Source organism: Cibotium barometz, chromosome 35 (assembly GCF_041138505.1).
Source record: "Cibotium barometz isolate CiBa-2024 chromosome 35, ASM4113850v1, whole genome shotgun sequence".
Classification (NCBI taxonomy): Eukaryota; Viridiplantae; Streptophyta; class Polypodiopsida; order Cyatheales; family Cibotiaceae; genus Cibotium; species Cibotium barometz.
Genome location: NC_141080.1, coordinates 17,299,515 through 17,371,603, shown reverse-complemented (window position 1 = coordinate 17,371,603; position 72,089 = coordinate 17,299,515). Strand labels below are relative to the sequence as shown.

The window sequence follows — 72,089 nt, the reverse complement described above, 5'->3', positions numbered from 1 at the left end:
GTTCTCAAATATCCTACAAAATCAGCTTTATACTAGGTCCCATTAGTATAGAGATTGGTTTTCAACTTTCCATATTGAACCTTTTGAGTAGCACCTTGATGTACTTGAACTGCTTTAATAACTATACTCTTATTGTATAAACTGCATACCTAAGTAGTAGTGCAAAAGACCAAGATTTGATCTCTCAAAGTTTGAGGTGAGGTCAAGCTTTAAATCTGTAATCAAACCATCACTCTTTCTTATCAACAACATGTCATCAACATAGAGAATGACAACAAGCAAATCATGCTTGTCCTTTTGATATATAAAGTGATTTCTCTATAGGATTATTTTAAAATCTTTTTCAATCATGCATGTCCTTTTTTATATTTTGCAACAAGTCTGGCCTTAAACCTATCCATAAATCCATTAACCTTTCTCTTGACTTTGTAGACCCACCTAGTACCAATGGCTTTCTTACCAAGTGTTAGCTCCACTAAACCCCAACTACCATTTTTTAATGGCTTGACTTTAATTATGCATGCCTGTAACCCAATTTGGATCTTCTTGAGCTCTTCAAAAGACTGAGGTTCATCTATATCATGTAGAGAACTAAAAATTGGAAAGATATGGTTTTAGCACCAGATCTAGTTTTACTATGGAAAGGAGCAGACAATTCGCTATCCTGCAAGGTGCTTCTAATCTATTTAGGCAAAGCCTAGACTCATTGATTGGCTAATTTTTTAAAATTTATTGCATTGTCTAGCTAATTAAAAGTTGGTGCATCCGTTTCTTGAACATTTCCCCCTTATAATAAACAAGGATCACTTGGCACATGAGTATTAACAACAACAGACACTGGCACTGAAAACAAACCATCAAGTATGTCTGGGGAATTGGCATATGTATGTTTATTGAACTCCATTATAGAATATACATATTCTAAATAAAAAAGAACATCCCTCTACTAATAATGATTTTCTTGGTAAAAGGATTGTAGAGATGATAGCCTTTGGTTTGTGAACTATCGCCAATAAAAATGTGTTTCACTGCCTTATCATCAAGCTTAGTCCTCCTTTGTGCTAGCATAGGAACATATGCCAAATAACCAAAAACACACATGTTTAACCTTAAGTTTTTTGTTAAACCAAGGTGATGGTTTTTAAATCTTTAGTGGGGCTCTTGTTTAGCACATAGGTCACATGAAGAACTACTTCCATCTAAAAACTTGTTTGGAAGCTCTTGACCTTTAACCATGAATCTAACCATATCCATGAGTCATTTTTCTTTATAAACCAAGCTTAGGTTTTTGGCTAGACCAAGAGTCATAAGGAGTGATGGTTTTTAAAGCTTTAATGGGATGCTTGCTTAGCACATAGGCCATTGTTATCCCATTTCTAGGGTTTACAAGAGCCACTGCCATTATCTTACATCAAGAAGTCAAGGAGATACACCAAAAGGTCATACATTCAAGATATGAAGTAATGGTGTCCAAATCCACAATTTGGATGGGCACCTGTAATGGTCCAATAGAATACTTATGGCGATTTCCACTTCAAGAGCGTGTGGTAGCAAGTTAGGATGAAGTCCCAAGTGATGTATTTCATGGATATATTATGATAGTAGTCATTATAATAACATTAGGCCTCTTATGAGCCTAAAGTGCCCAGCTAGCCACCATAGTTTAAGTGAGTGTGAACACTTATGACCATGTATATAAGTGAATATCTCTCATAATACAAAGAACTCTCCCATTGTGCAATAGAGTCTTACTCTTGCTAATCTCTCTCTAATCCATGCTAGTGAGTGTGAGTGAAGTGAGGTGAGAGGAGGGATGAGTACACATAGTGCTGTGAGAATGCTCGAGGGGCGCGGTGGAATTGCTTCTCAAGGAGTTGTGGAGCTTGGAGACCTCAAGGGTTACAAGCTTAGCCAATGGAAGATCCTCGTGGACAGTTGCGGTTCACTAGGTAATCTTCTTGTTGGATGTGTTTCGAAAGGGGGTTTGGGTGAGCCATGACATTTTTGGCGCCGTTTCCATCCCTTGCCTTTTTCCATTAGTTTCTCTCTAATCTATGCATACCCATTACCCATTGTCTTGATTAGTGGTTCCCCATGAAAAAGATGTGGTTTTGATGTAGATTTATGAGAAATAGCTCTTTTTTAAATCTTTTGAAAGAATAGTTTTTTGGCTTAAATGTGTTGTTTTGTTAGTTTTAATCTAGTTTTTAGTGTTTGTTAAGTGTGCACATAGAGTGTGTTAGGTTTAGTTGGCATCCATTCCATCAAAAAATGCAATAGAATGCATTTTTAGTGATTTTTAGCTCTCTTTAAAGTTAAACATAGAGCTAGAATCATTAATTTTTGCTTGATTTGTGTGTTTTTTGTTTGATTTGTATATGCATTAGAGTGTTAGCAAGTATTAGGTAAGGGTAGCGTAATCATGTGAAAATTTTCACAAAAACTTTTAAAAAACTCTTGAAATCAACTAATCTTTCTTAATTGACTAGTTTTAGTCATTAAGGTTGGCTAATCCAGTTCAAGAGGTTAAAAACTAGAAAATGTGTTTTTTGGGGGTCAAAATCGATCATATAAGAGCTCAAAATTAGTGTTCATGAGTGTTTTGAACATATCTAGATACATCACAATGCCTAATTACATCAATTTTTTCATCAATAGAAGGAATTTCGCTCTCTTTTTCTTGATTTTGGATAAAGAGAAGAGCCAAAATTAAGAGTTTAATTAATCACTAATTATAGTCTAATTTACACATTAGTTCATGCAAATAGCTTAGCAATTTCATGCCCTATCCAATGATGTGAATTAATTAGTGATTAGTAGTTAATTAGAGTCCTTGATTAGTTTAAAAGAGGAAAAGATTAGTAGAAGGATTAATCTTTGATTAATTCTTAAGTACTTTTTTCCATAAATCATTAAGGCTAATGAGCATTGAATGAAAAGATGCCCTTTAGTTGGCAAATGGCCACTTTTGGGAGTCATTTATGAAGGGTATAAGGGGGTATCACAAAAGTGTTGACTTGTTTATTCCCACTAACCTTTTTGGAAAAATGCCCATATCACCCCAATTTAAAATTCAAAAAATATTCCCTCCACAAGAAAACTCAAATTTCCCTCTAGACTCCAAAAAAAATCCATGAAACACCATTTCACGTTTTCGTGAAACCCTCTGTTTCACAACATGAAACAAGTCCGAGAGAAAATAAAAATATTTTTTTTGTGAAACACCATTTCACGTTTTTGTGAAACACTTTGTTTCACGACATGAAACAGGTCCATGGTTCTTTTAAAATCCGTGAAACACCATTTCACGTTTTTATAAAACCCTCTGTTTCACGACATGAAACAAGTCTTGGGAGGGATATTCCGTGAAATACCATTTCATGTTTTCGTGAAACCCTCTGTTTCACGACATGAAACAAGTCCTAGAAAACAACCTTGTTTGGAGGCCCGTATCTCCTAAACCCATGAGTCCAAGGAACGCGTTCTAGTGATCATCGAAAAGCTTAATCAGGCTCTTCGAAATTGGTCTCGAGTGTTTGAGGACAAAATCCATCGTTTTGACCTTTGACCGCAGCAGCCTTGAAATTCGACCCAAAAATCGAGGCAAAAAATTGGGCCTTGAAGCACTAAAAATCGTCCAAAACGCGTACCATATTCGAGCTACTTTTTAAGTGTCTAAACGACAAAATCACAAAAAAGTCAGAGAGATAAAGTTGTAATACTCTAAAAATACTACAACTCTCTCATACAACGGTTTTCCAAATTCTTTTTGGAACACGTTCAAAAATGGGTTACAAAACAAGAAAAATCTTCTCGAAAAAAAATTCACCTTGAGAAAGTGATGGAAAATAGGTTTTGAGACCTCCTCTTCCATCTAAGATGCTACTAACATACACTTTTTTTGGAAAAGTTTATCTTAAGGGCGTTCGTATGCGCTTTTGAGACCTCGTTTACCATCTGGGACACCAGTGGCGCACACTTTTTTCAAGAAAAAATCTCTAAGAGGTCATTCACGTGTGCCTAGTTCCTAAGCAAATTAAGGTAAACGAACATTGGTTTGACCCAGAGAAGGGTGCGCCAAGCCTTATAAGGCTATAATGGGCTATAAGAAAACTTAAAAAGCAAAAAAAAAAAAACATGTCTGCTTGCTCATTAAGGAGCAATTGGCAACGTTAAGATATGGCAATGATAGAGGGATTACGTGAGCCCACACCCAAATTGAACCCAATGGCTAAAATCTTCGAGCCATTGAGATCCATCCCCCAAATGCAACTCCCAATACCATTTGCCATGTCGACAACAAGCGTGTCATCAGGTTTTACACCCCTTATCACATCAATCCCTCCAGGAGTTGGTCCCTTACCTAGCACTACCACAAGACCTAAACCTTTAAAGTTACTAGGTACCAACCCTTTGTAACCCCTAAGTGTCCAAACCTTGCACATATTGACTAATCTATGAAGGGGGGTTGCCCAAGGACTAAATGAGGTCCTAACCACATTAGCACCCACACACGGCCTTAGTGACATCCAAAAATATGGCCGTATAAATTTCCAAAATCATGGGCAAATACAATGGAATGAGTGATCCTGTTCAATTCATACAAATGTTTGAATAGAGATGTGAAGTCTTTGGAAATCCAAACTGGCCCACCAAGGTACATGCGTTGAACCTTTGCTTAGTGAAAAAGGCTAGTCGATGGTTCATCACATTGATTGAGACAAACTTCAGGACCTTGAAAATAGCCTTTATCCACACGGCTTTTCAAGACAAGGTGATCGTGTTGGAATTAGGGTTAGGGTTGCAACAACGCACACACACAAGATAGAGAAGCTTGAGAGCACACAAACTCACTAGATTAGAATAAACAAATGTGTGCCAAATACAAAAGTTATGTAAATACACACCCCAAAATAAGTAGATAAGAGGGTGTACATACACACGGGGGAAAAACCTCCTAGTGAGGGAAAAAGTGCCCCTGACGACCCTAAGTGTGTTCACACACATCACTACCATATAATGCTACAAATCCCTCCTAAAGTGATGATGTGAACATGTACCCCTAGGGTATGGCCGATCAATTCTAAAAAGGCAATAAGCTGAAAGCTTTACGAAAAGCTTCAAACTTTTCACACGAGGAAGAGCCTTCATGAATAAATCTGCCATGTTGTTATGTGTAGGCACAAAGACCAAGCTGATCTCTACTGTAGAGAGTCTTTCCCTGACATAGTGGTAATGCACCTCAATGTGCTTAGTAGTACGAGCATGAAACACGGGGTTCCTTGCAACTACTAATGTGGCTCTGTCAGTGAAAATCATTGTGCTAGATGACTCAACACCCAAATCAGCCAACCATAAGACATCTGAGCCACACACACTCAACTATCGTTGTAAAAGCTACCTTGTACTCAGCTCCATAGCTGGAAGTGGCTATTGTAGGCTACTTCTTTCTGAGCCATGATATACATGAATTACCAAGGTGAAAGTGATGAAAAATAGGTAGAGGGAGAGAGGAGACACACACACATAGGAGCAAACCCTAATGTATTATCAAACCCTAACCATAGAGGGAAGCCATCTCCCTTCTTCACAGCTTCTTCTCCCTCTTCTCTCACTCACTCATAAACCCTAATAGAGAGCACCATGCTCTGATACCATGATGAAAAACAGGTAGAGGGAGAAGGAGACACACACACAGGAGAAAACCCTAATGTATTTTTAAACTGTAACCATAGAGGGAAGCCATCGCCCTTCCCACACAATGCATAAAGCCATAATCCATAATCTACAATACACTACATGTGTTATGTCCACACACTGCTAACCCTAGCTAATGTCCACAAACTATGACCAGCTGGATGCGGTCATTTATGTCTCACACATGTTACTACCTAACATGCCAGCACATAGTGCAACTGGCACAAGCCGACATCGAGCTTAAATCTCAATAGCCCCTCTCAAGCTCATGATGTACTGCCATAGATGAAGATGTAGATGAGCTTGGGCTATCAAAGCTCTCAACACTCCCCCTTAAGCTCATCCCATGTACTCCCAACATAGAACGAAAGTACTTAAACTTCTCCCTGCTAATTGGCTTTGTAAAGATGTCGGCCACCTGCTCTTCAGTCTTCACATACTACAAATCCACTGTACCATCCAACACTTTCTCTTTGACAAAATGATAGTGGACCTCTATAGGTTTGGTCCACACATGAAAAACTAGATTCTTGTCTGTATAGCATGTAGGTTCCACATGCTTCACCAAAGAGGTCATATATGCGTAATGCATAGCAAAGTCACGATATGTCAACGTGTCAACTAGATACCTGACGCTTTGGGACCTCCGCAATGCATGCGGATTACTCTCAACACCTGTCACTCTAGCATGTGGAGACACATATCTTTCCTGCCTTGCACCTGGTGTACGTAATACTGGTATGCCAAGTTCCTCATCCAAACTTTCTGAACTTGACGACTCATAACCTGTAATGCCAATTCCTTCAACCTTCTTTTTTCCTTTATCCAGAGCACTACTCCCAGTGCTCACACTCTCATGTCTCAAGCATCCTGACCATGGACGTATAGTGCTACTCTCAGACTCTGTTAGCCCAGACATAGAAATAGAACTTGCTTGTGGCAAGTTCACATGAACATCAACATCAACAGAATCAATAACACCCTCATCCTTCAACTAGCAAGTTCATCAAACACCACATCTCGTGAGATAACCACTTGCCTAGTTTGTGGATTATAACATTTATATGCCTTGCGATCTTGTGCATACCCAACAAAAATGTACTTTTCTGCCTCAGGATCCAACTTCTTCCTTCTCTCGTCTGGCACATGCACATAAGCTATTCAACCAAACACTTTGAGGTGTCCAATTTCTGGCCTAAAATGTGTAAGACGCATCTCTGGCATACTTCCATGTATGGCTGCTGTGGGTGTCTTATTACATACATACACTGCTGTGGCACACGCTTCTGCCCTATAATAATATGACATGCTCTTTTCATTGAGCATCGCCCTGGCCACATCACAAATAACTCTATTTTACCTCTCAGCACGCAACACCATTTTGCTAAGGTGTATACCTGTAAGTTAATTGCCTTCTTATGCCATGCTTTCTCAAGAAATTCTCAAAAGCATGTGAGGTGTATTCACCACCACCATCTGTCCTCAAACATTTTATCCAAGAGCCATATTGCTTCTCTGCAAAAGCTTTGAAGTCCATAAACTTTCCCAACACTTCACTTTTCTCTCTAAGAAAGTAAATCCAAGTCATTCTGCTAAAATCATCAATGAATGTCACATAATACAAGCTGTCTTTAATGGATGGGTTTTGTGCAGGACCCCATACATCACTATGAACTATCTCAAGTGGCCTGCTACTCATGTTGCCTTCTTTAGGAAATGGCAACCTTGCTTGCTTTCCAAACTGGCAAGCATATCACAGACATGCATATTCCCATCATCCTTAAATCTAGGCATCCCACTAACAATGCCTCTTGCCTGCATGTTCTTTAACCTTTGTATGTTCACATGTCCAATCCTTTTATGCCACATGTCAATGTCATGTACCACATTTCAGCTTTTAGAGAACATGGCTGATTTCAACTCAGGAATCCCAGCATCCACCAACTTAAATAACCTACCTTCTTTCTTGCCTTTGGCAATGACTCTACATCCATTTTTGAAATCCTCAACGAAGCAACCATGCTCATTGAAACGAACCTATAAACCTTGCTCGACCATTTGACCAACTACTTTTTGTAATAGAAGGCACATACAAGACATCTGCCCCATAGACTTTGTTTCACCATTGTGCATAACCAATGGTACACTTCCAACATGTGTGATAGCATGTTGGGTATCATCTCCTGTCTCCACATAGCCTTTCACATCCATAGGCTTCATATGCTCAAACCATTCGCCATGACAAGTCATATGGTTTGATGCTCTAGAGTCCATATACCAAGTGTCATCACTGTCACCATTTGTCATCATAGATCCCACGACATGTTTCATGGTGGCAAACAAGTGATTTTCCCTGCCATCATTACTACTTGATGCAAAATTTCCACCATTTGCATAATTTCCACCATGTTGTGCATAATGTCCCCACCATGTTGTGCTCTACCCCCTCTCAAATCATTTTGTTTGCGGAAACAATCACGTGCCATATGACCAAATTTCCCAAAGTAATGGCATTCCACATTTTGCATAGATGTTTGTTGGCCTTGCAACATCCTCTACCACAAGGATTACCTCTACCTCTCTGAGGTGTATATCCACGACCACCTCTAGCACCATATGTAGGCTGAAAATTCTATTGTGGTGACCTATCCTGCCATCCACGACCATTACCACGACCTCGTGATGCAAATCTCCCTTTGCCTCTAAATCCCCTTTGTGAATAGAAAGCCTGATTTCTGCCATGATTATCATCATGGCTATTAGATGCATCATGAAAAGAGTCACTGAGTTTGATTTCCTCAACAAGCAAGAGTGAAACCAACTCATCGAAATCTGGTAAACCTTTACTCCGAACAGAAATAGATGTATCAAAAGACTTGTACTCCCTTGCCAAGACCACGCAAGGTAATGTCTACCAAATCATCATCATGCATGGGGGCATTAATAGTTGCTAATGCATCTGCATACTTCTTTATCTTTTGAACATAATCATGGACACTCCTTCCTTTCCACTTCACATTATGAATTTGTTGTCTCAACTGAGACTTATGAGAGATGAGCACTAGTATCTGTATCAAACAACTTTACCAATGTATCCCATGCATCCTTGGGATTCTCAGCATCATGTATATGTATGAGTATAGCATCCGAGATACATATTGACAAGTAATGCAAAACTTTGTATGCTCTCTCTGACCATTGCTTATGAGCTACAACCTATTGTTGTGTAGGTTGTCGGGGTAGTTTTGGGGGGGGCTCTGGCTCCGCACCTGTAACAAGGTTCCAAAATCCTTTTCCCTTTAGAAAGCTTTTAATCATGTACTTCCATGCCTGGAAGTTCTTTCTATCCAACTTCTCATCCATAATCTATAATGGTTGTCTAACATATTTGCTCAATGATACAAATGCACCTTTCGCACACGTGCAATTCTGTAAACGAGCCTTCCTCAGCTCAACCACACTCTAATAAGTGTTCTAGATACTCCAAAGTGCTCAACGAACTTCACTATTGATGTAGAAAATCAAACTGATTGCATTCAAATTGAACTTGCATACGCAGTCCAAAGTACCCTGTCCTAGTGTGCATTCCAAGGCTTCAAATTGCAATGTAGTGGTTCAATCAAGTGTGGATAACTTGCATTGACACCTAAACAAGCTCAATGTTGCATATCAACACCAACCAAGGTGCGTACATACCAAAAATATCAAATTCCCTTCTCTATTTTGAAAAAAACCAATAAAACCAAGAAAAACCAATAGTAAATGTGCTCTAATTCCTTTGATTCTTGTCCAAATTGAGAGACCAGGCATTAATTAGCTTAGAAATGATGTCTACCAACTCCATGTAAAAGGAATTAGACCAATTATTTAAGTTAAGAGAGTAATTAGCCGATTAATGACCCTCTATTTCACTAATCACTGTAGACAGCCTATTTAATCAACTCCATAATGCATAATTGTTCCAACCAACCACATAGCAACCTTCTCAAGTGTGTGTACCACAAAGTTGCTAAGCAAATTTTGGGTTTAATCAATCACCAAAGTAGAATTTGTCCTCCACTTTGCAAGATATAAAAAAAACTGCTCTGTTTCTGCACTACTATCTACGCCGCCTGCTGTAGGAGAGATTTGGTGAGTTTGTAATGGTAATTGAAGGCATATATAGTTACCCAACACTCCAAGGCATGTGCACAATCCACCAATTTCTTGATTTTTGCAAGAAACCAGCTTCAATTGCATCAACAATGGACCCCTCTTCACTGTGTTTGTGAGGGCTTCAAACCAATGAATTTTCACTCACTAATATGCATGAACTTTGCTCAAAAATCAATGTAGGGCTTGCACATGAGTTGCCAATACATTCCCATTTGCCAGATACATGATTCTTTGTCAGATTTGCAACCATTTGCCTCATACATTGACCACACTCAAGCTTCAATGGAGAGCTTGCAAAACAGAATTTTTCTTTGCTTTGGCCAACTCAAATCTGGTGTTGTTTGTGTTTTTGCACCTGCAATCTGCTCAAGGATGTTTAGTAGTCCTTACCCGGTAGGCCAAGCTCTCAGATTTGATGAAAATCGGTGTACTCCAAGCTTCACGCTCCAATGAAAAGCTTCACAACTTTTCTTCATAGCTTCTTCTCCCTCTTCTCTCACTCACTCATAAACCATAATAGAGAGCACCAGGCTCTGATACCATGATGAAAAACAGGTAGAGGGAGAGGAGACACACACACAGGAGCAAACCCTAATGTATTATCAAACCCTAACCATAGAAGGAAGCCATCGCCCAAGGCTGAAACTGACAGCAGCAAGTTCTTCTTAATGCCTGGAACATATAAAACTTTAGAAAGAGTAAATGCGTCCCCATTTGCAACAATGAGAGCACAACTCTACGTTTCAGGGATAGCCTTTGAGGTGGATGCATTCGCATCATGTGTCACTATTGGCTCTTTTGGGGTTGTCGCACATGTGGGTTTTGTGGTTTCAGGGGTAGCCTTTGAGGTGGATGCATTTGCATCATGTGTAGTTGTTGGCTCTTTTGGGGTTGGGTCCTTCACCACACAGGCCCCTTTCTCTTGTTCTTTATTTCAATCTTCATTTTGACATTTTGTTGGACCTTATTATTCTTGGGTATAGAAGGTTTTACATTCTTTTTTGTTTTTGTTTTAAAACATGCTCTTCTACCCATTTCGAAGTGTGCTCTTTGGCATTATTTTTAACTATTTCTCGTGCCTTAGCTTGCAAGCGTGTAATAAGCACATTCAAGGAGTACTATGTGGACAATTGTCTGTTTTGCTCACTCAAGATAGTTTTGACTGTTTCTTGTACCTTAGCTTGCAAGCATGTAAGCACATTCAAGGGCATCGTGGGGACAATTGCACACTCAAGATGTTAAGAGTTGTATTCTGTGAGACAAGCAACTTGCCTTGGGTAATCTTGGAATATGTGATCAATGCCACATCGTTCACATCTAGGTTACAAAGTGTCAGTGATTGTGGGAATGAAAGTATTCCAAACTGTGTAGCCTACCACTTTGTGCGGTCCACGACAATAGAAACACTGAAGTGTTTGCTTGACTACTTCCTAAGCACTTCTACCCTTTGGATTGATTCTGTTAGGGCGTGGGAGATTGAGGTTTTGAGGTAATTGTAGGTGAATAGGGACATTGGGGTGTGTCGTGACCAAAGACTTTGCAATGTATGAAGTACAGAAAGATAGGCCTAGGATACACACATTGGGGATTGGGATGGACATAGTGATGGCAATGAACACAAGGCATTTTGCTTATCACTTTGAGAGGCATTAAGGATGTTTGGTTTTGAGGGAGCTCATCCTCTCTTTGACAGTTTGGTTCAAGGCTTTGAAGCAAGGTTGTGTAGAATTCAAGGAATGACAATTTCAAGATCAATTTTTCTTTAGCCTTTGCTTCACTTGGTTTAGATGAGGAACATCTCACATCATGATCATCCTCCATCATGTTGTTATCTAAATGTATTGCTTCTTTACAACATTGATCAAATGTTTCTAGATAGATACAATGATTAAGTTGTGTAAGGTGTTATTCTTTATGCCCATCATGAAACATCTCTTCAATTGAGCATTGTTTAGTTTCTCCCATGGCTCACATCAAATCTCTAATGGTTTTGTTTTGTTTACACTCAATTGAATAGTATTCTCTTGTTGCACTCCATTGATCTGTAGCATTATATGGTAGTGATGTCTGTGAACACACTTAGGACCGTCGGGGCACTTTTTTCGTCACTAGGAGGTTTTTTCCCCTGTGTGTATGTACACCCTCTTATCTACTCATTTTGGGGTGTGTACTTATCTTTTGTATCTAGCACACATTTGTTTATTCTAATCTAGTGAGTTTGTGTGCTCTCAAGCTTCTCTATCTTGTGTGCGTGCATCATTGTTGCAACCCTAACTCTAATTCCAACAATTGGTATCAGAGCTAGCTTCCTTGACACCTGATCTAGTAGTCTGCCTTCCTCCTCACTCACACAACCTTGTTTTTTTGTCTCCGATTGAGATACCCCTTAGGATAAAAAGATATATAATGTAGTGTGTTGTATACCAAGTATACAAAATTTTCGGGGTCCTCGAGGCGCGATTTTGGCGCGTGTTTTGGGCACCGCAAGGTTTCTGTAGACGTTCTAGAGAGACATCATTTTGGACTGGTTCTGCTTAATATAATATAATCAAGAAACTAGAACCTGGCCAACCACTCCATATTCAAAATCATAATCACATGACATATGCGGAACACAAAAAGCAAGCTTAGGAGAGCATGCTTAGCATTGTTGAGTGTCGTAAAGGATCCCCGGTTGTGATTAAATCTCATCATGTCATAAAGGACCCCCAGTTTAGTGAGGACAAAACAAGTTCTAACTCGTCACTTAGTGCACCTCCCAATCCAATCAAGAAACTAGAACCTGCCCAACCACTCCATATTCAAAATCATAATCACATGACATATGCGGAACACAAAACGCAAGCTTAGGAGAGAGCATGCTTAGCATTGTTGAGTGTCATAAAGGATCCCCGGTTGTGATTAAATCTCATAATGTCATAAAGGATCCCCAGTTTAGTGAGGATAAAAACAAGTTCTAACTCGTCACTCAGTGCATCTCCCAATCCAATCAAGAAACTAGAACGTGCCCAACCACTCCATATTCAAAATCATAACCACATGACATATGTGGAACACAAAAAGCAAGCTTAGGAGAGCATGCTTAGCATTGTTGAGTGTCATAAAGGATCCCCAGTTGTGATTAAATCTCACCTAACAAGGAAACCAAAATATAAAACTAGAGGAGTATCGCTTCCCCTTTCACAAGAGGCACTCATCAAGCCAAGAAGAGTCATCAGAGAGAGATTGCAAAAGAATGATACAATTGAAAAAGCACGTGAGGAATTTGTAGAATCCCTTACGAAATTAAAGCAGTCTCTCCAACCCTCATTTGGAGGAGTGCTCTTCTCTTATGGTGGTGAGGCTAGCATAGCTTCAGCCCTTGCACCTTTAAAGGCTAACCATGAGTTATACCAAGATATCAGGAGTTACATAGAATAGGACTGTAAAGGATTCGCAAGTTTCCCAATAGACCTCAGTTAAAGTTGTCAAAGGACCAAGTGTGCCATTGTACACATTGGGCACTCTTGAAAAAGCTGAGAGACAAGAAGAGGATGAAAGTGAATGGGAATATGAAGCCAAAAATGGGAACTGAAGCTGAAACAAAAAACTGAAACTTCCATGGTTCCGCTTGAAGATTCTATCATGGTATGGTTAGATTTCCCTATGGGCAATGATGCTAAGTGCAAATGCACATTGATTAGCCCTCGAGCTAGTCATAACATCATGACAATAGACACTTGGGAGTCTATTGTCATGACAATAGACACTTGGGTGTCATTAGAAAAACCTAAAATCATCCCTAAAGATAATGATCTTGCAAGAGGTGCCAATGGACAAAACATTAAAGTTCCAAGTTTCTTTAGCTATGCTACTCAAACAATTGATGGAAATGTGGAATTTAGATTCCATGTTACCCCAGATCCCCTCATGTTGTTTTGGGTGGAACTTGGGTACGTGACTCATGGTATTCAATTAATGAATCCATGCAAATAGGCACCTTGAACACTCTTGCAGGCATTATAAAATTGGTATTACAGGAGGAAGAGACCTTGGAGGAGCTGGACCTTCCAACATATCTTACTCAGAATATCCCAAGAGTTATGGTTGGATTAGAGCTTTACAATAAAATCACCACATTCCAGGCACATCTTTATCCGCAAAACAAGAACACAATCTCATGACCCTCGAGTTATGGGATTTGTTAGGTTAACCAGCACTCACGGCTCATCTTGAAAAAATTCCATTCACACAAGACATCAAGATGCCATGTTTGGGGTACTTTGAACAAACAAACAATGTATATAGAATCTAACCCCCTTACGTGTAAGTTTTTTGTGGTTGAGTATGTGCTGGAAGCAGATTTGATCTTGGGGCAATAATGGACTATTGTTGCCCAAGCACCACTTTGCTTTGCTAGCGATAGTGTCATCATGATAGTCATCTCAACGACACAAAGTTGACAATACCATACTACAAGGAAGAGGATCCAACCCTAATGGATTTCTATGATGGTGAATGCAAAAGGCTACAAGCCTCTTCCTTCGAAAGCCCCTCTACACAAAGACCTAGTATCTGCATCAATGACCCAACTCCGATAAAGCATCTACCCCTTTAACTCCATCCTCACCACCAAATAAAGTCCAATGCCAACACCTCGCAACAATCAATATCTATTCCTGAAGAAGTCTCCCAAGTGCAACCATCTATCTCTAAACATGACCTCAAAGGAAAAGCCTCAACCTCGACAACTCCTTCATCGACCAACTTCACCAAGGGAGAAAGCTACATGCTCAAAAGCCTTCATATCAACAGCCACCACTCCATAAGAGACTCAAGCCTCATCGTCAAAAATGCCCATAAGTCTCAAACCTGCAACCTCAGTGCCAACCAACATCAAGGAGGGCCCCAAACCTTCTGCTTCAACCAAAAAGAAAAATCCACCCCGACAACCAAAATCAAGGTATCTTAATGGTATCAAAATGTAATGTGGCTGGAAAAGCAGCTACATTGTAGCTCAAGGCTACTACGAAGGTGCCAATCCAATTTGGGTGGCCTCGAGTGTCAAAGCCTCTTCCTCGATGTAATGTGGCTGGAAAAGCAGCTACTTGTAGCTCAAGGCTACTACGAAGGTGCCAATCCAATTTGGGTGGCCTCGAGTGTCAAATCCTCTTCCTCATTGCAAAACTCAAAGGCCAAAGGAGAATAAAAGTACTCTTCAACATCATCCCCACAAAAGCATATGTGAGTTCCTCAAAGAACTCCAGCCACTCAACAAGTGTAGGTACCAAAAAGGTTAATGCAAGCACAAAGGTACTACCAAGGTAATACCAAAGTTTGGATTCCTAAGGGCAGCAAAAAGTCACCTAAGCCTACACAAAGAAAGAAACCTCAGCACCAAAAGCATTAGCCACCAATTCATAATGTTCAGCAAAGATGGGTGCCTATGCACGTGCTTCAAGCACAAGGATAATATGATAGAAATCCAATCATATAGTTGATAAGATCAAACAAACTAAAGAAAGCCTCACCACCACCAACTTCAATTCTAAGAACTTCACCTAAATTTCGACAAGAATGGAGGCCCAAGCAACACCAAGCAAGCCACTCAACCTATCTCATGCCTTCAACACATACACACAGGCTTGCGTGTTCAGTTAACACCAATGGCAACCAACCAAAAGTTGTACCTACTTTATACCTAGAATGAAAAGTAAATTTTGAAGATAAAATGATTCTCACCACTAAGGCAAATCTCACCGATACCTTTGACTGGATAGGAGTCATTGTTAGCACAAATAACAATGTAATTATCCTACATAGATTCCATATTATTGAGGAAACATCTTTGAGAAGTAATGTGCTTGAAAGCATTATTATCAAGATCATTGTGTAATTGCTCAACGGGACTCCATCGGGTTCATCCAACTTTGAAGGCATGTTTTAAGGCTTCAAAGGTGGCTTTATCCACTGTCTTCAGGGATCTAGGCCATTGGCTAGCTTTGCCATCTAGGGTGAGGGGGAAAAGGAACTCACCTTGACTTGATCATCCACGTGGCCGAATGCTTCGCAAATCTGATTAAACATCTGTAAGTGTGGTATGGGGTCTCCAGTTCCATTGAACTTGGTGATCAACTTAGAGATGTTAGCAAGTTTGTTTCGCTCCTATCTGGGCCCTTGTGCAGGCTAAGCTGGTGTTGGGGATGTGAGGCAGCTACCCCTCCCTATTTCCATGGCTATCCTCAACACTTCAGGAGTTAGCCCCCTGCCATGGCTGGAGTGGGTGCTGGTTGGGGTAAGATAGGTGGGGGAGCTGGGGGCCTAGTGGATAATAGACCATTGGGGTTCTTGTCTCAAGGGAGGACCAGGATGTGCTTTTTATGGCCTCGTATGGTGTCTGTCATAGGTATGCCCCACGAGGCATGTACTACTGGTAAATTGGTGCCCCAAGTTAATATGATGGGGACGGGTAGGCCCTATCTCTCTCATAGGATGTCTCAAATCCCTAAAGAGCTGGTTCTTGTCCTAGGTTTAGCACTGGCCTCTGGACTTGGTATGAATCGGCCATTCCTGTGGTGGGCATGGCCCCCCATACTGGTGGATGTGTCTGGGTTGGGTTACTTTCACTTTGTCCCATCTCCATTCTATGGTCTAGAGGTGGCGTGGGCTCTCTTTTGGGTTGGTGTTCCATGCTTCTATCCCTGGGAGGTGGATTGTCTGACTATGCATTTCCCACGATACTTTCACCAATCTAGTGGGCATGCCCCCTAGACTAGTGGATGTGTCTGGGTTGGGTTACTTTCACTTTGCCCCATCTCCGTTCTATGGTATAGAGGTGGCAGGGGCTCTCTTTCGGGTTGGTGTTCCATGCTTCTCAACCTGGGAGGTGGATTGTCTGATTGTGCGTTTCCCAGGATAAAGCTCCCGGAGTCTCGAAGCAAGGCTTCTTTGTGAATGGGTAGGGGATGTTGGGTCTTGCTCCAAGGCAGGTAGTTTGTCCATACACTGAGCCTCTAGTCCTCCTGTCTCTAAGTCAGGAGTAACGTATCCTGTGGTGGGATGCTCCTCACTTTCATTGGTGCTATGAAAGACCAACACCGTTTGGCTCCACGATGTGTTGGCCGAAGGGTCTGATCTTATGATTGAGGGAGAGTCAGGAGAATTTATATCATCGAGGGTCGTTTCGCCCCAATTTTTTTGAAAGGAAGGTATGGCCGTACGCTTTTAAGAAGATACAACCATATGCTCAGATGAAGACACAGGCATACGCTTCCAGGTAAGGGAATGGAGCGGGTGTTGCAGGATTGAAGACACAGGCATACGCTTCTAGTAAGACACGGGCGTGGCTACTAGAAGGGTACGGACGTGCACTTGTGAAAAATGAAGGAATGGGTGTACACTCTAAGGATGAGGACTCGGACATTTCTTGAGGGAAAGAAATTGGCGTGCGCTTGAAGAAAAGGAAGACACGGCCATGGCGAGGTAGAAGGAACGGGTGTGTCTTTAGGGAAGGAACATGCGTATGCTTCTAAAGGTACGGCTGTATGCTAATCAAGTCAGAGAAATCTTTAATTTTATAGGTGCTGACAACTACCCACTGATATTCCCTGACAGTACAAATGTACCCAGTTTATACCCCTTGTTTAATGCCCTTTAAGCCTAGTTAATGCAGTTTATTCCCTTTAACTGCCCTTTGCCTATTTTAATGCAATTGATTTTGGAAGATTTGCTCTGGAGGATGACACGGGTGTGGCAAAAGAAGACACAACTGTGGCACTAAGAAGGGTATGGGCGTACGCTTCTCAAAAGGCAAACAAAATGAAAAATTTACCTCTTCTCCTCCTCTGATTTTTGATGATTTGAGCTCTTCCTTTATGTTTTTTGAGTTTTCCTTTTTGAAGGATGCTAGAGCTAGTCTCTAGCTACCCAATGATGCATAGAATGCCTAAGGAACCTAATTTCCTAAGATTAATTAGAGGATTAAGCTAATTGTGTAAAACTTGACAATGCCAAAATTGCATGAATTTTAAGAGCAAGGTTTAAGCACCTACTTGTGTCTCCCGCATCTAATGAAGACTACAACGCTCCTCATGCTCCATTGATCTCCATGGCAAGAGTAAAACAAAATCAAACAACAAACAAACAAACACATCCAATATGTAACCACCAGTGGATTTGCACTCCAACTGGGCAATGTGATGGCTCTAGTAAGTGAAAATGTATGGAGGACCCTAAGCTAAATGCAAATCCCCGATAATGGTGCCAAAGATGTTAACCAAAACATACTACCTTGTACAAGAGAGGGACAGAAGAAGAGAATGATGCCATACAAGGGTAGATTTGGAGACTTACACTTCGCCAACCCTAATGAGGGTTAAGTCTCCAATATGAGGCCACTAGGGGCTCACTCCACCTCCACTTGTGTCACTCAAATGGAAATCCACAAGCTAGGTAGTGAGCAAGGAAGAAGGGGGCTATGAAAAGCTCTACCTCCACTCAATGCCAATGTGCATGTACAAGAGGGATCTTGAGAGAGAGACAAGAGACGGGAGATGTGCATGTGCAAGAGGGATCTTGAGAGAGAGACAAGAGACGGGAGAAGGCTTCAATAGCTCAAATGCCAACAAAGGGAAAACTATTGTCAAAAGAACCTTCACCACCAAACACCCAAACAAGTCTGGATCCCAAAGAGAAACCCTATCACATGAGATATGTTGATTGATGGTGAAGCTTCTACATCACAAAATGTTAGAAAACAATTGTTGGCTATTCAATCCCCAACCCCATTGATTTCCCTAGAGCAACCCACTACGCAAGTACGAATTGCCTTGCCACAAGTATCAACTCCATTGCTCATCTATAAGGGAGAACCCATAAGCTCCATCCGATCTTATGAGAGCCCTTTACCGCCATTAAAGTTGGCAATTGACATGCCCCACGACAAGTAACAAAGGGCACTCCTAGTCAATAAACATTGATGAAGCATAGTTGGAAGGAATAGTTACCAAAAACCTACAATACCTTCTACAAGGTCAAGGTATGGTCAAGGTATGATAGAAAGTAGGAAGGGGAGACTTATGCTAATATCATTACTTTTACCCTCCACATTTTACTCTCTGATAAAGTTCATGTCCATATCAAGAGGGAGCTTGTTGGAAAAGTCAGGAGTACTGAGCCTCTAGTCCTCCTGTCTCTAAGTCAGGAGTAACGTATCCTGTGGTGGGATGCTCCTCACTTTCATTGGTGCTATGAAAGACCAACACCGTTTGGCTCCACGATGTGTTGGTCGAAGGGTCTGATCTTATGATTGAGGGAGAGTCAGGAGAATTTATATCATCGAGGGTTGTTTCGCCCCAATTTTTTTGAAAGGAAGGTATGGCCGTACGCTTTTAAGAAGATACAACCATATGCTCAGATGAAGACACAGGCATACGCTTCCAGGTAAGGGAATGGAGCGGGTGTTGCAGGATTGAAGACACGGGCATACGCTTCTAGTAAGACACGGGCGTGGCTACTAGAAGGGTACGGACGTGCACTTGTGAAAAATGAAGGAATGGGTGTACACTCTAAGGATGAGGACTCGGACATTTCTTGAGGGAAAGAAATTGGCGTGCGCTTGAAGAAAAGGAAGACACGGCCATGGCGAGGTAGAAGGAACGGGTGTGTCTTTAGGGAAGGAACATGCGTATGCTTCTAAAGGTACGGCTGTATGCTAATCAAGTCAGAGAGATCTTTAATTGTATAGGTGCTGACAACTACCCACTGATATTCCCTGACAGTACAAATGTACCCAGTTTATACCCCTTGTTTAATGCCCTTTAAGCCTAGTTAATGCAGTTTATTCCCTTTAACTGCCCTTTGCCTATTTTAATGCAATTGATTTTGGAAGATTTGCTCTGGAGGATGACACGGGTGTGGCAAAATAAGACACAACCGTGGCACTAAGAAGGGTATGGGCGTACGCTTCTCAAAAGGCAGACAAAATGAAAATTTTACCTCTTCTCCTCCTCTGATTTTTGATGATTTGAGCTCTTCCTTTATGTTTTTTGAGTTTTCCTTTTTGTAGGATGCTAGAGCTAGTCTCTAGCTACCCAATGATGCATAGAATGCCTAAGGAACCTAATTGCCTAAGATTAATTAGAGGATTAAGCTAATTGTGTAAAACTTGACAATGCCAAAATTGCATGAATTTTAAGAGCAAGGTTTAAGCACCTACTTGTGTCTCCCGCATCTAATGAAGACTACAACGCTCCTCATGCTCCATTGATCTCCATGGCAAGAGTAAAACAAAATCAAACAACAAACAAACAAACACATCCAATATGTAACCACCAGTGGATTTGCACTCCAACTGGGCAATGTGATGGCTCTAGTAAGTGAAAATGTATGGAGGACCCTAAGCTAAATGCAAATCCCCGATAACGGTGCCAAAGATGTTAACCAAAACATACTACCTTGTACAAGAGAGGGACAGAAGAAGAGAATGATGCCATACAAGGGTAGATTTGGAGACTTACACTTCGCCAACCCTAATGAGGGTTAAGTCTCCAATATGAGGCCACTAGGGGCTCACTCCACCTCCACTTGTGTCACTCAAATGGAAATCCACAAGCTAGGTAGTGAGCAAGGAAGAAGGGGCCTATGGAAAGCTCTACCTCCACTCAATGCCAATGTGCATGTGCAAGAGGGATCTTGAGAGAGAGACAAGAGATGGGAGATGTGCATGTGCAAGAGGGATCTTGAGAGGGAGACAAGAGACGGGAGAAGAGAAGAGAAGATTAGACTAGCACCATCTACTCCATGCATACACCACAATCAAGCAAGCATTCTCAAACACAAGCTTACAACCATAAACACAAGAGAGTAAGTGAGAGAGAGAAGGCAAGACTCAATTGTGACAAATGGAATTGTCCCTTTTCATATGTCTTAAATCACTTATATACATGAGTTCACTTTTTACGATGGCCAGTTGCCCATTTACAATTGGGGGCCCAAAATTGGCTTCCTAGCTCTATGTACATCTAGGCTCATTCCTACGACTAACATTACACAAGTCGTAAGCTCGGTCATCCCAAATATCTTTTCTCATTTTTCAAGTGTGGTTACAAGACGCATAACCATGCTTGAAAAATGATGTTAACTAGTGTGGTTAATAATCAGTATGGATAAAGGCTTCAATAGCTCAAATGCCAACAAAGGGAAAACTATTGTTAAAAGAACCTTCACCACCAAACACCCAAACAAGTCTGGATCCCAAAGAGAAACCCTATCGCATGAGATATGGTGATTGATGGTGAAGCTTCTACATCACAAAATGTTAGAAAACAATTGTTGGCTATCCAATCCCCAACCCCATTGATTTCCCTAGAGCAACCCACTACGCAAGTACGAATTGCCTTGCCACAAGTATCAACTCCATTGCTCATCTATAAGGGAGAACCCATAAGCTCCATCCGATCTTATGAGAGCCCTTTACCGCCATTAAAGTTGGCAATTGACATGCCCCACAACAAGTAACAAAGGGCACTCCTAGTCAATAAACATTGATGAAGCATAGTTGGAAGGAATAGTTACCAAAAACCTACAATACCTTCTACAAGGTCAAGGTATGGTCAAGGTATGATAGAAAGTAGGAAGGGGAGACTTATGCTAATATCATTACTTTTACCCTCCACATTTTGCTCTCTGATAAAGTTCATGTCCATATCAAGAGGGAGCTTGTTGGAAAAGTCAGGAGTACTGAGCCTCTAGTCCTCCTGTCTCTAAGTCAGGAGTAACGTATCCTGTGGTGGGATGCTCCTCACTTTCATTGGTGCTATGAAAGACCAACACCGTTTGGCTCCACGATGTGTTGGCCGAAGGGTCTGATCTTATGATTGAGGGAGAGTCAGGAGAATTTATATCATCGAGGGTTGTTTCGCCCCAATTTTTTTTGAAAGGAAGGTATGGCCGTACGCTTTTAAGAAGATACAACCATATGCTCAGATGAAGACACAGGCATACGCTTCCAGGTAAGGGAATGGAGCGGGTGTTGCAGGATTGAAGACACGGGCATACGCTTCTAGTAAGACACGGGCGTGGCTACTAGAAGGGTACGGACGTGCACTTGTGAAAAATGAAGGAATGGGTGTACACTCTAAGGATGAGGACTCGGACATTTCTTGAGGGAAAGAAATTGGCGTGCGCTTGAAGAAAAGGAAGACACGGCCATGGCGAGGTAGAAGGAACGGGCGTGTCTTTAGGGAAGGAACATGCGTATGCTTCTAAAGGTACGGCTGTATGCTAATCAAGTCGGAGAGATCTTTAATTGTATAGGTGCTGACAACTACCCACTGATATTCCCTGACAGTACAAATGTACCCAGTTTATACCCCTTGTTTAATGCCCTTTAAGCCTAGTTGATGCAGTTTATTCCCTTTAATTGCCCTTTGCCTATTTTAATGCAATTGATTTTGGAAGATTTGCTCTGGAGGATGACACGGGTGTGGCAAAAGAAGACACAACCGTGGCACTAAGAAGGGTATGGGCGTACGCTTCTCAAAAGGCAGACAAAATGAAAATTTTACCTCCTCTCCTCCTCTGATTTTTGATGATTTGAGCTCTTCCTTTATGTTTTTTGAGTTTTCCTTTTTGTAGGATGCTAGAGCTAGTCTCTAGCTACCCAATGATGCATAGAATGCCTAAGGAACCTAATTGCCTAAGATTAATTAGAGGATTAAGCTAATTGTGTAAAACTTGACAATGCCAAAATTGCATGAATTTTAAGAGCAAGGTTTAAGCACCTACTTGTGTCTCCCGCATCTAATGAAGACTACAACGCTCCTCATGCTCCATTGATCTCCATGGCAAGAGTAAAACAAAATCAAACAACAAACAAACAAACACATCCAATATGCAACCACCAGTGGATTTGCACTCCAACTGGGCAATGTGATGGCTCTAGTAAGTGAAAATGTATGGAGGACCCTAAGCTAAATGCAAATCCCCGATAACGGTGCCAAAGATGTTAACCAAAACATACTACCTTGTACAAGAGAGGGACATAAGAAGAGAATGATGCCATACAAGGGTAGATTTGGAGACTTACACTTCGCCAACCCTAATGAGGGTTAAGTCTCCAATATGAGGCCACTAGGGGCTCACTCCACCTCCACTTGTGTCACTCAAATGGAAATCCACAAGCTAGGTAGTGAGCAAGGAAGAAGGGGGCTATGGAAAGCTCTACCTCCACTCAATGCCAATGTGCATGTGCAAGAGGGATCTTGAGAGAGAGACAAGAGACGGGAGATGTGCATGTGCAAGAGGGATCTTGAGAGAGAGACAAGAGACGGGAGATATGCATGTGCAAGAGGGATCTTGAGAGAGAGACAAGAGACGGGAGAAGAGAAGAGAAGATTAGACTAGCACCATCCACTCCATGCATACACCACAATCAAGCAAGCATTCTCAAACACAAGCTTACAACCATAAACACAAGAGAGTAAGTGAGAGAGAGAAGGCAAGACTCAATTATGACAAATGGAATTGTCCCTTTTCATATGTCTTAAATCACTTATATACATGAGTTCACTTTTTACGATGGCCAGTTGCCCATTTACAATTGGAGGCCCAAAATTGGCTTCCTAGCTCTATGTACATCTAGGCTCATTCCTACGACTAACATTACACAAGTCGTAAGCTCGGTCATCCCAAATATCTTTTCTCATTTTTCAAGCGTGGTTACAAGAAGCATAACCATGCTTGAAAAATGATGTTAACTAGTGTGGTTAATAATCAGTATGGATAAAGGCTTCAATAGCTCAAATGCCAACAAAGGGAAAACTATTGTTAAAAGAACCTTCACCACCAAACACCCAAACAAGTCTGGATCCCAAAGAGAAACCCTATCACATGAGATATGGTGATTGATGGTGAAGCTTCTACATCACAAAATGTTAGAAAACAATTGTTGGCTATCCAATCCCCAACCCCATTGATTTCCCTAGAGCAACCCACTACGCAAGTACGAATTGCCTTGCCACAAGTATCAACTCCATTGCTCATCTATAAGGGAGAACCCATAAGCTCCATTCGATCTTATGAGAGCCCTTTACCGCCATTAAAGTTGGCAATTGACATGCCCTACGACAAGTAACAAAGGGCACTCCTAGTCAATAAACATTGATGAAGCATAGTTGGAAGGAATAGTTACCAAAAACCTACAATACCTTCTACAAGGTCAAGGTATGGTCAAGGTATGATAGAAAGTAGGAAGGGGAGACTTATGCTAATATCATTACTTTTACCCTCCACATTTTGCTCTCTGATAAAGTTCATGTCCATATCAAGAGGGAGCTTGTTGGAAAAGTCAGGAGTACTGAGCCTCCTGTCTCTAAGTCAGGAGTAACGTATCCTGTGGTGGGATGCTCCTCACTTTCATTGGTGCTATGAAAGACCAACACCGTTTGGCTCCACGATGTGTTGGCCGAAGGGTCTGATCTTATGATTGAGGGAGAGTCAGGAGAATTTATATCATCGAGGGTTGTTTCGCCCCAATTTTTTTTGAAAGGAAGGTATGGCCGTACGCTTTTAAGAAGATACAACCATATGCTCAGATGAAGACACAGGCATACGCTTCCAGGTAAGGGAATGGAGCGGGTGTTGCAGGATTGAAGACATGGGCATACGCTTCTAGTAAGACACGGGCGTGGCTACTAGAAGGGTACGGACGTGCACTTGTGAAAAATGAAGGAATGGGTGTACACTCTAAGGATGAGGACTCGGACATTTCTTGAGGGAAAGAAATTGGCGTGCGCTTGAAGAAAAGGAAGACACGGCCATGGCGAGGTAGAAGGAACGGGCGTGTCTTTAGGGAAGGAACATGCGTATGCTTCTAAAGGTACGGCTGTATGCTAATCAAGTCGGAGAGATCTTTAATTGTATAGGTGCTGACAACTACCCACTGATATTCCCTGACAGTACAAATGTACCCAGTTTATACCCCTTGTTTAATGCCCTTTAAGCCTAGTTAATGCAGTTTATTCCCTTTAACTGCCCTTTGCCTATTTTAATGCAATTGATTTTGGAAGATTTGCTCTGGAGGATGACACGGGTGTGGCAAAAGAAGACACAACCGTGGCACTAAGAAGGGTATGGGCGTACGCTTCTCAAAAGGCAGACAAAATGAAAATTTTACCTCTTCTCCTCCTCTGATTTTTGATGATTTGAGCTCTTCCTTTATGTTTTTTGAGTTTTCCTTTTTGTAGGATGCTAGAGCTAGTCTCTAGCTACCCAATGATGCATAGAATGCCTAAGGAACCTAATTGCCTAAGATTAATTAGAGGATTAAGCTAATTGTGTAAAACTTGACAATGCCAAAATTGCATGAATTTTAAGAGCAAGGTTTAAGCACCTACTTGTGTCTCCCGCATCTAATGAAGACTACAACGCTCCTCATGCTCCATTGATCTCCACGGCAAGAGTAAAACAAAATCAAACAACAAACAAACAAACACATCCAATATGCAACCACCCCAGTGGATTTGCACTCCAACTGGGCAATGTGATGGCTCTAGTAAGTGAAAATGTATGGAGGACCCTAAGCTAAATGCAAATCCCCGATAACGGTGCCAAAGATGTTAACCAAAACATACTACCTTGTACAAGAGAGGGACAGAAGAAGAGAATGATGCCATACAAGGGTAGATTTGGAGACTTACACTTCGCCAACCCTAATGAGGGTTAAGTCTCCAATATGAGGCCACTAGGGGCTCACTCCACCTCCACTTGTGTCACTCAAATGGAAATCCACAAGCTAGGTAGTGAGCAAGGAAGAAGGGACCTATGGAAAGCTCTACCTCCACTCAATGCCAATGTGCATGTGCAAGAGGGATCTTGAGAGAGAGACAAGAGACGGGAGATGTGCATGTGCAAGAGGGATCTTGAGAGAGAGAAAAGAGACAGGAGATATGCATGTGCAAGAGGGATCTTGAGAGAGCGACAAGAGACGGGAGAAGAGAAGAGAAGATTAGACTAGCACCATCCACTCCATGCATACACCAGAAATCAAGCAAGCATTCTCAAACACAAGCTTACAACCATAAACACAAAGAGAGGAAGTGAGAGAGAGAAGGCAAGACTCAATTGTGACAAATGGAATTGTCCCTTTTCATATGTCTTAAATCACTTATATACTTGAGTTCACTTTTTACGATGGCCAGTTGCCCATTTACAATTGGGGGCCCAAAATTGGCTTCCTAGCTCTATGTACATCTAGGCTCATTCCTACGACTAACATTACACAAGTCGTAAGCTCGGTCATCCCAAATATCTTTTCTCATTTTTCAAGCGTGGTTACAAGAAGCATAACCATGCTTGAAAAATGATGTTAACTAGTGTGGTTAATAATCAGTATGGATAAAGGCTTCAATAGCTCAAATGCCAACAAAGGGAAAACTATTGTTAAAAGAACCTTCACCACCAAACACCCAAACAAGTCTAGATCCCAAAGAGAAACCCTATCACATGAGATATGGTGATTGATGGTGAAGCTTCTACATCACAAAATGTTAGAAAACAATTGTTGGCTATCCAATCCCCAACCCCATTGATTTCCCTAGAGCAACCCACTACGCAAGTACGAATTGCCTTGCCACAAGTATCAACTCCATTGCTCATCTATAAGGGAGAACCCATAAGCTCCATCCGATCTTATGAGATCCCTTTACCGCCATTAAAGTTGGCAATTGACATGCCCCACGACAAGTAACAAAGGGCACTCCTAGTCAATAAACATTGATGAAGCATAGTTGGAAGGAATAGTTACCAAAAACCTACAATACCTTCTACAAGGTCAAGGTATGGTCAAGGTATGATAGAAAGTAGGAAGGGGAGACTTATGCTAATATCATTACTTTTACCCTCCACATTTTGCTCTCTGATAAAGTTCATGTCCATATCAAGAGGGAGCTTGTTGGAAAAGTCAGGAGTACTGAGCCTCCTGTCTCTAAGTCAGGAGTAACGTATCCTGTGGTGGGATGCTCCTCACTTTCATTGGTGCTATGAAAGACCAACACCGTTTGGCTCCACGATGTGTTGGCCGAAGGGTCTGATCTTATGATTGAGGGAGAGTCAGGAGAATTTATATCATCGAGGGTCGTTTCGCCCCAATTTTTTTTGAAAGGAAGGTATGACCGTACGCTTTTAAGAAGATACAACCATATGCTCAGATGAAGACACAGGCATACGCTTCCAGGTAAGGGAATGGAGCGGGTGTTGCAGGATTGAAGACATGGGCATACGCTTCTAGTAAGACACGGGCGTGGCTACTAGAAGGGTACGGACGTCCACTTGTGAAAAATGAAGGAATGGGTGTACACTCTAAGGATGAGGACTCGGACATTTCTTGAGGGAAAGAAATTGGCGTGCGCTTGAAGAAAAGGAAGACACGGCCATGGCGAGGTAGAAGGAACGGGCGTGTCTTTAGGGAAGGAACATGCGTATGCTTCTAAAGGTACGGCTGTATGCTAATCAAGTCGGAGAGATCTTTAATTGTATAGGTGCTGACAACTACCCACTGATATTCCCTGACAGTACAAATGTACCCAGTTTATACCCCTTGTTTAATGCCCTTTAAGCCTAGTTAATGCAGTTTATTCCCTTTAACTGCCCTTTGCCTATTTTAATGCAATTGATTTTGGAAGATTTGCTCTGGAGGATGACACGGGTGTGGCAAAAGAAGACACAACCGTGGCACTAAGAAGGGTATGGGCGTACGCTTCTCAAAAGGCAGACAAAATGAAAATTTTACCTCTTCTCCTCCTCTGATTTTTGATGATTTGAGCTCTTCCTTTATGTTTTTTGAGTTTTCCTTTTTGTAGGATGCTAGAGCTAGTCTCTAGCTACCCAATGATGCATAGAATGCCTAAGGAACCTAATTGCCTAAGATTAATTAGAGGATTAAGCTAATTGTGTAAAACTTGACAATGCCAAAATTGCATGAATTTTAAGAGCAAGGTTTAAGCACCTACTTGTGTCTCCCGCATCTAATGAAGACTACAACGCTCCTCATGCTCCATTGATCTCCACGGCAAGAGTAAAACAAAATCAAACAACAAACAAACAAACACATCCAATATGCAACCACCCCAGTGGATTTGCACTCCAACTGGGCAATGTGATGGCTCTAGTAAGTGAAAATGTATGGAGGACCCTAAGCTAAATGCAAATCCCCGATAACGGTGCCAAAGATGTTAACCAAAACATACTACCTTGTACAAGAGAGGGACAGAAGAAGAGAATGATGCCATACAAGGGTAGATTTGGAGACTTACACTTCGCCAACCCTAATGAGGGTTAAGTCTCCAATATGAGGCCACTAGGGGCTCACTCCACCTCCACTTGTGTCACTCAAATGGAAATCCACAAGCTAGGTAGTGAGCAAGGAAGAAGGGGGCTATGGAAAGCTCTACCTCCACTCAATGCCAATGTGCATGTGCAAGAGGGATCTTGAGAGAGAGACAAGAGACGGGAGATGTGCATGTGCAAGAGGGATCTTGAGAGAGAGACAAGAGACGGGAGAAGAGAAGAGAAGATTAGACTAGCACCATCCACTCCATGCATACACCACAATCAAGCAAGCATTCTCAAACACAAGCTTACAACCATAAACACAAGAGAGTAAGTGAGAGAGAGAAGGCAAGACTCAATTGTGACAAATGGAATTGTCCCTTTTCATATGTCTTAAATCACTTATATACATGAGTTCACTTTTTACGATGGCCAGTTGCCCATTTACAATTGGGGGCCCAAAATTGGCTTCCTAGCTCTATGTACATCTAGGCTCATTCCTACGACTAACATTACACAAGTCGTAAGCTCGGTCATCCCAAATATCTTTTCTCATTTTTCAAGCGTGGTTACAAGAAGCATAACCATGCTTGAAAAATGATGTTAACTAGTGTGGTTAATAATCAGTATGGATAAAGGCTTCAATAGCTCAAATGCCAACAAAGGGAAAACTATTGTTAAAAAAACCTTCACCACCAAACACCCAAACAAGTCTGGATCCCAAAGAGAAACCCTATCACATGAGATATGGTGATTGATGGTGAAGCTTCTACATCACAAAATGTTAGAAAACAATTGTTGGCTATCCAATCCCCAACCCCATTGATTTCCCTAGAGCAACCCACTACGCAAGTACGAATTGCCTTGCCACAAGTATCAACTCCATTGCTCATCTATAAGGGAGAACCCATAAGCTCCATCCGATCTTATGAGAGCCCTTTACCGCCATTAAAGTTGGCAATTGACATGCCCCACGACAAGTAACAAAGGGCACTCCTAGTCAATAAACATTGATGAAGCATAGTTGGAAGGAATAGTTACCAAAAACCTACAATACCTGCTACAAGGTCAAGGTATGGTCAAGGTATGATAGAAAGTAGGAAGGGGAGACTTATGCTAATATCATTACTTTTACCCTCCACATTTTGCTCTCTGATAAAGTTCATGTCCATATCAAGAGGGAGCTTGTTGGAAAAGGCTAACCCATGACAATATAGCTTGCACTAACATGTACAACAATATAGCACCTATACACATACTAAAAATCCAACTAACCATTAAATTTTTTTTAAAAAGATGATTAGAAAGAGCATATGTTTATATAAGCCAAGTATTCCACCTTCCTTAGTGTGCCCTCTTTAGTTAGAATATAGCCTTTTAGGTGAATTGTGAAAGTGAAACTAGTTTTTTTTATTAAAAAAAAACTAAGCAACAATACCCAAAAAAAAAACCCACAAGAAGATAACCATCGTCATGTACGATCTAGGTAGGACTTTTGGCCCTTAGTGATGGAGCCTTGAGACTGTAGCTTTGATCTCCATGGTAATGGGACCTTGTGGCTAAAACCTATCAATAAATAGCTTTTTTTAAAAAGAAAAAAAGGAAAAACCATCGTTGTTGTAGAGGTACTTAGTGCTTCTTAGATACTCTTGTATGAGGTCTCTGAGCCATTACTTGGGTCTTTGCAAAGTGGTGCCCTACTTTTATATTTTTATCTTCTTATTAAATAAAAAATAAAAACAAACGCATATAATAATCACTTAGTAGTTTCATTTATGAGGCTAGATAATAGCTAAAGATGGTTTCACCAAAGTGACAGAGTGTAGAGACTAAGGTCATAACCCAAGGCATGTTGTTTGCTCCATCTTAGTTTAGATCAAATTTGGACCACCCTTAGTATTATCCTTGTCTTAACTAGAGAATTTTGACTAGTCTCACTTTCCTCACTACTTGATTAGGTGTTTGCATTATGCTTAAATTTTAATTATTTTCCATAAGAGCACCTTACTAGTTGTACCATGTTACCTTGCAGACCTTCCAAGACCTTCGATAATCCCAACGCTGCTAATATGCACCCAGCATCAGCCTTGCACATCTTCATTGACATATTCCGAGGACGGAATCTACATCAAGATGGGGGCTTACCGGAGACCTCTATGGCATCGATGTTGGCCACCACATCATTTTCACCACCTTTGGGCCACGGTGCCGAAATGTGTGAAATTCACTTAAAAGTATATTTTATGTGTGTGCTACCCTGCATGAAAACAAGAAACATTTGGCATCTTTCAAAGATTTCATGAAAAAGCATCTTTCCTGGAGGATTTGAGATCGATTTTCACAAACGGCCTGTTTTAGCAATTCCGTTTGCGCTGGCATGCTCAGACGACTTATTCCACAAATTTTTGAGTACCAACATGACTATGTTTCGATACGATTTACAGACGTCACAAAGTGACTTGGCATTAGTAAGTCGCTTTGTGTCGTCTGCAAATCACATCAAAACATAGTCGTGTTGGTACTCAAAGGTGCACCATGGGATTTCAGGTGGAGAGTGCTAGCTTTAGAATAGGTGTTTACACTAGCTAGGGTGGCCAAATGAGCCCGAGGACTAGACTTTTAACTTTGGCTGCCGCCCAAGAGTGTGAACCCTAGAGGTCACCTACAAAACTTAAAATGCAACTCTCATGACTCATTCCTTTATGCTAATTCAATAGAGTGCTCTTCTTCTCTATTTACTATCTATACTATTGCTTGCTTGTGAGCTCTTATGCGTGCTTACCTACTTGCCTGTGAGAGAGTGAGTGTGAGAGAGTAAGCTGTGAGGAGGGTTGAGCCTCCTTTGGAGTGTGGTGTGGCGACACAACAGAGTGGAGCTTTGGAGTGCTGTGCGCGGCAACATCGTCTCCTACGAGAATCTCGAGCATAAGTATTCACACGAGGTGAGTGACACACCTTGCCCATGCAATTGTGAGCTAGGTCATGGGATCTTGGCTTCTTGGTTGAGCTGCTTTATGCTCCCGAGTATGGTTGGGCAAAGCCCCACGACATTGGTTTGTTCCTACACTCTTTTTATGGTGCAAGCACCTTTCAACAATCCAACGCTGCTCAAATTGCATACATTAGAGAAGATCCAATACTAGCAGAGGAAGATAAGAGTGTTGAGGAAGAAGGGCAGCAACTAGCCCGATTCATCCTGGACATTGCTACATTCAAAAGAGTGTATCAAAGAGCGACAACAATGGTAGAGTAGTTTTGTATGCATGGAGTTAAACTAAGTCATAACCATTTGGAACATGTCATGAAATATAACAACACATATGAGTAGCATTAAGAATCACCAAAAATGGTAGAGTAGTTATGTATGCATAACACACACAATTGGAATATAAAGACAAGGAGAGATAGGTAGAGCCAACAATGGTAGAGTAGTTATGTATACATGATGCTATTTGGAGCATGGCATGATATGGAAGACTAGCTGATACATAACACCTTTTGAAAATCTCCAAGACTCTCTTGAAAACATAATGAATAGCCACATTTCCTAAGAATGCTACATCTTCGAGTTTAAGAGTATCTTACAAACATTTACATGCGCAACATGCATGGGGGAGCACGTAGGATTGATTGTATAAACAAGAACAACAAGAGAAAGTGTGGGGGAGGGGGCATATCAATGGATGCTCGATTTCAGTTTTCATGATTCACCACATCTTGGTATTTTTTTCATAATTTTGTGCATGTTTCTTGTTCTTGGAATGGGTATGGGGAGGATACTCCTAGTGTCGATCTACCCTAGGTTATAGGTAGAAAGATTGGGTTGACACTTAGGCTTGAGTCAAACTTGTTTGCGATAGAAAGGTTCCCCAAAAATCCACATGGTGAAAGTGTGTGGTGGTGTAGTTGGTTTCGAACTTGCACCAATTGTTAGCGAGACCAGGTAAACCCCATCTTTTAAAAAAGAAAATGTGTCTCTAAAACTGGTTTTGGGTGTTTACACACTGTTCAATGGGTTTGTCGAGTGGGTAGGGAGATGGATAAGGGGGGGATCAAAGGTTCCCCAACTTGTCGTAAAAGGAGGGTCGAAGGCTTAAAAGCTATGTTTAGAACTATACCGTTTTTAAGGACTCTCCACGGAGGGGGGGATGCCAAGCGCATCGAGATTTACTACCACAAGTTCATGAGAATGGGAGAGAGATTTTTTATTATTATTTGGATTCTTCCCCTTTTTCCCCGGTTTGTAAAGCACATGCCATGCCTCAATACATATAAAACGATAGAGGAGTTTTATATATGCATGACGTTATCGTAGTATATAAAGCGGTAGAGGAGTTTTATATGCATGATGTTAACACTTATTGCATAGCCATTTGAATTTTTTGGTATGGACTGTGGCTTATCACCTACAATGAAGAGCACTAGTCTACACTGCATTTCCGCTCAACCATTACAATGCCCACCAACCAAAACAGCAGCGGTAACACTTGCAATCTTGCAGAGGCGAGCATTCTCGTCATCATTCTTATCCATTCAGCTTGTCACTGCAAATGGGTTTCTGCTTGGTGGGGATTTGGCCTCCTCTTGTGTGAAGAAGGAAGGAAAACAGAGGCATTTTTTGGAGATTAGGGCTGCTTCCAAGACATCCAAGCCCCCTCCTAAACCCGCCACTCGCACCGCCATCGTTGCCTCTATCGTGGTACCCCTCCTACTCGCCGGTGGTGCGGTCCTCGCAGGAAAGCTCCTGCTGCGCAGAATCAAAGCAGAAGCTAGGGAGGAGGTATGGCCCGCCCACCCTTTCACAAAGGATAAGATTTGTTGAAAAAGCCATGTTTTTTCGTACAAAATTAGGGTTTTATTTGCATTTCTTTTTGCATGTTTTTCTGCATGATAATATGGGTCCAAGTGTAAAAGATTGGATCGAGAAGCCAGCCTTTGCCAGCAGGCTCTAGCCCAGTGGGTTTAGACCCTGCCTGCCTACTAGCAACTATCGGGATCGATTCCTGGTATCCATATAATATTCAAAAGCTAGGTTTTACCCTGTAAATTTAGGGTTCTTGCATTTTCTCTAGTCATGTGGGCCCATGTGTTCTGAGGTGGTCTTTTTGACCGACCCCCCCCCCACTTTCTTGATGCAGGCTGAGGAGTTGGAGAGGAGATTCAATCCTCGGAGGCTTTTGACAGATAATAGAAGTCGAGAAGATGGAAGCACAGAGAAAAGTGAACCTGCGGAAAGTATTAATGTTGTAGGGACACGAAATCGCCCAAAACGAGAGGAATGAACTTTTGCTGCATCACAGACTTTGCTCTTCCCAGTTAGCTATTAGCCAAGGTAATCTTCTAAGCAGATGTATGTAAGGGCTTATGCTTGAGTGTTTTTTTGTATAAGAGAAAACTCTCTGTGTGTGTGTATGTGTCTGGGTGAGTTGTGCACGTGTGCATGTGCATATAGAAATCAATTTTTTGCTCTGGGGACAGAGGACACCCTGCTATTTGACAGAAATGGTACCACAGTCACATCATGTGCAGTACTTGTGCATGTTTATAGAGGTAGAGAGAGAATAATGCAGTGGAACTTAAACACAAGCACACACAAGTAGCTCTATATCCTACTGTATATCTGTGCTTATTGGGCATTGATGATTACAACTGAATGTTTATTGGGCATTGATGATTGGTCCTTCCAATGGACACCTCCCGGTGGAACATAATAGACTGAAGAATGCCTGGCTACGAGCTGTGGAATATAGAGCCGCCACCCCTCGAATCCAGTCTGGCTCAAAACCTAGGCGAAGCATAGTGCCTTCCAGAAAAACCCAGTCGACTCTATCGTATGCCTTCTCAAAACTGAGAAGCATAACGACCAAGTCCTCGCCGAGAAATCTAGCTCCGGCCGTTGCCTCCCAGAAGGTGAAAATGTTGTCAAGGATACTGCGCTCCTTGACAAATCTTGTTTGGGTAGCATGAATCAAATCCCCAAGGAAGGGCTGGATCCTCAAACTCAAGGCCTTGGCTAGGACCTTGTAGACAGTATTGAGGATTGTAATAGGCCTCCACTGCCGAATATCATCTGACACTCACCCCCCCTTGGGGATAAGAAAGATCAAGCCCTCTGAAAAACTCTGTGGCATCACCCCAGTGTCCAAAACATGTTGAAAACCCCTGCGGAGGCTTGGCCCCAAAAGGTCCCAGTAGCGCATAAAAAAGACAGGTGTCAATCCATCCTCCCCAGGGCAACTATGACGCGGGAGGGCCTTCAAAGCCTCACCAAGCTCATCCTTTGAAAGGGGCTCACCCAAAACTGTGCGCATACGATCTGTGACCCTCCTCTGCACATGGGCCCACACAATCTGTCTGCAAGCATCACGTGCCTCTGTGGCTGGCTCCGCTGAAAGCAGGTCTCTGTAGAACTCAGTGGCAATAGCTCTAATCTCCTCGGGCTCAGTGGCTAACGATCCGTCCTGCTTCTTGAGCCGGCGTACTCCTGCTCGAGCATGGCGGGGTCGGGTGATCTCAAAAAACCCCCAAGTCACTCTATCACCAAGCTGAGTCCACTGAGAGGCCTGGCGATGATAGTAAAACTCGTGTCTCTGCTCCTCTGCCTCTCTAACCTCCTGGCGTGCCTGGCTCAGCTGGGACGCCACCCACTCACATGTAGGCTGCTGCTCCTGAAGGCGCTGGAGCGAAGCAAGACTACGTCTCAAGCGACGCTCTCGCTCTTGTGTCTCTCCTAGCCGTGTCAAGGCTGTAGCGTGCAAAAAAGAGCTGAGCTCGATGAGCCCCTGGGCACAGTGGCCTGCTGCATCGAGGTCAGAGCTCTGGCTATCGTGCTATATCCTCTCAATGTCCTCAAAAAGACTGGGGTCTCTCTGGGATCCTCAACTGCAAGTTGGTCTCCCGTGTCCTCTCCTCAAGAGTCAAAATAACTGGCACATGGTCTGAGAAAGAGGTGCTAGCGAGAATGCCAACGGAGCCACCACGCTCCCCGAACCTGTCGCCCACATAGAAGCGATCAATCCGTGATAGATTAGTCCCTCCCTGCCGGCGATTCGACCGAGAAAAACTAAGACTGTCCTGAGAACGGGAGAAAACCTCATGCTGCCATGCATCAGTGATTTGCAGTGTCATACAAAATCGGTCCCAAGCTGCAAGCTCCATGCCGTGCACTGTAACATGACTGCCTCCCACCTTTGGCCGGGTCCTCAAGCATGTTGAAGTCTCCCCCTACACACCGATGTGCGGCCTTGGGCAATGCATGTGTAACAAGGGTCCAAAACTCTGCTCTGGCACTAGCATGATTGGGCGCATGGACATTGAGCACACCAATGTGCTCATCGTGCATCCTCAGAATAACATACTGCGCTTTACCAGGCACAATGACCCCGCGATCCACAATGGCCTACCGCCATGCATCCGCAATGACCATACATACTCCCCACCCAAGGGGCCAAAACCTGCAGACCAAAAAGTGTCCCATCTACTAGGCATCACCGAACCATATCTCCGAATCCTGCTCTCACTCAAATGGTGCTCTTGCATCATCAGAATATCAATATTGCCCCCAACCAAGCATCTCTGAAGCTCCTGCCTCAAGCAACCACGATAATGTACATAGTGTGCACCGCCAAGGCCCTGTACATTCCATGAGACGATCCTCATGGATGACCTGCTGAGGTGGAGGCTGTCTTAGCCATACGGCGGGCCTTCGCAAGCGGCTTGGATGGAGAGTAATCCCCATCCAAGCGACTAAGTCCACTCTCGGTCGCGAGTGCCGCAAAGAGGGAAGGAGAAGCCACCGCTGAATCAAGTGCCTCCTCCCCTCGGGCCAGAAGTATCACCACGTGAACTCTGATAGGTGCTGGCTCATGGGGGCCCTCCGCTCCAAATAGGCGTGTAAAGGAGTAGTCGAAAGCCTCCGAGCGCTGTCTAGTGTCGAGACTACTCAGCCGACTACGGATAGAGGATATCCGTGAAGCATGAATCGGCATGGTAGGTCTCCTCTGTGGTACACGAGCAAGGTCGGTGCTCAGTGCCCGCCGGACTACAGGTGAGCACCGCCAGTGCCTCCCGGGGAGCTGAGACGAGCGGAGGGGGAGGAGGGGGGGGAGAAGGGGGTGGGGAAGGAGACGCTGAAAATGCGGGAGCGGGAACGGGAGGAGGCGAGGGTGGAAGCGACGCGGGGAGGGGGGGGTGGAGGTGAAGGGGGGGGGGCGCTGGCATCTCTTGATCCTCAGTCTGCGCTGGGGTCTCCTCCTGGAAAGCTGTTCCTCACTGGAACCCAATGATGCTGAGGCTGTCTGCCGTTGCGTCGGTCTCTGGGCATGCTGCTGTGGCTGTCTCCCTCTATGGCGCCCCTGTCCAGGCTGCCAATCAGAGGTCTCTGTGGGCTGAGGAGGTGTCCCGGAGGCTGCCTGCCGAGCCGCATCTGTGGACGGGCCATCGGAGGTCTACTGATGCGGTGAAGGTCGGGGTCTCCTGTTATGGGCCTGTGAAAATGGAACAGCACAAGTGGCCCTGTGAAAATGGAACAGCACAAGTGTGGGCATGGTGGTTGCTGAGTCAAAATATTAAATGATTCACATGTGGGGTGCCCGGACAGAGATAATGATGTGTGGACATCCCTAGGTGTGAAGGGGGGAACTAGAACATTAATATTTTAATGTTATATGTGTGGTTACCCCTAGGCCTTAGTGGCCCCTAGGGAACTTTAATAATTATTAAAGTTGGGGCCCTAGGACAAGAGGGGGCAACTCCACTTTTGGAGTGCATGCCTCTCTCTCTAGCTTTTGGGGAATCGTGCAAGCCTAAGCGTGGAAGAGAGGAGAAGCATCATGGGACTGCTGGTCGACTGCTGTTTTGGGGTTTTTGCTGCTGTTTTTCTGTGCAAACCAGCCGTACAGTCCACGTGTGCAGCCCGTACAGCCCTGTACGACTGCAAGTACAGTATGGCTGTCTTCTCTGCTGTAGGTTTCACTGCTGGTACAGGTGGCGCTGACAGGCTGAGCAGGTACAGGCTGAACTGTGGGCTCAGACAGAGGCTGTACTGCAGGTACAACCGTACGGACAGAAGGCACAGGAATCTGTACAACTGCTGACAGGTGGCTATGCTGCAGGTACAGAACTGTGCCATCAGGTACAGTCGGATACAGCAGGTGCACCAGTAAACTGAGGCGACAGTAGTACTGTCCGTACAGTTCTGTACAGACAGATTCAATCAGGTGTGCAGAGGTTGTACGGACAGGTACAGCATCCTCAGTTGCACACAGAGTTTTTCCAAGAGTTTGGTTGGTGCTGAGAACAAGTGATTGCAAGGGAAAGAGTACAGACAGTCGCTGTCAAGTGCAGACTGGTACAAACTGTTCCCCGGGTGCAGGATCACGCACTGACTTGGTAAGCTCTGAACTTGTTCATCTGTCTTTCTTTCCATTGGCTTATGTCTGTTGCAGATTTGTTCTATCTGGCCCTTTGTGAGAGGAGGGGTATGGCAGATTGAAAAGGGTGGAAACAGAGATTGGGACAGTGAATGTATGTTGTGCTGAGTTGTTGAACCATGTGCATGAGATATGCCAGATGTATGCTCAAGGCAGTCCTGCTGAATGGACTTGGCTGATCAGAGGGAAGCACAGAGTGTTGCTTTGAGACACAGATCTGAGTGTGTAAATCCTCTGTGCTAAGAGGTATTGTGGGCTGCCAGATTGGACATACAGGTGTATTCTCTTGGCTGGTTTTGGTGTACTCAGCCTTACATATTTTTGAAATTGAATAAAGAAATACTGCAAGGGGCGCCAAGCTTTGGGGCCAACAGGTGTCGTTCTATTTTCAGATTTGGGGCACTCTAGCTCCAATCTATTTTGTTTTCATATCTAGACTACAAGTGGACGGGTGACTGCTAGTCTACCGCACTTTGGTTTCTACCAGAGGCCGGTTTCAAGGTTCCGTTGCCGGGACCAATCATCAACTTTCTAAAGGGGGTGAGCTCGTGGTTGCCTCGAGGAAAGCCATCGCTGAAAAATTCAGCAATATGTCTGACACAGAGGATGAGTACTTTTATCATGAAGAGGAAGAGCAAGAGACCTCTCCTGAGAGAAATGCATCTGAGGATATTTTTGCAGGAGAACAGGTTGCAGATGATGAGCATTATGAGGATGTAACACAGCCAGAAGATGTACTTGGTAAAGAGGATGATGATGCTCGGTTTGAAGATCGTTTGGCTGGTGTTATGGATGTATTTATGCAGCTCACACAAAGTGAGAAGTTTGTTGAATTTATGAGATCCCGTACAGAGCCCGAAAAGAAGAAGAAGAAGGTGCGATCTAAGAACCTTCCTCAGGGTCATAGTGGTGCCATCCCACAGGATCCATCTTTTGGCCAGTTTCCGAACATGCAGCATGCTTATGGTGCAAACTCTCAGAGTTCCTTCTTTGGACAGCCATCTATTCCTCAGCAGAATATGCATCCAGGTTATTTTGGTGGTGGCTCTGTGTTCCAATCCATGACTGGGGGTTACCCTCAGGGAGGCATGGGTATGCCAGGGCCTTTTGGAGCAAATTTTCAGCCTAGTATGCAGGGGAATATGTATGGTGGTATGCAGTCCGGTATGCAAGGAAATATGTTTGGGGGCATGCAACCTGGAATGCAAGCAAATATGTATGGTGGCATGCAGCCAGGTATGCATAACGGAATGTTTGGAAACATGGCTGGAATGTATGGCATGCCAGGTGTGGGAATGGGTAATGTTGACCCAATGATGGGCATGAATGTTGGGGGCAGCAATCTTGCGAAGCCACTTCCATATGATAATCTAACGCCTATGGGTAAGGCGAAAGATTATAAGGAAGGGGGAGCTGCTGTGAAGTTTGATACATTCAGTGGGGCCAAAGATAAACTTAAAGCACTCACCTTTTTACAGCAGTTTGATGCTGCTTTTTCTGGTGGGAATTACACAGAGTCCTCTAAGGTGAGGAAAGCTGCCACTTTTCTCAAAGGCAATGCTTTGCAATGGTGGTCTACTCTTCTTTTGCAGGGTATAGCACCCACTACTTGGGTACAATTTAAATAGGTTTTCTCTTCCGTATGGCTCACATCTACATTTGAGGTGGATGTTATGACTGCATGGCACAAGTTGGATGCTTCAAAATGTGAAAATTTGGAAGATTATAACAAGAAGTTTTGGGAAGCTTTACTCCCAGTGACTTCTTACCGTGCAGTGCCATTGTCTGAGCAAGTAGAGAAGTATTGTTGTGGGCTGTCCAAAGAGGTGCGTCACTAGGGTTATTACAGCCTTTACCTATTCCAGATAGACCTTGGGAGAGCATTGCCATGGATTTTATATTTGATCTTCCACGGACACAAACGGGCAATGATGGCATTTGGACTATCATATGCAGGTTCAGTAAGCAGGCTCATTTCATTCCCGTGCGTAAGACGATCAAAGTGTATCATATGGTGAAGTTGTTCATGGCGAACATCTTCAAGTATCATGGCTTGCCTACCTCTATCATTAGTGACCGTGATCCACGGATGACGAGTTTGTTCTGGAGAGGGTTGTTTGACAACATGGATACAACTCTCAAGTTTTCATCGTCATTTCATCCACAAACAGATGGTCAGTCAGAAGAGGCTAACTCTACAGTGTTGGATCTTCTTAAGTGTTATGTGTCAGAGCACAAGTAACAATGGGAAAAGTATCTTCCTTTGGTGGAGTTTGCATATAACAACACTGTACATACCTCGAGAGGCAAGGCGCCTTTTGAGATTGTGGAAGGAGGGAAGAAGGTACCACCCATTTTGCACACAAAGGATAAAATCTTTGAGGTTGATCAGTATGTGGAAAACATGGATGAAGCTTATTGGAGAGTTAAGTTGGCACTCCAGAAAACTCAGCAGAAGCAAAAGAAAGCCGCAGATCGTCACTGTTCCACTCCTCTCTTTCACGCTTAGGCTTGCACGATTCCCCAAAAGCTAGAGAGAGAGTCAAGAGAGAGAGGCATGCACTCCAAAAGTGGAGTTGCCCCCTCCCCAAACTTGTCCTAGGGCCCCAACTTTAATAATTATTAAAGTTCCCTAGGGGCCACTAAGGCCTAGGGGCAACCACACATATAATATTAAAATATTAATGTTCTAGTTCCCCCCTTCACACCTAGGGATGTCCACACATCATTATCTCTGTCCGGGCACCCCACATGTGAATCATTTAATATTTTGACTCAGCAACCACCATGCCCACACTTGTGCTGTTCCATTTTCATAGGGCCATAACATACCCCCCTCTTGAAAAATGGCAAGCGTCCTCGATTGCATTCAGGTGATACAGCAAAATATCCAAAGTGAAATATACAATATGGCAAGATCAGCGTCCCAATCTCTCTAAGTCATGCACATGTATCAACATTTACTGCAAACCAATGGCGTAGTAGTAGTCCAAGTTGTATACCACTGTGAACCATACACAACCACAACATCCCATGTGACTAGTACACATATATTATAGAAGTCCCATAAACAGATGTACTGTCAGCCAACAGTACCTTCGGGTGAGATAAAAACTGCACCAAGCGACCTCTAGATGTCATCTGAGCCTGTCTGTAACAAGGGAGTGGAGGTGCTACTCCCCTCTTGAGCATCAGGCAATGCTCCAAACCCATGCTCTGCTGAACCTGAATGAGCCACAACAAGAGTCGGCTCTAACTCAAAGGCATCGAGATAAAGCTGCAAAACCTGAGGTGAATCTGTCCTCCATCCACTTCGCATCCATCGGTGAATAGTTCTTGAACTTCACAAGATAGCGACGGGAAACTTTACCTCGTACCTTTCTTTCCTTATGTGCCAGTATCTGCTCTGGAATCAGAACCTCATCAAGTTCCTCAACTTTCGGCTGAGCCTCATCTGATAACATCCTCAGGCACATCCCCACGGAAAGGTCTAAGGAGACTCATGTGAAAAACATTGTGAATCCTCCAGTGATCTGGTAGCTTCAAACGATAGGCTACCTCACCAATCTTTTCCAATACCTGAAAAGGCCCATAATAACGCATGCTCAACTTAGGGAATAAGCGCTCTTTACCCTTCATCTTCTTGAGTCTAGCCTTTTCAAAGCGCAAAAGAACCCAATCACCCAATGCAAAGGCTGATCAGAGGGAAGCACAGAGTGTTGCTTTGAGACACAGATCTGTGTGTGTAAATCCTCTGTGCTAAGAGGTATTGTGGGCTGCCAGATTGGACATACAGGTGTATTCTCTTGGCTGGTTTTGGTGTACTCAGCCTTACATATTTTTGAAATTGAATAAAGAAATACCGCAAGGGGCGCCAAGCTTTGGGGCCAACAGGTGTTGTTCTATTTTCAGATTTGGGGCACTCTAGCTCCAATCTATTTTGTTTTCATATCTAGACTACAAGTGGACGGGTGACTGCTAGTCTACCGCACTTTGGTTTCTACCAGAGGCCGGTTTCAACTCCTGCGAGGGCAGGCCTTGGCCAGGTGGCCTACCTGCTTGCATATAAAACATTGGTTCAGGAGCCCCGAAAACTCCACTCTCTGATCGTTCCATCCCCCCCCCCCCCATCCTAGGTAACTGAATGACCTTCGGAAGGGAGGAGATGTCAGGAACCAAAACTCTGACCGAAGGAAGGCCAGATGCTCTAGCCACCACTGAAGCTGCTGTGGGGCCAGTCCAAGCATCGAGCCCACCAATGATCCTATCCTGGAAAGGAGCGGAAGGTACTCGCGGCGAAGTCTAGGAAAGCAAATTGTGACATGGAATAGGCACTCTCCTTGCTCGGCCGCTGCTGGGTCGAAACCATGCTGCCAATGTCTGAAGAAGGCCCGAGCGCCCCTAATGTCAAGGGGACTCATGGCTAGGACCTGGGCCACGCTCTGGGCTGTCTCGAACTCAATCTGGTAGTGTCCGCGGCCCAGTAACTGAACGTCCAAGATTTTGCCCATATCTGCAAGAAGGCGGGTCTGGAGAAGATCCCGGATCTCCCCTCTGCTGGGGCGGGTGCCAACTATACGGCAGATGGTGGAATGTACCTGGAGGCATTCCACCTCTGCAACGAGGCTCGCTTCTTCTTCTGGCAAAAGAGAAAGCCTGATGGGGGTATCCTCAGGGGCGGGCGAGGGGGCTGCGGAAGAGGCCCTCTGAGGTGAGGCGGGAGGGGCCTCCATCAGAGTCTGAAGCTGAGTCGAGGGCGAAGCGGAGACGGAGGGTCCTGCAAGAACCAAGCTGCACGAAAACGAGGGGCGAATGATAGAGGAGAGAAAAAGGGGGGGGGGGGCGAGGGGAAGCGGGGAGGGAGCGGGAGCGGGCAGCGGAGGGGGCGGGAAGGGCGCGAAAGGGGGGGGAGGGGGGGGAGAAGGGCGCGAAAGGGGGGCGGGGGTAGGCGGGCAGGCGGGTGCGAAAGGGGGGGCAGGGGGCGCGAAAGGAAGAGGGGGCAGGCGGGCAGGGGCGGGACGCGGAGGGGGGGGGGGGGGCGCGACACACTACAAGCATGCAGCATACACGAGAAAGAAAGAAGCATTCAACTAATCATAGATTAATCTACTTCAATGATGCTAAAACAGATTAAGAGAATGAAGTGGAGCTATACTCATTGGAGCTTGATGCTCATTAGAGTACAATAGAGAGAGAGTTAGAGAGTTGCCATAGCTTGAGAGCTCAAGAGTTTCACTCAATAGCTTATGAGAATGGCCAAAAACGTCCACTTTCTTTAGCTAACATCTCTTTTATAGAGATGTCACTAACCCTAACCCTAGGCCTCTTTCACACATGGGCGGACAACCCTAAAAGTGAGCCTTGCTTAATACACTTAGAACTCTCATTTAGAACCCACATTGGCCTAAAACGATTTACATTGCACTTCGGCACAAAAATATGAAAAAATTATGTGCGTCTTTATGTTCCCATGGCTACAATCCCGCTCTCTCGCATTAATTGCTTCTGACCTCCTTCCATAATCCGTGTTCTCGTGAGTGAACGTTCCCCCCTTCCTAAATCGCGCACGTCCTCGGGCGTGGTAGAAACAAAAGCTGCAAAAAACAATGGAAGACAACTAAAGCCTTTTATTGAAAAAAAACCAGAAATGACAATCTCACACGTGAGCATGCAAGTGATAGGCCGATTAGAGTTTTAAAGAGTGCTAAAAGAAGCGAGTAAAGACTAGTCAAAGTGAGACTAAGTGGTAGATAGTGCTATGCAAAGGCAAGTGTGTTTGTACACCGTAGGTTATGACCGCAGTCTCAATGTCCTACAAGTGTTTAAGTTATGCGGGGACGAAGGAGAGGCGAGGGCGCAGGCGAAGGCAGGCAGGCGAGGGGCGAAGGCGAGGGACGAAGGCGATGGCAAAGGTGGGCAATAGGCTCGAGCAGGGGGGGGTTTCAGCGAGCGATGATCCCGTGTGAAGACCCTTTTATTACGAGAAGGCGAATCCGTTTCTTCTTATGTTTCAAAGTTTTGGCGGATTCTTCTCAAGGTCACACCTTTCATGATGATTAGTGAGAACAAGAAGAAAAGAAAGTTTGAGTCAGGGCTGCACAACGAATCATTCAAAAGAGCCTTGCAGGGTACCCCCACAACACTTTATAGGAGCTCATATACTTAGCAACTATTTCTGAGGAGTTGCATGGCAAGGGAGCATCAAAAAGACAATAATTCAGCTCATACAAGGGAAAATTTAGAGCTGGAAATGAGCAGAAAAAGGGTGGACAGCCACCTGACTTTATGTCTTATGAGTCCAAGGATGCAAAAGGGGGCTCAGAAAAGAAGCCGGGGGTTAAAAAGGATGATCCTAAGCTGTCCAGACAGTATATCTTTGATTGCATGAGAGAGGGGAAGTGTTTCTCATGGGGAGCAAAGATCACATGAAAGCTCAATGTCCCCAGAATCTCAAAAAGAATAATGTGTAGGATGCCAAACCAAGTGTGAATGTTATACCCGATGTTCAGGGTAACATTGCACATGAACCAAAGAGCAGGATTTTATGCAAAGCTTGGGGCAAGTTAAAGGACCAAATAGCTTTATTCCTTTTTGATAATGCCTTAACAGATAACTTCATATCCATACATCTCTTGCTCTTGGGTTAAAGCCTGAGGAATGGGCATGGACTTTCATGCAGATGTTGCCTTTGAGGGCAAGGAAGTTAAGGTCACTCCCATCATTGGGAAGCTTCGCAAACAGATTCAGGGATATTTGGATCATGAAGACTTCCTCGTGGCACCACTTACAGGATGTGATGTGTTACTTGGGATGCCTTGGCATTACCGTTTGGATCCCAAGATTTTGTACAAAGAAAAGAAAGTTATGTTTACTCATAGGAGTAGGGAAGTTGGTATTGATGCGGGTACTACTGGGAGTACCATACCCGTTGTAAGCCATATATCTATTTCAAAGGCAATAAGGAAATCAGCTTGTTCTTACTTGGTCTTTGTATGTGATAATGTTGAGCATGATGCTGTAGCTTCCGTAGATCAAGATAAGATTGATTTCTTAAGTGAATATGCTGATTGTTTTGCCGATTCACTTCCAGGACATGTACCTCCAGAGAGACCAGAGGATCATTGTATTGACATAATCCCTGGGAGCTCTCCTCCTAACCGATCTCCTTATAGGGTGAGTGCTGCCCAACAGGAGATTTACTTGAGAAGGGGTTGATGAGACCAAGTTCTTCACCTTATTGTTCTTCAGTTTTACTTGAGCAGAAAAAGGTTGGGACATACAGGATGTGTGTTGATTATAGGGTCCTTAACAAGATTACTATCAAGAACAGGTTTCCGATTTCCTGAATCGATGATATTCTTGATAAACTTGAGGGAGCTGCTTGTTTCACTCGCATTGATCTTAAGAGTGGTTACCATCAAATTCGAGTGGTACCTCAAGATGTGCACAAAACGGCTTTTCGAACATCATTTGGATTATATGAGTATTTGTGCCATTTGGACTTACGAATGCTCCCGCCACTTTCAATAGAATGAGGATGAAAATAAAGAGCATCTTGCCATTGTTCTTGAAGAGCCAAGGAAACATAAGCTTTTCATCAATGGGAAGAAGAGTGAATTCTTCTTGTCTGAAATTCACTATTTGGGGCATATTGTTTCCAAGGATGGAGTACGCATGGATCCCGCAAAGATTCAAGCAATCAAGGATTGGTCAGAACTGCAGAATGTGCATCAAGTTAGGAGCTTTATTGGTTTATGCTTGTACTATCGTCGATTCATTCGACACTTTACTTTCTTAGCTTTTTCATTTTCAGATTTTGCATACCCCGGGAAAGAAGAATTTGGTGGCGGATGCTTTGTCACGCAGGCCACAAGTGCATGCCATAACTACCGCCTACCACCAGGACTTATCAGGGATGCCAGATATGTATGCTTTCGACATAGATTTTCAGCTTATTTGGGCTGATTTGAATCATGGTACTGCTGTTCCATCTTATTCGATTAGAGATGGATTTTTGATGATGCAGAATCGTATTTGTGTAGTAGTGCATGAATTACACCAAAAGGTTATGGAAGAGTGTCATGCTCCGCCTTATGCTGGTCATCGTGGTATTCTGGCTACTACACAGGCTTTGGAAAGATATTTCTTTTGGCCAGCTCTACGCAGGGATATTGAAGCTTATGTGCGAGAGTGCATAGTGTGTTAGAAAGTCAAGTTTGACAAACACAAGACACCTGGTTTGCTTCAGCCCTTACTCATTTCACAGGAACCATGGGAAAGCATTGCTATTGATTTCATTATGGATCTTCCGAAATCGGCACATGGAAATGATGCTATATGGACTATTATAGATCGTTTTAGAAAACAGGCACACTTTATTTCTGTGAGGACATGGCAAAGTTGTTCTTAGCTCAGATTTTCAAACATCATGGCATGCCCAAGTCTATTGTGGGGGATAGAGATCCTCGGACTACCAGTTTATTTTGGCAGACATTGTTTGATAATATGGGCACAAGTTGAGTTTTTCATCAGCCTATCATCCTCAGACGGATGGTGAGAGTGAAATAGCAAATTCAACTGTGCTTGATTTGCTCAAATGTTAGACATTTTTGTACAGAAGGTGCAGGACCTGGGATGGTGAACTGGTCCCATGTGAGCCGAGTCCGGGACGAGTTGAAACCGATCCCGTCAAGTGGGAAGGACTCCGTTGGACACCCACATGCTTAAAAGCACAACTTTAAAACCACAAATTTGAAATGGACAACTTTAAAACAACTTGAAATTTAAATGAAATGAAATGGAAAATGGACACCAGCACTGGGGCCGGAACGGGCCGACCCCCCCCTCAATATATGATATATTTATTGGGAGTATTTAAAGAATACAATGCTCCATGGGTTTTGAGAACCAGATAATGTCCATGTACATATGAAAACAGTACCAAACAAGTAGCTCGAATCTCGATGTAGAAGCTCGAAGCAGATCGACCACTAGTGTGGTCCAATCGCTACGGTCCTGTGCTTTCACTGGACTCCGCGGAGAGCGCCACACTGGTGTTCCGAGACCACGCACAGACAGGCGCTCTCGTACTAACGCCTGGCTCTCCCGATCTCAGCACCTTTGGACCGAGGTTCGCCCATATAGCTTGGACAACCCGGCACCGAACGGGTGTAGGCCGAGCGGGACGAATCTTTTACCAGATTTAAACATATAATACTTTACTCAAATCTGAAAATCACTTACTTGAATATGGTATACCCGAGGTATCTGTCTGTGTGTAGCTACCAGTGGAGGATATCAGGGATGTAGTCACCTGGCTGTAGATGAACACTACAAGCGCCTGCAAGGGGCAGCGTCGTCTGCTAGTACTGGTATACGCCGCCCTTGTAGACAGCAGCACAGCTCGTAGTAGTAATCACCTGCTGATTAGATGCAACACCTGGCTGTAGGAGTAGCCACCTGTGGTGTAGTGAGCAGCCCACAGTATATCCAGCACAGCCACCAGTTTAGTTTATAACCGCCAGCAGGGGAGTATAGAAGTGCAGTCGCCTTAAGATAGACAGCCTGTGAAGAGCAGCAGCATGCGTGGAGCAGAAGCTCGCCTGTAAAGAGTCAGGCGCAGCCAGCAGCCAGCAGAATCAACCGCCTGTAGAGAGTTTGGCGCAGGCAGCAGCAGCATAAGCAGCCCCCCTGCAGAGTTCAACGCAGCCACCTGCAATAAGATTCAGCCGCCTGTAGAGGGGCAGGCGCAGCTGGCAGAATAGTAGGTGCTGCCGTCTTTGTGCAGGGCAGGCAGTCGCCTAATGGATGAGCAGCCGTACAGCAGCAAGTCGTAGCAAAACTCCAGCCGCCAGGAAGTTACGAAAGGTGATGTAGCAACGCCAGGAAGAAGCGATGGATCCCCCCCGCTTGAGAGAGAGATTTCTTTTAATTAAAATTCAAGTGAAGTTAACCTTAGAGATACTCACGCATGCATGTGGGGGATTAGTGGGGGTAGGTGGCCATGCCCACCCCCACACTCACTTAAAAGTGAGGCTCCCCACCTTGGCCCCAAAGTGGGTGCCCAAAGGGGGTGCCCACTTTTAAATAAGTGTGAACCCCTAACCTTATAAATGAAAGGGTTAGAATTTAAAACATTAAAACAACGTGTACCATATACTTACCACCTGTTCACATGCACTGAAACTCGTCAGAATACAGGGCAGACTTCACGACTCACTGGCAGGCGTCCCCGCTCAGTAAGTAACACGTCAAGCAGGCAAACACACAAATACATGTCATGCGAAAACAGTTTCAAGCATGCAAATCATGTGTGCATGTGCAAAAAGTAACATGGACATATCTCCCGTTCATGGAACATGTACAAAATATCTGTCGGCACAAAACTGGCACGACATAAAAACATAAAATCCTGGTCTTCCTATGGAGTGACAGTCCCATAGGTAAGACACAGTTCCAGGCACGAGTTTCCCTAGGTGTGACAGTCCCATAGGTAAAACACGGCACGAATACTGGCTCTTCCATGGCGTGACAGTCCCATGGATCGAACACAGTCCAGGTCATACACGGGTGGCACTGATCTGGCTCCCGTCCATACGACACCATCCTGCTAACACACGGGTGGCACCAGTCTGGCTCCCGTCCATGTCAGCAAAATACTGGCCTCTTCACACGAGACACTGGCCTGGCCTCAAGTGAACGAGACGCAAAAAACTAGGAATGGACCAAATGGTCGGCCAATTGGTGACACGAGTCAGCCAGGGATCCATCTCAATCGTCTGAGGTCAGGTGTGCATTGTCCTGCACATGAGTCTAAGGTCAGGTGCGCACTGTCCTGCACATGAAACAGTGCCAGTCCGCGCTGAGTCTCCCTCTAGAATGATTTGCTCAAATGTTAGACATTTCTGTACAGAAGGTGCAGGACCTGGGATGGTGAACTGGTCCCATGTGAGCCCAGTCCGGGACGAGTCAGCCAGGGATCCATCTCAGTCGTCTGAGGTCAAGTGTGCATTGTCCTGCACATGAGTCCAAGGTCAGGTGCGCACTGTCCTGCACATGAAACAGTGCCAGTCCGCGCTGTGAGTCTCCCTCTAGAATGATGTCAGTGATTCTGTGTATCTGGTATGGTACCGGATGCCAGATCACTGAGTAGTTAGTGTTTAAAACAAGGGGCCAGGCCATAGGGCTTAGTGTGGGCATGGGAATGGTGTGGAACCACCCCCATGAGGGCCATGAAGGCCCTGGCTGTACCCACCAGCCATGGGTAGGCCATGGGGATGTCACGTGCATCCCACACTTGGATGCCATGTAGACATTTCTGTACAGAAGGTGCAGGACCTGGGATGGTGAACTGGCCCATGTGAGCCCAGTCCGGGACGAGTCAGCCAGGGATACATCTCAGTCGTCCGAGGTCAGGTGTGCATTCCTGCACATGAGTCCAAGGTCAGGTGTGCACTGTCCTGCACATGAAACAGTGCCAGTCCGCGTTGTGAGTCTCCTTCTAGAATGATGTCAGTGATTCTGTGTATTTGGTATGGTACCGGATGCCAGATCACTGAGTAGTTAGTGTTTAGAACAAGGGGCCAGCCCATAGGGCTACCCCGGATCTTAGTGTGGGAATGGGATGGTGTGGAACCACCCCCATGAGGGCCAGGAAGGCCCTGGCTGTACCCACCAGCCATGGGTAGGTTATGGGGGGGCTGTAGGACAGCCCCAGGGTCAGGCTAGGGGTAGCTGACTGCGTATCCAGCTCTTGGAGAGGTTTAAGGCAAGTATGGGGCAGCCCATACAGGCTGCCCAGCCTCCAAAACAGGGGGCATTCAGTGCCCAGCCTCCTAGGCAGCAGGCGCCTAAGTGCCGAGCCCTATTTCCCATGTGTGCAAGTGCCCAGCCAAGCAACAAAGTGATGCACAGCATTTAATAGTATTTATTGCTGTATTTTCTGGTCGTGGGAGCATTTAATGCTGGCCGACTGCTGTAGTACTGGCCGATTGCTCATGATTGGGTAGTATAAATAGCATTGCCCACAATCCCATTCATTCATCTCATTATTCACCAAGAGCTCAAGCAAATCAAGGGCTAGACAATCCAAGGGAATTGCTAAGCAAAGGGGTGGAGAATTGAAGGTCAAGGGCAGGGATTTCCCAGCCAAGAAAGGTCCAAGATTGCTGTATTTTCTTTCAGATTCACATCATTCTAATAAAGCAAATACACCATCCGTGGTGGGGTCCAACAAGGGTAATTGGGACCCAATACTGTGTCCTCTCCATCTCTCCCTTCTCTCTCTATTTTCTGCACATCTCCTTTCAGTTTGTGCGTTAATTTTCGTCGTGAAAAGAGTGTTGATTTCTGAGTTTTGAAGTTACCGATTCTTCTCCGAAGCTTCCGCAGCCTACCTCAAGTACAAAGATTTAGCAAAGAAACCAGAATTTTTTCTCGCTCGTGTGGTTGGTTTTTAGACGCCGGTGGACTACCCCTTTCGGAGTGACTCCTGTCCCTCGAAGGACGGTTGGTTTTTAGCCTCCGGAAGCCTCCGGACGTCTCCCACACAGATAGTGGATGGTCAGATTGCGTTTCGGAAAGGAAGTGCATTTTCCTGCTATGGCGAGCTTCGACGACGAGAGAGACCAAGAACCATGGGATCAAAGTGCACCAGGCAGCCCAGCTAGGGCACCAGGCTTGAGTGTCACAGACATGTTCCAGCAGATGATGCGAGCTATCGCAGAATAGACAGCCAAGTTGGATGAGCAGAAGGCGCAGATCTTGGCTCTGGAGGAGCGTACCCGCTCTCCAGCGTCGCGTTTTCCATCTGCTCCTCCCTCTCCCTCCGTATCCCAGATTCCAGATCCTCGACACAGGGACCCTCTCACGGGGTCACAGCCGCAGCCAAGCTCTTTGCTTGAGTTGCAGATGCGTGCATTGGAGATCCGACAGCGAGAAGACGAAGCCATGTGACGCGTGGATCACGAGCGTTACCTCAGAGCTTTGGACGCCAGATTGACACCGGCGGCACCCTCGAATCATTTTCTCGAGAAAATGAACTTTAGTAAGTATAATGGTAAACTCGATCCCACAACTCTTTATTCATGGTTACATCAATTTGAAGCTTACTTTGCCGCAGTTAGGAAAATAGATACTGACATAGTGATCTTAGCGAGTTGGTACTTGGAAGGTGAGGCCATTCCTTGGTGGACTCAGTGGGCTCATGCCCACACCAGAGCAGGTATGGCAGCTTATGTGTGGGACGAGTTTGTCCGCGACCTTAAGCAGCGGTTTCTACCGCCCCACTACCTTGAGCGACTTGAAGACGAGTTCAGGGGAGCGCGTCAGAATGCGCAACCAGTCCTTCAGTTTGCCGATAGAATTTCAACTTTATGTTTGCAATTAGGCTTATTTGATATGGACAAGAAAGGACAGTTTTTGTATAGCCTGGACACGCAAATCCAATGGAAGGTGTGTATGTTTAGGCCAGCCACCTTTGAAGACGCACTCTCGCTTGGGCAGAGTGCAGAAATGAAACACAATGGTGGCAAGCCCAAGACTTCCTAGCCGGCTTCTCCTAGGGCTACCGCCTTGGGGGGCAAAAGTCAGAACCAGACGGGGTCTTCCCCAGGACAGAGCCCGGGAGCCTCTGGCTCCAAGAACTCGAACAATGCGTTTAAGTTTACTCCAGACCAGAAAGCGGAGGCAGGCAAGACAGGTGGCAAGTTGAGTGCTGAGGAGCTTTCTCAGTACAAGAAGGAGGGTAGATGTTTCTTTTGTCATACAAAAGGACATACTTCTCGGGATTGTCCGAAGAAGCCTCCAAAGCCTGCCGCCGCTGCCTCCACAGCTTCCGTGGTGAGCTCAGCTCCCACACAGATCCTAGCGGCTACCCCTAGTTCTTCAAACCCCGGTGCTTCAGTTGGAGCAATTATTAGCCGGGAGCTCGAAGATAAGCAGAAGGGTGCCCATGACTAGGAGTATGAGCGCAACGAATTGCTCAAGTCCTTTGGCTACATAGGTGGCCAGAGAGTCGTCGTCTTATTTGACAGCGGCAGCACGGAGGATGTGGTCACGGAACACGCCGCTAGGCGTGCCTGTTTCGAGCTGACTTCGGTGGACAAACAGGTTGAGGGTTTTAGCACAAGCATGACAACGAGCGTCAAGTATGAAGCTCTAGGTGCTAAGTTAGTTATTCAGGGCATAGTTTGTGCGTGATTTTATGGTTGCCCCTCTTGTAGGAACAGACATAATTTTGGGTATTCAGTGGTTTCACAGGTTTCTCCCTGATGCCAAGTAAAAGCATAGGAGAGACTTTGATGGCCACACTGACCCAACCATGGGACTCCGAATGATTAGGGTGCAATCAAGGGTGGTGGCAACACGATCCCTTCTCTCTCTATTTTCTGCACATCTCCTTTCAGTTTGTGCGTTAATTTCCGTTGCGAAAAGAGTGCTGATTTCTGAGTTTTGAAGTTACCGATTCTTCTCCGAAGCTTCCGCATATTACACCACTTCATTGTTATCTCATTCAATGCATTGGGAGGCAAGAATTGAGCATAGAACCTCTCCTTGAACTCTTTCCATGATCTAACAGGATTCGGTGAGAGCTTCTCCGTGAGCCACCAATGGACAACAGTGCCTTTCATAAACATGCTTACATGCTGGATCATGGATTTCTAAGTGAAATCCTCATCATTGAAAGCAATATCAAACTGGGCAATAATAGCAAGTGCCTTTCCCATGATATACGCCAAACTTCACAGATTTGTGTCCGGCTTTGAAGTCACGAGACTTTGATGCTTGTGTCTGCATCTCAACATGTTTTCCCCGATTGGGAGAGTCCCTGTGATTGACATCATTTTAGGACCAAATTTGTTGTTCTCTTCAACATGGGTAGTTTAGAAGATGCCATCTCTCCGCAGTTAGTGACCAAGATGAAATGTGCCCTAGTGCCGTATCATTTGGACATGGATGGGTTTACTCCTGGCCTACATACCTATATCACCCAGAAAGCTTAACAATTTGCCTTCATATTCCAGAAGGCTCAATTTTAGAGGGATTTCATTGTCTTGCCCCTCCTCGGGTGCGACATGATCCTTGGGATTCAGTGGTTCCGCTAGTATGCGCCCATTCTTGATTGGAGGCAGGACACCTTCACAATCGTCGAAGGTTTACTTGAGCCTACTATCATTTGTGGGGATCGGAGCATTCCAGGTATTCTGCTCATTTCCCACCTCCAGCTAGTAGAGCTATTAGAAAGGGAGTTGAGTGTGCGATGATCTATGTCCGTCCATAGCAGACATCGACATCCATTGCGACTCCATTAGAACCATAGATGATAGGACTCCTCCAGCAGTTTCAAGGCATCATGTTGAGGGATGATCTTCCACCCAAACTGCCACCCTCTCGTCTTGAAGACCATCGTATTGATTTGGTCCCTGGAGCTGGGTCACCCAATAAGTTTCCATATCATCTTTCCAAGGTGTTGGGAAGTTGAGTTGGAGATGCAACTAGCGCAGTTGCTTAGGTTTGGTTTCAGCAGGCCTTCGTCCTCTCCATTTGCTGCATCGGTTCTTTTTTTGCAGAAGAAAGACAAGACCAAGCCTTGAACAACTTGACAATCAAGAATAAGTTCCCCATGCCAAGGATAGAGTACCTCCTTGAAAGACTCAATGGTGCTAAGTATTGCACCAAGATCGACATCAAAAGTGGCTATCGTCAAGTCAGAATTTTCGGATTTATTTTCCAAAGACGGCCTTTCAAACTGAATGAGGTCATTACGAGTTTGTGGTCATGCCTTTTGGTTTGACCAATGCACCGAAAACTTCAACAAGATGATGTCTGAAGTCTTCGCCGTACTCATCGCTATATGTCTATTCATTTTTTTGGATGACATTCTTATTTTTTCTGCCACTGCAGAACATCACGTGAAGGATGTGCAGAAGGTCTTGCAGATTTTGCGAGACAACGAACTCTACATCAAAGAAGAGCATATTTGGAGCTCAAGAAGTCCAGTACCTTGGCTAAGTGATCGGTTTCGACAGAATTCACCTTGACCTTGAGAAGATAAAGGCAATCCTGGATTGGGGTGTTTTGAAGACAACCCAAGAGATACGATCTTTCGTGGGCCTTTGCCAAGCATATATAGCTCACATATGGATCAGTTTTTTGACCTTGCAGCACCATTGATAGATTTGCCCAAGGGGGTGAAAACTAGAAGACAAAAGGTTTCAGTCACAAGTAAGGCTTTAGAAATTAGAGGTGTTCTTTGCTCTGCAAAAGGCGGCTTCCGAAGCACGAGTCCTTAAACTCGCATCATGGGATGCCCCCTTAGAGGTGATCACTGATGCCAGTAATGTTACATGCACTTAGGTTGATCGTGGTAATGCACAACAGGGCCTTCTTTATACCTTTATGTGGTGAGAATATTTAGCATCCAATTTAGAGAGTAGAGAGAGAAGAGAATGAGAATGAGACTGAAGTAGACGACATAGTATTGGGTTCTAAATACCCATCGAAGCGCCCCCCCCCCCCCCCCCTCTCCCTCAAGTAGGAGTATTTGCTTATATTATTCTTTGGAGAACGCTATACAATGCTTGAGTAAACAAGCGATATGAATGCCAACGCAAGGACGAGGAAGACCGTACTCGGCTGAGTATCCACCAATCCAAGGCTCTGTTGAAGACTCTTCGGGCCACTGATGCAAGTCCAGATAGCTGTAGGACTGCACATATGCTGGTTGAATGTTGAAGAGGACCTTCCTTGATAGCCTAGAGACGACTGGATGTTTATTTGAATGAATTGTACTTGCTGAATACCTGAATGAATGAATGATGACTAAAGCGATTGCTTTTAAATGCCCCTATACTGCGGCGGGTTGGCCAATAGCAAAATGGACAAAATTAGCATTAAATGCTTGCGCATGGGAAAAAGCTGCTTATGTTGTCTTGCTCGACTACAGCACTTTGTCGGCTGGAACCCAACCAGCATAGAGCTGTCAGCCTGCTGTAAATGCTGGATGACTGGCATATTAATGCCTCAGTACATTGTCGGCTGGCCCATGCTGTTGTCCAGGGCTGTGATTAGCCCTTGGACAAGCCAATAACGCCATGGGCTGGCCCTTTGGTTGGCCAAGAGGCAAAGCCATGCTTTAGGCTAAATGCTACTGATGCATACCTACTTCTAGGGTTGACTCTACATGCACTATTTGATGAAATCTCTAAGTGGGTTAAGAGAACTGACTCTCGATTGATCTCTAAGGCTCGGAGACTGGCCTATGTAGCTTGTGCTGACTGTCCCTGGACTGAGGGCTCATAATGGGGTCACGGCCTGTGATGGGGTCTATGTGAAGTTGTGACCAATGCTGCCACATGGACTTTGTCTTTTGGATCTGTGATTTTAGCTAAAGGAAAATGTGCTTCAAATTGATGAATAAATTGAGTAACATCAGCATGATCACACTTACCATCATACTTACTAAAATTTGGAGAGGTTTGTATGACGGTGTTGGTAGGGACGGTGGAGGACAAGGAATTCGGATCCGGCTGGGGGAGGGATGCCAGAATCTGTGCCATCGTAGGCTGATGTTGGATTTGCATGGAAGCATGCTCCGGAGTGAGCACCTACTGCTGATAGAGCCAATGATCTACCTAGTATGACGAGATAAAGATATAGAGAGAGGGGAGAGAGAGAGAAGGGAATAGGGATCTTGCACCGTACACCACATTGAGCGGGGAACACGCCCCGCTCCCTACCATGAATTTATTCAGGAACAATCCACGGGCATGCTGGCCAGGATCAATCAATGAATACAAAACAAACAGATATGCCGATGGAGATATCGAAGCCGAAGCCGAAGTCGATGTCAATGTCGATGTCGAGGTAAAGGCGTTATGCCCACCCTTATAGTGTGTACAAGCCCATAAGTTATAGTACATAGTACACTTAGTACTTTTAATGTACTAAGTGCACTATGTGTACTAGTGCAATATACATGTGTGATAGGGGAGTCACACACTCATGCCTCATGAGTTGACTTATCCCCACAACTCTCTCTCTCTCTCTCTCCCTTTGTTTCTCTGTGTATGTCTCCCATGAATGAACTCTAACCCTAATTCAGTTTCTCCCATCAACTGGTATCAGAGCCCTTAGTGATCCCTCCCTTCCTCTTCTCCTTGATGGTAGCAAGGAGTCAGGCGCAGCAAGGCAGTGCAACAGGCAGCAATCAGGTGCTCGTTGCTCACCAGCGATGGTGAAGATGATGAATGAGAGATCTGTAGCAGAGGCTGAGTCGTCGGCTGGCAATCGAAGCATTAGCCAAGGCAGCATAAGCGAAGGAGTGTAAGGCTGGGCGTCAACATAATTAGGCGAAGGCGCCAGCGCTAAGCGAAGAAACAGGCGAAACATATGCGAAGGCTGGCGCTAGGCGAACATTGCCGGCTTCATCTTTCGCTTCGGCAAGGACGGCTCTCGCCTGGGAACTGGTGGCTGACGCAGTCGAGCCTTAGCCACAAGCCCATTCAATGCTGATCGCTGCCCAAACTGCAGCGCTAACCAGCCTGTAGTGCTGCCCAGGCAGCCAGCGTTACCCTGGCTGCTGCCCAACTGGGCTGCCATGCAGCCAGCACAGCCAGAGCAGCAGCGCCCACAGCAGCAGCAGCAGCAGCACTAGGCGCAGCCAGCGCCTGCAAATCAACGTGCAGCAACAGCCAGGCGCCGCCGTACAGCACAGCAGCAGCAGCAGCAGCAGCAGCAGAATCCGTATTGCAGGCAATCCAAATACCACGCCCCCTTCCTGCAACAGAAATCAATCTGCAAATCTCAGAGAAATTCAGAATTTCATAGGTATTTGCCTCTAATTTTTGCGAATTTCTTATCAATTAAATCAATTGAGCAGGTACAGGTGTCCAATTGCTCAATTTTTTGAGCAAAATTGGCAAAATTGGGTGACATTGGTCACAATCAGGATAAATTTGCAGGAAATTGGTCAAATCAGGATCAATTTGCAGGAAATTGGATGTCGAAATTTGGGGCTTTTGATGTAATTGTGCAATTAAGCACTCATACATGCTGTATGATGTGAAAAATCGCACATTTGGGCAAAATTGCAGCAAATTGCAGTGCAAATCAAGGGGCTTTTGTGCCGATTTGGTTGATTTGCATGCAGGCAATTGCATTTGATGCTGTGGAAAATGTGTTGATGCCATACAAGCACTCAATGTGCCTGTAAATCAAGGGGCTTTCATGTATTGGATGTATATGTGGCCAAGGGGAAGCATCGTGAACACTCTGAATGCCTTCATGTGCGCCAATGTACCATGCATGATCAGAAATTGATCTCAAATCAAGGGGCTTTTCAAGTTTGTATGCTTGTTGAGCTTGGCAAGGCAGCAGGCAAGACATTTATGCCTTGAATCCTCAAAAATCAGCTTGCAGTCAAGGGGCTTTTGCCCAATTTCTGTTCGGGACTGTTTTATGCAGTGTACAGGACTGTAAAAGTCTGATTTTCACTCATTTGGACAGCCAGGAGAGCATTTATTGCTATTGTACCTGCTGGTACAGATTTGGCACAGCTTCGTGCATGTTTTGGCATGGCTGTACACTGTTTTGAGTGACCAAAAGGTTCAAATTCAGCTGCTGTACTTGCCGGTACAGGTTTGGTACATCATTGGTGAGCACTTGGTACTGCTGTACAGTACTTTGGAAGGGCAAAAGAGCACATTTAAGGTGCTGTCCAAAATCTGCAGCAACCAGATTTTGGTGTTTTCATCACATAAAGTGGGAGAAAAGTTGCATTCTTGCTTCCGCAGTGGGAGATAAAGCTTGGGAGAAAAACTGTGAGCACTTTGTGTGCTTTTGGTGCAGTGTTTGCACATTTTGCAGGGAGTCAGGCATTGACAGGTTGCATTTTGCTATGGCAACCACAGGTGAGAGCTCTTCATTGCTTCACATCAAGAAGCTTGAAGGCTCGCATAATTATGATATTTGGCAAACCCAGTGCTACAATGTGTTGCTCCAGAAAAAGCAGCACAAGCCTATCAAAGAAAGGGGTGTAATGCCCGCTTCTCTTACTGCTGAAGAGTGGGAAGATATGGATGAGCTGGCAAGATCTACTATCATGTTGTCTGTGTCAGACTCATTACTTTTCAGCATTCGTGAAGAGAAGACAGCTTGGGGAATGTGGCAGAGATTGCAGGACTTGTATGCCCAACAAAGTGCCTCAAGCAAAGTGTATTGGTTGAAGAAACTCATAGGTCTTCAGATGAAGGAAGGGGCATCTATGACAGCCCATCTCAATGAGTTTAATGGTATTGTCAGCCAGGTCATTAATCAAAAGTTGGCAATGGACGATGAGTTCAAAGCCACTTTTCTGTTATGCACTTTGCCAGAGAGTTGGGACACATTCAGGACAGCCACTAGCAATTCGAATGCTATGCTGTCATATGCAGATGTTGAGGGTGCTCTTCTTCAAGAAGAGATGAACAGGAAAAACAACTCTGTTGGAAAGTCCAATGCAATGAATGCACGTGGGAGATCCCAGCAAAGGGGTAAAAGCCAAGAAAGGGGAAGGAGCAAGTCTCGCTCCAAAAAGGATTTGGAATGCCATTATTGTGGCAAGAAGGGACACATTAAAAAGCAATGCTACAAATGGAAAAATGATCAAAAAGAAAAGGGAAAAGGCAAAGACAAAGACAAGGATGAAGCCAAAGATGTAAAGCCGAAGGGCAAAAGTGGAGTCAAGATTGAAGAAATCAATGTGTCACATGCAGGTGGCAGTGAGGATGAGGTCCTATTTACTTCTTCACTTGATGCCCATTCACTTCTTACAGGTGGTCATGGTATGCACTCATGGATCATTGATTCAGGTGCCTCCTTTCATGTCACAGGTTGCAGAGACTTGTTTGTCAGGTACACTGCTGGCAATGAAGGAGTGGTTTATTTGGGTGATAACCATGCATGCAAGATTCTTGGTAGAGGTGATGTGAGGCTTGTGTTTTCAGATGGCTCACAGCTTATGCTCCATGATGTCAGGCATGTGCCTGAGATCAAGAAGAATCTGCTTTCTACTGGACAGCTTGATGATGCTGATTATGTTACCACATTTGGTAGTGGAAAGTGGAAGATTAGTAAGGGCTCACTGGTTGTTGCCAGAGGCTCTAAGGTGGACACTCTTTATTTCATGCATGCAGGTGTTTGTCACCATGCTAATGTAAATGCAACCGAGCTGCCGGAAATTTCTATGTGGCATAGCCGGTTGGGACACATGAGTGTCAAGGGAATGGAGCAATTGTCTCGTTTGGGTTACTTGCCTTCTCTAAAGTTTTCAAGTTTTCAGTTTTGTGAGCATTGTATATATGGTAGGCAACTACAGTGCCCCCACAAGAAAGCTCTTGGACAGAAAGATGCTCAGTTAGAGCTTGTGCATACAGATGTATGTGAGATGCCTCAGCTTTCTTTGGGAGGGGCAAAATATTTTGTGTCTTTTATTGATGATGCCACACGCAAGGTGTGGGTTTATCCTCTTCGTTTGAAGAGTGACACATTCTCAGTGTTTCAAAAGTTTGTTGCTCATGTTGAGAATCAAACTGGCAAAACACTGAAGGCTTTGCGTTCCGACAACGGTGGAGAGTATACGTCCAAACAGTTTCAGGACTTTTGTGATGCTAAAGGCATCAAGAGGGAGCTCTCTACTCCTTATGATCCTCCACAAAACAGGACAGCAGAGAGGATGAACAGGACCATTCAGGAGAAGGTCCGTTCTATGTTGTCACATGCTGCATTACCTCATGGTTTTTGGGCTGAAGCTGTTATGACAGCCGTTCACCTTATAAACAGGTCACCTAACACGAGGCTTAGTGGGAAAGTGCCAGAAGAAGTATGGACAGGGAAGCCTCCGTCATACAAGCACTTGAGAGTGTTTGGTTGCGTTGCGTACGTGCACATACGCAGGGAAATGCGCACCAAACTTGATCCTAAGTCTCACAAATGCATATTCCTAGGATATGGTGACAGAGGTGAAATGGGGTATAGACTTTGGGATCCCATGAATAGAAAGATCATACGCAGCAATGATGTCATTTTTGATGAAACATGCATGTATAAGGAGCCTGCAAGGCAACAGGAGCCTGGCAGAGTCATCTTTGATGATGATGGACATCATGGACAACAACAAAGGGCTGTAAATCAGCCATTACAGCAGGAAAACCAGCCCTTAAATGGTGCTGAAAATGGTCCAAATGGACAGCCAGAGATGGCAGAAGATATCCCTATGGATATACCACAGTTAGAGGAGATACCGGGCATTATATTTCAGCCTTATGGCATGGAACAGGAGCCACCAATAGGTGATATGCAGGCTGGACAGCAACCTGCAAATGATGGTCATTGGGTACGGAGGTCCACTAGACCCTCCAGAGCCCCTGACAGGTTTGTTCCAGGGGTTGACTACTTGATGCTCACTGACTGTGGGGAGCCCTCATGTTATAAGGAGGCTTTACAGAGGTCAGACAAAGCTCTATGGGAGCGTGCCATGAAGTCAGAGATGGATTCTCTGCATAAAAATGGAACTTGGAAGTTGGTGCATTTGCCTGCAGGCAAGAAAGTTTTGCCATGCAAGTGGGTATACAGGCTCAAAGTTGCACCAGATGCAAAGCCAAGATACAAAGCCAGGTTAGTGGCTAAGGGCTTCAAGCAGGAATATGGTGTGGACTTTGATGAGATCTTCTCTCCAGTGGTCAAAATGACCACACTTAGAGCTGTATTAGCTTTGGTTGCACATGATGATCTGGACTTGATTCAGATGGATGTGAAGACTGCTTTTCTTCACGGTGATCTCCATGAGGAGATATATATGCAGCAGCCAGAGGGTTATGCAGTGAGTGGAAAGGAGAAGCTTGTATGCAAGCTGAAAAAGAGTCTTTATGGGCTCAAACAGGCACCAAGAGAATGGTATCATAAATTTGATACATTCATGAAATCACAGAAATTCAGGAGAAGTGACATAGATCACTGCTTGTACACCAAGAAGGCTTTGGATGGCAGTCTATTGATCCTCATCTTGTATGTTGATGATATGTTGATTGCCGGGAAATCTCGTAAAGAGATGGATGCCTTGAAGCAGAGGCTACATCAAACCTTTGATATGAAGGATTTGGGTGATGCAAATCACATCTTGGGTATGCGGATACTTCGGGACAGAAATCAGCATGTGTTGTATTTGTCTTAGAAGGAATACATTGGCAAAGTCTTGCAGAGGTTCAATATGGACGCGGGGAAGTAAGCTAGTACTCCTTTGCCTCCATATGTGAAACTCAGTGCTATGGACAGCCCACAGTCAGATAGAGACAGGGCTGATATGGCCAAGATTCCGTATGCTTCAGCTTGTGGCAGTCTCATGTATGCCATGGTTGCTACTAGGCCGGACATTGCATTTGCAGTGGGAGTGGTTTCTAGATACATGGCCAACCCTGGCAAGAAGCATTGGGAAGCAGTGAAAGGTGTCATGAGATACCTGAAGGGCACACAGGATTTGTGCATTTGCTTTGGCAAACAGGATGCATTAGTGCATGGTTACACGGATTTGGATTATGCCGGTCATCCAGATAACCGGAAGTCTACTACCAGTTATGTATTTACATTCACAGGAGGTGCTGTGTCATGGATATCCAGGATGCAGAAGTGCACTGCCTTATCTACTACAGAGGCCGAGTATATTGCAGCCACAGAGGCTTGCAAGGAGGCATTATGGCTATCTCGGTTAGTGGTTGATTTGGGCTATACAGGGGATATTCCATTGTTGCATTGTGACAGTCAGAGTGCCATTCAGTTGGCAAAGAACCCTGTTTTTCATGCAAAGACGAAGCATGTGGATGTGAAGTATCACTTCATCAGAGAGGTGATAGAGAACAAGCAAATTCAGCTTGTTAAGATTCACACGGATGACAACCCGGCTGATCTGTTGACAAAGAGTTTGCCTCCGGAGCGGTTTGCTCATTGCAGACACTTGATGGGCATTGGATGAGGCCATTTTCAGCCTTGATATGGCCTTGTATATTATCATGTACATGCTGATTTTTTCTTTTCCTTCATTTATGGGAGAAAAACTGTGAGCACTTTGTGTGCTTTTGGTGCAGTGTTTGCACATTTTGCAGGGAGTCAGGCATTGACAGGTTGCATTTTGCTATGGCAACCACAGGTGAGAGCTCTTCATTGCTTCACATCAAGAAGCTTGAAGGCTCGCATAATTATGATATTTGGCAAACCCAGTGCTACAATGTGTTGCTCCAGAAAAAGCAGCACAAGCCTATCAAAGAAAGGGGTGTAATGCCCGCTTCTCTTACTGCTGAAGAGTGGGAAGATATGGATGAGCTGGCAAGATCTACTATCATGTTGTCTGTGTCAGACTCATTACTTTTCAGCATTCGTGAAGAGAAGACAGCTTGGGGAATGTGGCAGAGATTGCAGGACTTGTATGCCCAACAGAGGCACAAGATCTTTGATGCCGAGCATACCACGGGGATGACCCACAAGTATCTCTCATCAGGCTAGTACCAGATCCGATATCCAAATCCAAATCCAAATCCAATAAATCCAAGTCCAATGAATCCAAATCCAAATTTAATATCCAAATGCAAATCCAAGTCCAATGAATCCAAATCCAAATTTAATATCCAAATGCAAATCCAAGTCCAAGTCCAAATCCAAAACCAAGTCCAAGTCCAAGTCCAAGTTCAAATCCAAGTTCAAGTCCAAGTGAACTCAATACCCAATCTTCAAGAAAATCATAAGGAAGCTTCTGAAAAAAGCACACACCAAGGTGGCGGATATACGAGTCTGATAGCCAATTCCCCCTATTGAGGTTTTGGAGGAAAATAGTGGTGCCTATGGGTGGCGGGCGGCACTGCACAGGTGGCTACGCGCGTTGGGCTGAGCCATGGCGGCGGTGAGTGGATGAAGATGAGGGTCTCCTTGCTCTCCACAAGCTTGATACCCAAAACAAGAGCGCTCTAGCTTCTTTTATACTTGGGGAGGGCCTTGCTTTTTGCCAAAAGCAATACTTTATGCTTTGCTTTTCTCTTTTTGCTTTAATATTTTAGTAATAATAAAATATTGTGGATCTTTTGCCAAAGTTCTTGATTTATTAGCTTTCTAGCTTCAGGGCCTTGCTTTTTGGCCATGGAGCTGCTTTTTGAGAAACCTAGTTTTGGCTTTTTGTTCCAGTTCTGTCTCCCCTTGCTAGTGATGCCCTTGACTCGCGGTCAACTCAGTTTGACTTTTTTGTTTTTCCTTGCTTTTGATCAAAATTGGTGCTTTTTCTTGTGCCAACTTCATGAACCTTGTTTCCATGCTTTCATCAATCTGTCCATGTGTCCAGGCATGAGTTCTATTATGTGAAAAAGAGCTAGGAGGGTCAAATAGTTACAAGTGGCATCCACTATGACAGTAGACCTATGGGGTTATGTTATGACCACGGTGTTTGGTACATTTGTATGTACCGAGTATACACCGTGGATGGTGGCATCGACTATGATAGTGGAACTACGTGTTTATGTTATGGCCACCCCACATGGCCATAACACTGTAGTTTTTGGTACATCTTTATGTGCCGAGTACACACCGTGGACGGTGGCATCGACTATGACAGTGGACCTATGCGGTTATGTTATGGCCACCGCATGTGGACAAGATATACAGCCAGTCCCTTCTCCATACAGCTTCTTTAGTCATCATTAAAGAGTTTACTTCCTAGCTTCTATCAGGATATAGCTTCCATCTTAGTAGTTCTAGATTAGCCATGGCAGCTCCCTTTTACCAGAGCACATGGATGTGTGGCTTTGCCATCTTGTGTAAAGATCCCACTTCTTGGGAGTGTTGCCTGCATACATGGCATGTTGTATCCTCTTACAAACAGGGGATACCTTGTCTACATCTGAAGTGTACTGAAAGGAAAATCGGTGCTATTTCTGCCACATGGTCGGATGCATAACCAATGCACACAGTCATATATATTTCATTAGATTAATGGAAGTGTTTATGGAGTCTATTGATGGATGCATAGCCAAGATCCCATGACCTAGCTCACAATTGCATGGGCAAGGTGTGTCAATGTTTCATGAATCAAAGGGAGATGATGTTCATAATCTAGTATAGTTGTGCTGGATTAAATACTTGTTAAGCTAATCGTAGAGTGTTCTCATATGCTTGAAGTTCTAAATTTTGACGCACGGCCTTTCAGGGCCTGCAAGTGGTGTGGATGGAACTCTAATTTCTGAGTCACCTCTGCATTGTCGTGTGCAAAGAGAGTGCCAATTTGAGGTCTAAAATATTGAAGGCATAGGGAACGGGACCTTCATGTAATTGCTTGTTTTCTATGGACGATTTGTAACAAAGATAACAGGTCACGAATTTTAAGATGATAACCTGTGTACCAATTTTTTTCCTTGTGTTCAACCACCAATGCAAACTTCCAGTGAGATCCTTCACAATAATGATTTGCGCTTCCAGTTACTGTATATGCTCACATGCCTCTACTTCCGGACAAAAGTTTAGGCATTTGTGTACAACTTATGTTAAGCATTTTCAATCATGTGCATCTGAACACACTTGCGCATCCACATGCATGGGAATATGAAAAAAAGAGAGGTATTGTTTACATCTTGCCCTTATTTCTATAGTATTTCTTTTTGTCATTAAAATTACAACTAGGGACGACTTTCTCTCTGTGTTATCTGTTTCAAGAATTGCGCCCATCGTTACATCATCCCTGGCCTTCGCCTAATAAATCTAAAAAAGGAATGCCTTTCCATTGACAGCATGAAAAAAGCTCACCGTGCAAGCAAGTTGTAAACTTTGTATGCAGTTGATGTTCTTCTGCTTCTTTGCACCACTAGTTATGTGCACCTATAGATTGCCTCAACACAAGGCATTGTGCTTTTCACCTTGTGGTGCCTCTGTAAGGTGTTTGCTAATTGTGGTATGAACAAGGTACACATGATCAACTCCCCTTCAAAAAGTGACATTACCAATGTTCTCAATCAGGAGAGCATTCATTAATAAATCTTTGAAGTGGTTCATCGTAGAAATATGCAATCAATTTTATACTCGAATGGAATTATTAACTTACCACTCTTGTAAAGGATAGTTTGATTCCTATGTCTATGGAGTAAATTGGTTGAATTTATTTACATTTGAACTACTTAATTCACATTAATTAATATGGGCGATATAGTGCATCGTGTAAATTATATTCATACTAGTTTGCCTCCAGGTTTCCTCTTCCACAAGTCTTTTCCCTTGTTTTTACTTGTCTTCTAGCAATTAGACTTGATTGTTTCCCAAGACGTAGATTCTAGTGGTAATCTCTTGCTATGTGCTCCGATTAGACCCTCAATTCTCATCGATGGGACTACTTCAGTTCATTAGGGTATCCTAAGAAGTTTTTGTGTCGTGTGTTCTTTGGCATGCACATTTATGAAGTTATCTTGAGAGCTATTTGTTTTAACGACTCCGTTGGTTAACATGCTTTCGTCTGTCCGACCTATCCGTAAGGTGCTTTGCCATTGTATCTATGCGAATGAGCATTTAACTTTTGTAAGGAGGTGTTGGAATCTATAAAGATGGGGAATTAAGTACACTTATTACCCAATAATTCCACACCAACTCTATCGTAGGCCCAGTTTTTAGATTTTTGTATCCCAAGTAAACTCATCTCATACAAGGGAAGTACTTGAGACGAGTTCATACAAAAAAGGCGCGAGCTTGGAGACGTGAGCTTAGATACGTAAGCCGAGAGACATGAACGTAGAAACATACGTGAACCTACAAACGTGAGCCAAGAGACATGAGTCCAGAGGCGTGAACCTGGACACGTGAGCCTAGCTGCCAAGCTTTGGCGATAGTAAACAATCTAGCGATACTTGGTGACTCCTATTCTTGTACGTGTCACCAATAAATGCAACCTTTTGCAGATGCTTGAACTCAACACTAACCCTTGCATTCCCTAGATGCTCAAAATTTAGTGATACTAAATAATCCAGAAAGGGGTTTGAACAAGGACTAGCTCTAAACTCAAGAAGAGCTGAAGTGAGTCATTAAGAACCATGGCCATAGAGATCTCCAAGCTTATGGGAAAATATGAAGGTCTACCAATCTTGTTCATCAATATGTCGTGGAGAACCGCGACCATAGAGATCTCCAAGCTCATTTTTTGTCCCACCAAGTTACATGCATTGAACCTATGCTTATTGGGAAAGGCTACTCAACGGTTCATCACTTTCATACCTATGATTAAGATTTTTTTTAAAATCATACATGATTAAGAAAAAAATTTAGACTCTAAAGATAGTCTTTATCTATGGATTCTCTAGTCTTTATCTATGGATTCTCTAGACAAGGCCCCAGGTGGAGTGTAGCAACATAATTCTACATAATAGAATGGAAAATTAAGGTAACCGTAAGGAATTACATTTTGTGCATGAAAACATTGAACTCACACTGTGAGGATTGGGAGAAGCTCAATGATTCACAAATGAGACGGTGTTTTCTCATGCAATTGAAGAGAAACACCTTGCACAAACGGATGAAAGTACTTTGATCAATGTTGCGAAGAAGCTATTGGTTTAGATAATGCCATGATGAAGAAAAATTATGAAATGAGATTTTTCTCGTCTAAAGTAATGGAAACAAGGTCTAAAGAGAAATTGATCTTTGACATGTCTATCACATGTATCTATACCACCTTGCTTTAAAACTTTGGGAAGAAACTTCAAAAAGGGGATGAGCTCAATCGAACACAATCTCTAAAACCTCTTCCAATTGTGGACCAAATGTATTGTGTACATTATGTACATTGCTAGTGTGTGTAAATTGCGTGTGTGTGTACATTGCCAACACTACTACCACCCTAACTCACATTGTCCATGCCCTAAGCCAACATGTATATACAATAATCATTGTAAAGCTTTAGGTCATGACATAACATCGTGTCTCCATTTGCACACAAAAATTGTACAAATGTATTCTTAATCCTAGGAACCCCATGTACACATCAAATTCAATTCCCCTAAATAGTAACAACCATTTGGTAAGGAAGCAATTAGATAAACATTCTAGTGTAGTGCAAGCCACTTCGTAATATGCAATGTCTTAAGCATGTTACTCAACTTTTAATATCTTAAGCATGCTAACATCCACTTGCAAGTCAAGGGACGATCAAAATCCAAAAAGCTTCCAACAAATGACTCTATGGAATGTATGGAGAATGTCTTAAAACAAAAACCCAAAAATGGCTGGCATGCTCCTAAACCCAAGAGAAATAAAGATACACAAACTAATAAGGTTAAGGAACCTCATGACAAGGGAAGGAGGCATGTAGAAGATGAGGTAAAGGCTTCACACAATGCTCAAGCATCCACCTCAAAAGTTCCATAAAACAACAAACCCACATGTACAACACTTTTTAGAAGTGCTTAAAAGAAAGTTAATTCTTGTTGCATGGGCAAGAACAAGGAAGTGAATGGATCATTACCACCCTAGCTAAACTATGGTTCACACTAGGAATACAATCACCTTGATGGTGGTCGACAACATAGAGCTGGTGAAATTGTTTTGTGACACAAAGATCCAAGACTGAATGATCTTTATGATGCTCTACGAAAAAGGCCACTACCTTTTCTCTCATGAATCTCCTCTACTTAAAGACACACGTTAATCACTCTGCAGGTTAACATCGATTCACTCATTCGACCTTTTGTAAAGCGCTTTTCATCTTACCTACTCGAGTGGGAACTTATTTATTGTCATCGACTGCACAAGGTGGCTGCCCTACTTGGAGTACTTCAACACCTTAGTTCATGACACCTTACAATCCTTATGTGATTGATGTCCCATAGATCACATGTTCGTAGACTTCCTGTGAGGAGAGATTCTTTAGTGCAAGACACTTTGTAATTTTAATATCTTATGCATCTACTCAACTTTTAATATCTTAAGCATACAAGCCAAAAATCCATAAAGCTTCCAACAAATGACTCTACATAATGGGTGGAGAATGCCTTAAAACAAAAACCCAAAAATTTCTCGCATGCTCCTAAACCCAAGAGAACTAAAGATACATAAACTAATAAGATTAAGGCACCTCAAGACAAGGGAAGGAGGCATGTAGAAGATGCATCTCTAAAAGAGGTAAAGGCTTCACACATTGCTCAAACAAAATGTTGAAGCATACACCTCAAAAGCTATCCATAAACCCACAAAACCTGCAACACGTTTTAGAAATGCTCAAAAGAAAGTTCATTCTTGTCGCATGGGCACGTACAAGGAATTGAATGGATCATTTACCACCCAAGCTAAACTATGCTTGACACCTGGAATACATTCACTTGATGGTTGACAAGATAGAGTTGGTGGAATTGTTTTGTGACACAAAGATCCAACACCGAATGATCTCTATGATGCTCTACGAAAAAGGCTACTAGCTTTTCTCTCATAAATCTGCTCTACTTAAAGACAAGTGTAACCATTCCGTAGGTTAACATGGTTTCACCCACCCGACCTTCTGTAAAGTGCTTTTCCATCTTACCCTCTGGAGTGGGCACTTATGTATTGTCATCGATTGCACAAGGTGCAAACTGCCCTACTTGGATTACTTTAGCACCGCAGTTCATGACACCTTACAATCCCTATGTGATCAAAAGCCAAGGTATGGTCCAAAAAAGGACTCTGCACAATGGGTGGAGAATGTCTTAAAACAAAAACCCAAAAATGGCTTGCATGCTCCTAAAAGGACTCTACACAATGGGTGGAGAATGTCTTAAAACAAAAACCCAAAAATGGCTTGTATGCTCCTAAAACAAAGAGAAGTAAAGATACACAAACTAATAAGGTAAAGGAGAGGTTAAGGCACCTCATGACAAAGGAAGGAGGCATGTAGACGATGCATCTCTAAAGGGGGTAAAGGCTTCACACAATGCTCAAGCATCCACCTCTAAACGTATCCAGAAAACCACAAAATCCACACGTAAAACACTTTTTAGAAGTGCTTAAAATAAAGTTCATTCTTGTCACATGGTTTGAAACAAGGAAGTGAATGGATTGTTAACACCCAAGCTAAACTATGCTTCACACCACCCCTTTTGTGAGAGAGAACCATTGCAAAGGACCATCTCTTGCTGCCTCAATCTAGACATAGAGAGCTCTCCCTTCACCGTTTTGGGAAAAAGGAGCATTATGGTGTGACAACAGAGTAAGGATGTGACAAACGAGCTAGCGCACCCACATAGGGAAGTTGCAGTTTGTGGCTCTTAGGCAAAACCCAACGACACATACTTTGGCAAGGTTAGAGTAAGCTCTTGACTACTTGAGCATATTTGGTGCCACTACTGGGGACTAGCCAAGGGCTTAGCTTTGTTTATCCGTCCATTCCAAGCTATTGGAATCACCCGATATTCCCCTGTGTGCCAATATTCCTCGATGTTGATTGGGAGGTCATACTCCAAAAAACATATAATTTTAGAGTCATTGGATGTGTTTAGTTGTTAATTTTAAGATTTCTTTGAAGTTTATTTATAGTAAGATATTATATGTCATCTATTGAAAGGATAAAAATTCACTTCATTGGTGATTTGCATGAAATTAAAGCCTAAGAGAGTTTTTATTGTTTTGAGCCAAAGAATAGCTTAGCAATTATGATTAAGAGTGGAATCCACTTTAAAAAACACGAGAATTAAGCTCCATTAAGGTGAATTAGAGTGGGATTTTCAATTTTATTTTGGCATTTCATATTTTTCCATGCATTGTTTAAATTGGTAGATTTGAATCATGCAAATCTATCAAAAACCACTAAAAAACACTTAACTACTAACACACCAATCATTAACTAGGAAGAGGATCTCCATCAGGTTCAAAAAATCTCAAAAACAAAGCCAAACGAGTGGCTAGGAGAAGTGAGCCCATAATCTTGTGCAAAAAGACTTGAGCCTGAAGATGTGAGCTTGGACACATGAGCCATGAGCTTGGACATGTGAGCCGTGAGTTTGGACATGTAAGCCTACAGGCGTAGTTCTAGAGGTGGGTATATCTAACATTGTATGAACATGTGAGCCAATGAGTCTGGACATGTGAACCTATAGATGCGAGTCTAGAGGTAGGTATACCTAACATTGTACGGACTAATTGTTACTACCTTATGGACATACCTACTCATGTCCTTGGAAGATTTTTCTTGTCAGCTACAAATTCCAAGGAAATATCTTGTCCTTTACAATTAAAGTACAATTATGACCCAATAAGAAACAACCTTGTTATAGGTCCAGTTCTTAGATTTTTGTGTCCGAGGTAAGCTTATTTCATTGAAGGGAAGTACGTGAGATGAGTTCATGAAAAAAGATGTGTAAGTCTATATGCGTGAACCTACACATATAAGCCTAGCGACATGAGTCTAGAGGCATGAACGTGGATATGTGACCTTCGAGATGTGAGTCTACATGCGTGAATCTAGACACGTGAACCTAGATACATAAGCCTATGTATGTGAGCTTGAGGTGTGAAAACCTGGATAGGTGAGCTTATAGACGTGAACCTACAGACATGAGCCTAACAATAAAAAAAGAAAAAACGTATATGAAACCAATTTTCAAACCCACACTAGAAACACTAATTTAAGGATCTTTGGTGTGAACCCATTCTAGACTAATTATTGAAAATAACAATATAGCGGCTGTAGTGCATCAAACAATACTTCTTGAAACCCATCCTAACAAACGGCAATAGAGTACTTCATTGTTAAGAAGGTTAGACTCCTTGTTGGAGTCCACCTCTAGCGAGGAACTTTGGGAAGAATTGAGCCAATGGAACACATACGAGAGTGGATGAACAATGCAATCCCTAGAAATAGGAGCCATCATGGTCCTCTTAGCTTTGGATTCACCAATTGGTTTTGTTAATAGCACCCTAAATTTTATGAAGAAAGCCTTCAATCGCCCTATTTTCACTGTAGCTCTAGTGTGAAGGAGTGGGAGAAGGACCAGTAACCTCAAGGTTCACTCCCACAAGAAATGCTCAAACCATTTCGCATGCCACAATGTTTTAAATTTGTGGTGCTGATCCTGGGTTGGGTTCTTTTTGGACAAGGTGTGCTATCAATTCTTGAATTTACAAGAAACGTCTCCTTGTCTATTTTTTTCACAAGCTGACCCCCATGACCAACCAAAACCTCAACCACCACAGTTATACAGTAAGCGAGACATGTCTCTTTTGCTGTACCACCAAGGACAAGTGTTCCTTAGTACACCACCTAATAGCAAGTGGCACATGTCTCTTTTAGTATACCACCAAGGATACGTTTTTCTCAATACACCCAATAGCAAGTGCACACAACGCAAGCATGAGTCCCTCTCTCCATAGGAGCCCATTATGGAAGCATCTTTACCACACGGAGCCAAGTTTCAATTCTTCTCTGTTTTGGTCGAGGAACATGGAACACGAGGAGGGATCAGAAGCTAGAGTTTGAGACTATCTCATCACAAAGAGATCCACAAGGGAATTCATAGAATCTGTCCTCAACTGCGCAGCATGTATGCAACCCCAGGCCGGGGGACACCTAGAGGCTTAGAGTTGGGTAAAACCAAGACAATCCACACTCAAGGATGATGCCCAAATTTGATGGAATTGAAGATAATAGCCTATTTTGTACCTAGAGAAATTCGATCAAATTTTCTAGGCAGTGGGAGGGATTGGTGATCCCACCAAGACATACTCATTCAGACATTACCTTCTTGAAGGCAAAGCATGCCAAAGCTTTAGATCACTAAACCCACTTGAAAAGACCAGCTATGTAGTCTTGACACACTTTCATTGTGGGATTCTTGCCCAGTGGAGCCACATGGAGCCCCATTGCACATACATATAACCTCAAGTAAGAGGAGGAAGAAACAATGTGGGATTAAATTTCTAGAACCAATTATCTCCACATGAGATGTAGCACCCTCTACTGCGTGCTCCACCGATTGGATGATTTATCGCTCATCAATCGATTCATGATTGGTCTTAAGAGCAAGAAGCTTCACAACTATCTCTAAAGGTCTAGGCACTGCATCTTTAATGATTGCTATTGCAAGGCATTAGATTTGGTAAGACAAGGATAGGGGATGCATCTTCCAAAGCCTCATCAACCAAGGGTGCTCAACTAGCATCAATTAGAGTCCTAGTAAAGAACTTGAGCATGGATGAGTCAGCAAAGAATGTGCTCAACTATTTAGGCCAATAGCGATAGGGCCATCCCTAAGGGAAACTTCAAGGCCAGCCCCATCTAGGATCAGCCCCGCACCTTCATGGCATGAAAACATAGGTGAGTTTCTTGGCATGAAAATATCAAGCACGTCACTTTAGGTGGATTTGAGTTAATAATGAGATGATTGAGGAGAGGTAAGTATGATTTGCACATCCATCAGCTTTATTTTCCTCATAATGAATTTCACGGTTGTGAAAATATATTCACGCTAGTGAACATGTTGACTTTTT

At 43.7% G+C, this 72,089-nt stretch overlaps 2 protein-coding genes across 2 annotated transcripts; both read left to right on the top strand.

Moving 5' to 3' along the window:
* Positions 1 to 32,499: 32,499 nt before the first annotated feature.
* On the top strand, positions 32,500 to 64,022 carry LOC147618197 (uncharacterized). The gene is made up of 3 exons (XM_086774629.1): positions 32,500 to 32,938; positions 33,297 to 33,490; positions 63,808 to 64,022. The coding sequence occupies exons 1-2, from the start codon at positions 32,546 to 32,548 to the stop codon at positions 33,438 to 33,440; spliced, it is 537 nt and encodes a 178-aa protein (XP_086630755.1). The 5' UTR covers positions 32,500 to 32,545; the 3' UTR covers positions 33,441 to 33,490; positions 63,808 to 64,022.
* On the top strand, positions 44,247 to 44,804 carry LOC147618198 (uncharacterized). Its single transcript, XM_086775203.1, has one exon. The coding sequence runs from the start codon at positions 44,247 to 44,249 to the stop codon at positions 44,802 to 44,804; it is 558 nt and encodes a 185-aa protein (XP_086631329.1).
* Positions 64,023 to 72,089: the final 8,067 nt, after the last annotated feature.

Bases quoted from the DNA above. Each gene is read 5' to 3' on its own strand.
- LOC147618197 (XM_086774629.1), top strand. From the start codon at position 32,546: ATGGACTGTGGCTTATCACCTACAATGAAGAGCACTAGTCTACACTGC. The intron at 32,939-33,296 runs GTATGGCCCGCC...TTCTTGATGCAG, and splicing joins AAGCAGAAGCTAGGGAGGAG to GCTGAGGAGTTGGAGAGGAG.
- LOC147618198 (XM_086775203.1), top strand. From the start codon at position 44,247: ATGGGCATGGACTTTCATGCAGATGTTGCCTTTGAGGGCAAGGAAGTT.